General features: G+C 40.5%; 2 protein-coding genes across 3 annotated transcripts; one reads left to right on the forward strand and one right to left on the reverse strand.

The window, feature by feature from the left end:
* The first annotated feature begins 21,026 nt into the window (after positions 1–21,026).
* Positions 21,027–32,443, forward strand: LOC147603728 (DNA binding / DNA-directed RNA polymerase). Its single transcript, XM_086796047.1, has 4 exons — positions 21,027–21,544; positions 30,509–30,658; positions 30,754–31,110; positions 31,791–32,443. The coding sequence occupies exons 1-4, from the start codon at positions 21,140–21,142 to the stop codon at positions 32,316–32,318; spliced, it is 1,440 nt and encodes a 479-aa protein (XP_086652173.1). The 5' UTR covers positions 21,027–21,139; the 3' UTR covers positions 32,319–32,443.
* Positions 32,444–35,158: 2,715 nt separating this feature from the next.
* LOC147603729 (uncharacterized) lies at positions 35,159–39,447 on the reverse strand. 2 transcript variants are annotated; one of them, XM_086796246.1, is made up of 9 exons: positions 39,104–39,447; positions 38,846–38,971; positions 38,135–38,259; positions 37,696–37,783; positions 37,459–37,585; positions 37,294–37,334; positions 37,086–37,193; positions 36,752–36,841; positions 35,159–36,657 (listed from the first exon to the last, which is right to left on the reverse strand). In XM_086796246.1, the coding sequence occupies exons 1-9, from the start codon at positions 39,177–39,179 to the stop codon at positions 36,356–36,358; spliced, it is 1,083 nt and encodes a 360-aa protein (XP_086652372.1). In that variant the 5' UTR covers positions 39,180–39,447; the 3' UTR covers positions 35,159–36,355. The 2 variants fall into 2 exon arrangements, with proteins under 2 accessions (XP_086652372.1, XP_086652373.1); XM_086796247.1 differs by lacking the exon at positions 37,086–37,193.
* Positions 39,448–72,089: the final 32,642 nt, after the last annotated feature.

Here is a 72,089-nt window from a genome sequence, read left to right on the forward strand (position 1 = left end):
GATACACTCTGTAGCAAAATGGAGTTGCTGAGATTGCTGAGTTTACATGCAGATACACTTCGCTCAGCAAAATGGAGTTGCTGATGAGCGAAAAAACAGGCACATTGCTGAGATTACGTAAGCATTGATGGGAGAGAAGAATATGCCGCATAGCTCTTGGGCTGAGGCTGTTTCTACAGCAGTTTACATCATGAACAGGACTCCAACTGCAGCCATACATGATGTAACTCCAGAGGAGAGGTTTACTGGCAGAAAACCTGATTTGTCTCATCTGAAAGTCTTTGGATGCATTGCATATGTGCATGTGCCAGATGAGCTGAGAACTAAGCTGGATACAAAAGCTACAAAATGTGTGTTTATTGGGTATTCCCTTGAGCAAAAGGGATACAAGTGTTATAACCCTGCTACACGTGAGAGTTGAGGGGTAAGCAAGGATGTTGTTTTTGATGAGATGAGCAGCTGGTATGCTGCTGAAAAAAAAGCTGTTGGGGGGCTGATGTGAGTGAAAATGTGGTTGCACAGAATACAAGTCAACAATCACAATCTTTGAGTGGACCAGGAGAGTCCTCATCTAGTGGTTCAGTTGATAGACCATGGAGTGGCAGGCTGCGTCATAATACCAGTCCTACAAATGTGATTAGTAGTACATCACATAAAGGCAAAGAGAAAGTGGTTGAGCCCCTTAGTATGCCTGACATTTCTCATGTTGATGGAGAGTCTAGTGGCTCTCAGAGATGAGCCTTAATGAGGATCTTGGGATACCAGTTATGAGAACACCTGGTGTAAAGAAGGCTATGGAAGCCATGAATGTAAAGCTGCAAAGATCTGGGAGAGTGAAGAATCCTGTGCAGAGGTTTACCTATGATGGTTATGTGGCACATCACTATGCAAAAGTTGTGCAAAAGTTGTGCAGGTTGTAGAGCCCACATGCATTGATGAGGCTATTGGAAATGTGTGTTGGGAGAAAGCTATGGATGAGGAGATGGATGCACTATATGGAAATGAGACTTGGGATTTAGTGCAATTGCCTGAAGGCAAGAAAGCCATTGGATGCAAGTGGGTGTACAAAGTAAAACATAACAGTGATGGAAGCATAAGCAGGTACAAGGCTAGATTGTTAGCCAAAGGATATGCACAAACATATGGCATTGATTATGAGGAAACTTTCAGCCCAGTTGCCAAGATGGCAACAGTGAGAGTTGTGATAGCAGTGGCTGCGTCAAAGCAATGGTCTTTACATCAGATGGATGTAAAGAATGCATTCTTGCATGGGGATTTGCAGGAAGAGGTGTATATATTGCAGCCACCTGGTTATGAGGATGTGAGTCAGCTCGAGCATGTTCACAGGTTGAAGAAAGCCTTGTATGGCTTAAAACAAGCACCAAGAGCATGGTCTAACAAGATTTTTGAATATCTTGTCACTATTGGCTTTCATGTAGCTAATGTAGATTTCTCGCTGCATGTGAGACGACACAGTGATAGAGGGGTTGTGCTTGTTGTCATCTATGTAGATGACTTGATCATTACGGGGGACCATGATGCAGAGATCTTTGATGTAAAGATCTTGCTTAGACAAAAGTTTGAGATGAAGGATCTGGGGGAGCTCAGATATTTCTTGGGCATTGAGGTGATTAGGTCACCACATGGTATTGGATTACTGCAGAGACAGTATGGCTTGGACATGTTGTCCAAGTATGGTATGAGACAGGCTGTAAGCCTATCTCAGTGCCATTGGATCAGAATGGCAAGTTGAGTGCAGATTCAAGAGAGATTTTGGAGGATCCTACTATGTATAGGCGCATAGTAGAAAGCTTGATCTACATGATGATCACCATGCCAGATTTGAGCTATGCTGTTGGGTTGGTGGGTCAGTTTATGCAAGTTCCTCGGAAGCCGCATTTGGATGCATTGAGACGCATACTGAGGTATGTGAGGTCTACTTTGCATTGTGGACTATTTTATGAAACTGGAACAGAGATATGTGTACATGGGTACACAGATGCTGATTGAGCTGGTAGTATCTCAGATAGAAGATCTACTAGTGGCTTCATGTTTTCTATAGGGAGTGCTACTGTAACTTGGAGCAGCAAGAAGCAGCCTACGGTTTCTCTATCCAGTACTGCAGAGGCCGAGTACAGAGGTGCTGCTATGGCAGCATGTGAGGTAGCTTGGTTGAGAAAGCTACTTGCAGAGTTGGGTCTATCAGTGGGGATAGACAAGTTGTCATTTTCTGTGACAACATTAGCAGTATACAATTGGCTGCCAGGAACCCAGTTTTTCATGCTCGCACGAAGCATATAGAGGTCCACTACCATTTTGTCAGAGAGAAGGTTTTGGCAGGAGACGTTGACCTTGTTTATGTCAGCACACAGGATCAAGTCGTTGATAACTTCACCAAAGCATTGGGTACAGAGAAGCTCCGCAGATTCAGGGCTTCGCTTAATGTACATAAGATGGAGTTGAGCTCGAGGGGGAGTGTTGAGATATCAAGCTCATCTAGTGAGGCGGTGGACACTGATGACCCGCCTAGGGGATAGGCCCCACACTTACACCACTGGCATGGTTGGTGAGATCATGGGTGATATGCAGCTGGTGGGATGACAGGCTGTGTGACAGCCATTCTAGAGACTGGCATAGTTATAGCGCCAGCTCATTTAGTTGGGTTCACACTATAGAGAACCCTAGTATGTATTTGGTTGAGTACCTTTTCATATTGTGTGTACTCTTATCTTTGTATATGGTGTGTTGAGTGTTGTGTGAAGAAGAAGAAGATTTTCAGCCTCTCACCTTGTGTGTTCTCTTTTAGGGTTTTGTGAGTGTGTGTGTGCTTGCAAGAGCTCAAGCTCTCTTCTCCCCTGCGCATCTTTTCACATACGCTTCTCCAATCCTCCCCCACCACTACACTTTCTTTCTTACACCATGGCCATGCTTGGCCATGATGATGGCAATATCCTTCTTGAGCTCATGTGCCAGCCTTTCATGTTAGCATTATCCTTCTTGGGCATGGCCGATATGATGTCACCCTTCTCCTATGTAGATCTCTGTAGCCAAAAGATCACAAAAGATATTGGAGCAAAAATCTCTTCATGGCAATTCCACTCATGAGTGATGGCAACATATGAGCAGATGCTATGAGGCGAGTACCAAGCTGGTCTAGGGTTTCTACATGCTTGATTAACTCAAGGGAGTGGGCTTCTACTTCCATGGGAAGTTTCTCTTGCAACAATTGAGCTCAGAGAGAGAAGTATCAATGGAATCTTATCTTCTCATCTTATCACTCCAAGCACGAGGTGCTTGCTTCAACCCATATAATGCCTTTTTCAATCTGCATACATGAGTGGGATACTTTGGGTGTACATAACCTTCTGGCTGTGCCATATACACTTCCTCTTGTAGATCACCATTTAGAAATGCATTTTTGACATCCATTTGATGCATTTCCCAACCATTAGCTGTAGCCATAGCAATGACTGCTCTCACTGTTCCCATCTTTGCCACTGGACTGAATGTTTCATCATAGTCCAAACCTTGGGTTTGTGCATAACCCTTAGCTACCAATCTTGCTTTATGTCGTTCAATGGAACCATCAGACTTGCACTTCACTTTATAAACCCATTTACAACCAATGACATTTTTGTCCTTTGGTAATGCAACCAAATCCCATGTGTCATTATGAACCAATGCGTCCATCTCAACATCCATTGTTTTCTCCCATACATGCTTTCCAATAGCTTCTGTAAAGCATCACCTTGGGTTGAGGAGGAAATAGAATTATGAACAACATTTTCTCCAATTCTTCTTGAGTATTTTAAAGGCATTTTTTCCCTTCTCTCAATAATTTGATGATCTTCTTGGAACTTGAGTCCACTCTAGGTCAAAAGAATACCTACCTTTCCTTGGATCATGGGTGTTCTAGAACCCCTCGGCCCTTTGTGTTATATAAAAGCTTTACACTCTAACTAGTGTAGAGCAAGTAACCAAATGTAAGGCAACTCCTTTGCAACATTGCCTGTTTAGTGCATTTACTCAAACTAAGGTTTGAGATCAATTGGACTTTAGGCTTGATGTTATTTGAAGGGGTGGATTTTTGTTTTTCCATAGCAAAAACCACTTAGATTAAGGATCATTTAGTTACTTAGGCAACATAACAAGGCCTTTTTAAATGATACAACTAAGTCCACTAATGTGCATAAATTTAAAGAATAGCTTTAAAAATGCTAAGCTTGAAAAAGAACAAAAGAATGCACAGTTACAAAAACAAGTGAAGGTTTTGTCTTAGGTGCATGCTTGGAGCTCGATCTATTGGAATTATTAGAGTCCCAGTAATGTGAACGAGTCATTGAGTCTTTTGGTGTGAACGGTTTAGGTGTGCATCACCTCTTAGTAAGGGTCAGAAGAAAAGGCCTTAATGCCTATAAGTGAACGCTTTAGGTGTGCATCACCTCTTAGTAAGGGTCAGAAGAAAAGGCCTTAATGTGAACGCTTTAGGTGTGCATCACCTCTTAGTAAGGGTCAGAAGAAAAGGCCTTAATGCCTATATGTAATGTACATGATGTGAGTATTATCATTTATAATATGTTCATGTGCAATCTCTCTCTCACTTGAGTTCTATTGCATCTCTCTCTCTCTCTCTCTCTCTCTCTCTCTCTCTCTTCCATATCCATGTCTATTCTTCCACACACCATGGGTTGATCTCTCCACCTCTCCTTCCACTCTCACCCTCCTAGATCTGGCCATGTTTCTAACATGGTATCAGAGCTAGGCTCATTTCCATCACCATTCTTTACCTTCTCCCCTTTTTACATTTTTAGGGTTTGTATTATTTAGGGAATCTGTGTTTTTTGATCAGTTGTTTGTCTTCACGAACTGCATGCTTGTCACCTCACATATATGTTGCATTTTGCCCTATTAATAGCACCTACTAGCGTGGCAGCCCATGTAGGTGCCGAGTAGGTGCATTTTGCCCTATTAATAGCACCTACTAGCGTGGCAGCCCATGTAGGTGCCGAGTAGGTGCCTTCTCATATGCGTGAACTTGATGCATCCCCAATAATCGCCCTTATTATTGTGTTTCAAACTTGCTTATCAACTCATCATATGGTGCATTTTCATATGCTATGACCACTCCATAATTAGTATTTTATCTCATGAAGATTACCATGCAATAACAGCCCATACAGTCAACGTTTTTTAATTGTATGATGTAACCAGCATACATTCAAGTTTTCCTCTCCTATGCTCCACAAGATGACCTAAACATGCAGCTTTATCAGTCCATTCATCAAAGGCCTTCTACAAGAGTTTTGTAGCATGGAGGCATACCTCATCAACATCATCTACAATATGAGTGCGGCAACTTTTCAATGGTTCTCTAATAAGAAGTTTAATGTATCATAAGCTTTTTCAATGGTTTGATTCCTTCAAGGAGGAGGCACATGTAGCACAAATAGGTGCTTCAACTTATGATACCACCACAAGATCTATCTCCTATGCTTCTTTCATGAAGCCATGGGATCTTCTAGATTCTGCACTGATGCCTATCTCAAGGCATATGTGTTCGGCATCGACACACTTCTTCAACACATTTAACTCTAAGTCCTCTGCCCTGGCCCATGAGCCTAAAAGGATGACCCAAGCATCCATTTCTTGGAAACGTCGCCGAAAAAGGATCCTTCCCCAACTTTTAATCCATTTTCTATTTTATGAGTCAAGGGTTCCTTGCCTGCTAAAACCTGAAATTTTAGATATCTATTGAAGTTTTTTATAATGCCTTGATGTTATAAAAGGAAAAGATGTTTTTCTTATCCCAATTAGGAGTCAAGGGGTGACTAAGCAAAAATCTCAGCTTCAGTCACATAAGCTGATTGATTGAATAGCATGGCACGGGCTAGGTCACCTCTTTGCAGTGATGTGATGGAGTTGGTTGCTTCTTTTGCGTTCAGGTCTCACCACCTTTGCTCCGAGGGGGGTGTTGGAATTAGTGTGAAAAGTCTAGGTGTGAGCCACCTATTAGTACGAGGAGAGGAGAGGCCTCATCACCCCCATGTTTGCTAGATGATGCATAGTTGCCTTGCTGCAACTTCCCACTTTTAATGTCAATCTGCTTTTTGTAGCAGTCCTTTGCCATGTGTCCTAGTTTGCCACAGTAATAGCACTCTATGCTATTTGCATTCTTATTTCTTTGCCAACCACCTCAGCCTCTTTGGCTCCCCCTACCTCTAGACTAGCCTCTTCCTTGTCGGCCACCACCTTGGCCTAAACCACGACCTCTACCTCTGCCTCTACTTCAATTAGAGTATAAGGCTTGTTCCGATGTGTTCTTGCTTTGTGAAGAAGAATCCTCACCTAAAGCCTTTTCTTCTATGATCAGCATAGATATCAAGTCCCGAAAGTTGGGAATATTCTCCCTAACTGCAATGGAGGTCTTGAATGGCTTGTCCTCTTTGCCAAGCCCATTCAAACAGACACTCACCAAATCATCATTCTCCACTGATACATTGATAGACCCAAGGGATTCAACAATGCCCTTGATCTTTAAGGCATATTCATTGATGGACATGCTTTTCTTTTCCACAGTATGCAACTCTTGCTTTAACTACAACTTCCTTGCCTTTGTGTTAGTCTAGAACATCTGAACCACATTCTGCCCTATAACTGCTGGAGTGTTTGCATCCTGTATGTGTCCTATCATAGTGTATGTGACACTAATTAAAAGCCAGTACATGACTTTTCTTGTACCCTGATTCCAATCCTTAAATGCCTTTATATCTATAGGAGTGGCATTCTCCTCAGATAACTCTAGAGGCTCCTCATTGTCTCCTACATAATCCCAAAATCCTTTACCCATTAGGAAATTGGTCATTTTAAACTTCTAGGCATGGAAGTTATTATTATCCAGCTTCTCACTAACAATCTGATTACTTCTGTCAGACATGTTTTCTTGCAGCATTTTGTATGCAACGTGTAATATAGCAGTATCTCCTGTAATTGCTGTAGTGGTACTTCAACACAGCCTGTGTGTCACCAAATGTGACCAGAGTACATGTACATACACCCAGTATCAACAATATATGTACAAACCTTGTCTGCACTTCCAATATGCACTGCTACACTGTAATAACCAGATTTCGAGCAGAAACAGTTCTGTACCTAAACTTCCAGAAAACTATCGAAAATACCTTACAGTGACGAAACGGGGCCCGTAACGCGCTCGAAACGCAAATTTGGCTTTAAAAATTCACACCAATAAGACATGATATCTGCCCTATAGCTCCGCTCCTACGAAGACAGCTCCTCAATCAGAGATGTGGAGCTCCCAAATCTATTAAGGGGGTGTTGTACCTAAACCAAGAAGGGGGTAGAGATGATGGTGCCCTTACCCGTGTAGTACCACTTCCTTCCTTGCTTGTTCTTGCCTCTTGCTTGCCTCCTTAGCTCTCACATAAACCAGGCTATGATACCGTAAAGAGAATGTGGGGGAGAGGGAGAGCTTCAAACCCTAGCAGGCAAACACACACACATGAGAGAGAGCAAGACACAATAGAGAGATGGATAGTTGAATTTTCTTCTATCTGCTTCTTCTCCACTCAACCAACATAACATAAAGATAAGAGTACACACTATATGGGTTAGTACTCAACTACTACAACATACAAGGGTCGGTCCATAATGTGAACCGAACTAAATGAGCTAGCGCTATAACTATGCCAGTCTCTAGTAATCCAAAATGGCTATCACATAGCCTGTCATCCCACTGACGCATATCACCCATAATCTCACCAACCATTCCAGTGGTGTAGATACGGAAGCTATCACCCAGGTGGGTCATCAATGTCCGCCATAGCACTAGTTTTGCAAGAATGCATTTTTTACATCCATCTAATGTAAAAACCAACCTTTAGCTTTGCAGCCACCGCAATCACAACTCTCACAGTTGCCATCTTTACAACCGAGGTAAACGTCTCCTCATAATCAATCCCATGTGTCTACGCATATCCTTTGGCTTCCAATCTAGCCTTGTATCTTCTTATGCTACCATCACTGTTATATTCCACCTTATACACCCACTTACAGCTAATATCTTTCTTGCCTTCAGGCAATGGCACCAAATACCAAGTCTCATTTCCATACAATGCATCCATCTCCTCATCCATAGCTTTCTCCCAACACACATTTCCAATAACCTCATCAAAACATGTGGGCTCTACAACTTGCACAACTTTTGCCATATAAGCATAGTGATGTGCCACATAACCATTGTAATGTAAGTCGACCTCTGCACAAGGTTTTTGACTCTTCCTAATCTTCATCATAACTTTGCATTCATGGCTTCTTCCAAAGCCTTCTTTACACTAGGTGTCTTCATTGTTGGAATCCCAAGCTCCTCAAGGCTCTCTCCGAGCCACTAGACTCTCCATCAATAAGAGAATGCCTTGTAGAAATATCAGGCATACGAAGGGGCTCAACCACTTTCTCCTTGTCTTTATGTGATGTATCAACTACATTTCCAGGAGTGGTATTATGACGTAGCCTGCCACTCCATGGTCTATCAACAGAACCACTACATGAGGACTCTCCATGGTCTATCAACAGAACCACTACATGAGGACTCTCCTGGTCCACTCAATGACTGTGATTGCTAACTTGCATTCTGCGCAACCACCACATTTCCACTTACATCAGCCCCAACAACATCTCATCAAATATAACATCCCTGCTTACCCTCAATTCACGTGTAGCAGGATTATAACATCTATATCCCTTTTGCTCAAGGGAATACCCAATAAACACACATTTTTCTACCTTTGGATCTAGCTTAGTATGTAACTCATCTAGCACATGCACATATGCAATACATTCAAAAACTTTAAAGTGAGACAAATCAGGTTTCTTGCCAGTAAACTTCTCCTCTGGGCATTACATCATGTATGGCTGTAGTAGGAGTCTTGTTCATGATATAAGCTGCTGTACACAACCTCAGCCCAATAGTTATGCGGCATATTCTTCTTTGCCCATCAATGCTTGTGCTATCTCTGCAATGTCCCTATTTTTCTGCTTAGCAACTCCATTTTTCTCCGGAGTGTATCTATATGTGAACTGTTTCTAAATGCCATTCTTCCACAAAAGAAATTTGAGAACTCATTGGAGAAGTATTCTCCCCCTCCATCTGACCTTAGGCACTTCACATGTTTTCCTATCTGCTTTTTAGCCATCACTCTTAAATTCTAAAAATGAGTGAAAAATTCACTTCTCCTTCATGAAATACACTCACACTTTCCTTGTGTGGTCATCAATGAATGTTACATAGTACCTGCAGCCACCCATAGACATAGTCTTTGCAGGACCCTATACATCTGAATGCACAACGTCTAGTACATTCCTGCTCACATTTTTGTCGTGTAAATACATGCTTTGTTTTCTTTCCAAATTGACATGCTTCACATATTTTCTATATACCTTCAACCTTAAACTTAGGCAGCCCTGTCACAAAGCGCATGGCAGCATTCACTTTCTTGAGATCAACACACACTCTTAAGTTTTCCATTCTTCTTGGGCACAACCATAATGGGTGAGACCCATTCTGAGTGTTCAATCTCATAGATGAATCCACACTCAATGATTTTATCAATCTCTTTCTTAATAATGCTTCCATATTTGGGATTCACTGGATAGGGTCGTTGTTGAACTGTTGAACTGGTTTAACCATGGGGATGGTGTGTTGTACCACCTCTACAGGAACTCCCTTCATATCATGGTATGTCCATGCAAAGAAATCTCTATACTCTTTGAGGAGAGCTACAAGCTCAACCTCTTCGGCCTTATTTAAGTCCTTGGCTATATAGATAGGCTTAGGATCTTCTCTTGGTTCAGCCAAGTCTACTTCCTTGACATATGTAGGCCCATCATAGACTCCTCCACTCTCACTTGTGGGGTTATGTTTGGCATTATCAAACACTATCTTGCATTCCCTATGGTGTATGACTTGTAATGCTCAGGTGCTAGGCATAAATTAGACTCATTTTCCTTTCCTTCATTAATTGCTTTAGTTGCAACCTTGGCCTCGCGTTCCTTTTGTGTGAGTTCACGATTTTGTTTCATTCTAGCTGAGCGACTTGGTTTTGGTTCATCAGAGACTTCCACCTTAGCTATATCAATTAGGGGTGGTCTCTAATACTTAACCTTTTGTAACTCCTCTCCCCAATCCTCTATAAACTTTTGATGTAAGTCAACTGCACTCATGTACTGGAGCCATTGGGTGGTAGCCGTTCTTTCTTGCACCCTTTTAAGTCTCTAATACTTGACCTTTTGTAACTCCTCTCCCCAATTGTCTATAAAATTTCGATGTAAGTCAACTGTACTCATGTACTGGGCCATTAGGTTGGTGGTAGTGGTCCTTTCTTGTAGTCTTTTATGATTATTCACTACATAGTGTTTACGTCTCTGCCATCCTGAGATGCTCCGTGGTGTCTTGATGACCTTCATCCATTTCTTCATATTGAGAATTCGTATCAGATTCGGAGCTACTCCTTGTAGTTTTTTTTGGATGTTGTGGGCTTTGTTTTTCTTGTGGTAACTGCTGAGTTGGTGTCACTTTCAGTCTCTATTTCAAACCCCTCACTACTATTGGTGCATGAGCTTGAGTCATCCCATATGGACTCAAGTTCACTATGACTAATCCCCTCTGTATCAAAAAGTAGAGCACGAATCATTTGGAGAGCCATGACCTTAGGGAGCTCCTCACTATCAACAAGTGTAACCCATGTAGATCCTCTAGCTCCCTAGCTATCGATTGTAGCCCTCATATGTATCTAGTTTAGATCATCTTCAGGCTCAATAACTTGTTTTTTAGCATCTTTGTAGGGTGGGTCCTTCCCTACATTGGTCTCTTCTTTGCAAGTATAGTAGTATTGTAATGGGGATTAATAAGTGTTGGTGTCTGGATGGTTTTCAACCACTACCCATAGGGTGTACACAGCCAGTCACAAGATCAACCCTGATGATGGAATCATAAAATTGGAGGTAGGCATGGTTCTTAGACCAGTCATGGTACCATCTTTGTTTCTCTCATGAACGGGCATCCTAAGATCATTTCATATGATTCTCATTGTTTGGAAAAGTCCATAACAATGAAGGTATGTTTAACCCGATGTTTAAGAACCTTGATCTTTAAATCTCGTAGCATCCCAATAGGTTTGGCGATAGTCCCGTTAGCCATCTTGAGAATGATGGTTGAGACTTCTAGATGTGACTTGGTCATCTTCTCCCACCATTTCTTGGTGATTATATTGACTCCCGCACCACCATCAAGGACTCCCATTACCGTGATGCCCTTGGCCATGATTAGTAGTAGTGCATTAGACTCATCACCTTCAAAGTATTGTCCCAATTTGTTTAGTTGATTTTTAACCATAGATTTGGTATTTTCTTCTTCCACTAGGACTATTGATTTGGGTACAACTCGGGGTGTCTCGATTGTATATTGGGGACGTGCCTTATGCATGTCAGTAAATGGTGGTAATAGACTTTGAGTTCTCCATTAAGCAGAGCTCTCATCGCTTCAAAGAATTCAGGATCTCCACTTAACTGGGCAGTTATAGTTATACTAGTTTGTGAGGCCATAAAGTCTAACAATGTGGGGATATTTAGTGGTGCATTCATGACCTCCTTTCTATAAATAGGTGCTGGTGAGACAAGAAAATCCATTTCCAAGATGGGCTCAGGGTTTTTGTATGGTAGTTGTCCCTTGAACCAATCAAGGGTCAAACTATGAGAGGTGGAGGCCTCAGTCTCTTCCTCCATGATGACACTTGGCGTTTGCGAATCACAGTAGTAGGCATTAAGGTACTAGGGTGTACAGTATCTAAGACTCTCACTTGCTTTGGTCTTGGTTCAAGCTCCTCTTGTGTTTTCATAACTAAATCACTAATTTCTTGGAGTTGCTCAAACTCCTTTTGAGGGTCATGAATAAGAGCCAAGTTTTGTCATGTGTGATCTAGTTTCAGGAATCGTATATTCCCGGGGGGGTCTCCTTCCCCGTGCTCATGGTTTTGGAGGGTATTTCCCTACCTTGTTCAGAATGAGCTCTTGTGTCGAAGCAGTCTGAGTCCTCATTTAGGTCCCTAATGAAGACTGGCTCTTGCAGTGTTCCAAGATTTATCTTTTTGGTTTCTTTTATTTTCCCATTCTTAACTGACTTTTTTCTCCTATTTTTCTTCTTCTTTTTAAATTCCACTATCGAGGCCATAGATCGTTGCTAGAGAACATGTTGGTTTTTTCCCCTTGAGTGATAACATTCAATGGTGTGTGATCTATATTTATTAGGATCTGCCTTTGAGTTTGATTACTTACCCCAATCATGTTTAGGGGTGTGATGATGTGTCTTGTTTGTGGGCTTGTTGCCACAATCTTGTTGGGGCAGTCCTTAATCTAAAGATTTATACCATAGCGGTTACAAGTAGCTGATGACATGTTTGAGGGCACTGCTTGGTTGAGTTAAGGAAACTTTAGAGGGCATTAGGAAACTCGATGGGAACCTTGACAGTGGTAACATTGAAGAGGCATTCTTCTAGCTGTGGCGTTAATGGCTCGGCCCCTTCCCATCGTAGCAAGTTGGTAAACTAGCTTGACTCCCCTCTCCCATCCACTACATAATAGTCTAGATGAAGCTCTATGGAGTCCTTAGCGACATGTGAGGCATTGTCCAAGTCAACCTCGTAGTTTGGACACTCAAAAGGGTCCTCGTCGAAACCTATTTGATTTAATGGTGAGATCCTTAGGGGGTGGAGGTTGAGATCCCAAAACTGGACATTTTGTACATTATAAATCCCCCTTGCAAAAGGTTGTTGTGCTGTTTGATCAACATTGGGTTGAGATGTTACCGTAGGCATTATGGCTTGTGGCTGTGAGTGATAGGGCCGATAAAGCCAACTATTGAGGTTAGAAGCATTAGCAAGGGTTTGCAAATGCGTGCGGCACTGTGGTGAAGCCTCATGACCATAATGTCCACAAAACGTACAATTACCATTATAGCATTCCCTTAAGAGTGGACACTCACTGGTCAAATGTCCTTGTTGTTGGCAGATGGAGCACCATTGAAGCTCTCTCCTTAGGTACATATGTACATTTTCAGGGGCTCTATTGGCCTTCATTCCCTCTTGGAGTGCTTTCGTGAAATCTGTGAAATTCATCTCTGCTAAAGTGTTTCCTTTAGCAAGGGGTTTAAATGTAGAAGTGCTATGTCCAGTGCCTCTGGAAGCAATAGATTTAGAATCCAATGCTTTAGCTCCCTTGATCATGAGATTATTTTCTAGTTGTATGGCATTTGTTGTTGTGACTTTATCCTATGTAGTGATCCCTCTAATGACTAAGCCATTATAGATTGCTCCATTGTTAAGCCCATAGATGAATCTATCCAACAATTGATTATTCAAATAGCGTTCATGCAGAAGGTAATAGTTCAAATGCTTGAGATGGCTAATAAAATCTCTATCCGACTCCTCTTCTTCCCTCTTGTCTTTGTGTAGATGTGAAGCTACACACAATAAGCCTCCTTCATGCACAAATTGCTTCAAGAACAATCTCCTAAGAGTGATGAAGTTCAAGCATTCCTCGACCCTAAGAGTTCTGTACCAATCTCTAGCCTTACTGTCTAATGTTAGACTAAAGGCATTGGTCTTGGAAACCTCATTTCATTCTCCTAGGGCCTCACACACTTGATCAAACACTTCCAAATGTCTCCTAGGATCACCATCTCCAATGAATTCATGAGTTAGATTGGCTATATAGGCAGCCTTTCATGGCTTTATCGACCACCATCTCTCAAAATAGGTGCTATGCTTTCCGCTACCACTCTTCCCAAGGCATGTGTAAAAGCAACTAGGTCTATGGTGGTGGGTAGAGCTGGTGCTAGCGTAACAGGAGCAATGATAGGATTAAGGTGGAGGTGCAACACATGGCTCTGCATGCAGATGCATTAGTTTAAACCTTGGTGGGGGTGGATGTGTAAGATAAGGTATGTGTCCTAGTAGCACCCCAATAGGTGCTTTAGTCATGTGAGCATTAGGTGTAGCCGGTCTCACCAACAAGACTTGGTAGCACACATAGCGCCAGCTCATTTAGTCGGGTTCACATTATGGACCAACCCTTGTATATTGTAGTAGTTGAGTACTAACCCATATAGTGTGTACTCTCTCTTGTGTGTGCGTGTTTGCTTGCTATGGTTTGAAGCTCTCCCTCTCCCCCACCTTCTCTTTACCATAAAGCACAACACTTCCTATAAGAAGTTATTTGCCACCTTGAGAGATGCTCCGTGTCAGGTGGTGCAATTTTGTGTGCTAATAATGCATCCTATGCCATTAAAGGCATTGACAATGTGGAGTTAACATCATGTAGTGGGGACACATATACTCTTGCTGACAACTTGTATGTACCTAGCATCCACAAAGAATCTAATTTCTCTCTCAACACTTGCTAAAGCTGGCCTCAAAATCGAGTTTTTCTGATCATTGCTACTCCATTTATGACAAAACTGATTTCGATGTATGGTACATTGCATAAGGGTCTTTATAGACTTAACATATATAATAGGAATAGTGATTCTCATGCTACTGCTATGATTGCTTCCACATCACAAGTTATGTGTGATATTGAGCTATGCCATGCTCGTTTTGGTCACCTTAACTTCACTTCTCTTATGTGGTTTACAACATCAGTTTATGGCTCAGGAGTTTCCCCCTATGCAGCTCCCACACAAGCATGTATGCAAGGGATGTATATTAGGAAAAATGCAATGTCAATCCTTTCTGAAAGGTGGCACTATGAGGGTACCATCTTTTGGCAGACATTTGTACTTCATGACTTTCATTGACTACACTCATTTCTACTCGATGTATGGTTTGAAAGCCAAGTTGGATGCATTTTTCGCTTTCTGTCAGTTTGTCCCTTTGGTTGAAAATGCTTACTGCCATAAGCTCATGACATTGTGAATCAATCCACAGGGGGAATACTTGTCACATGTGGGATTGTCAATTGGTGTCATCTGATGCAGAAGAAGAGGCTAAATGAGATCATGATATTAATGTCTTAGTCACTTCATTTTCATTGCATGATGCTGATATGCCTATCATTGATCCTAGTGATGATCCGAAATTAAATGATTATGCTTTATAGCACTTACCACCTGAGTTGTCTTCATGACTATTACATTTGAGAGGGGACACACGTTGTGTATTGCTGATGGTGATGGTCACTTATGCAGCATTTGACCTCTCAGTTGTGCTATATCTTGGAGACATACCTGTATGCAGTGATGTTCACTTGCTGAGATGTATTTCTTTCTTTCCCAGCTCCTTGTTTAAGTGGCCTCACCTTTGCACATCATTTACTTGGATGTTAATGGAGTCAGACTGTTACATTGTCTTTAGCTTGGTTGCCTTGTCACTATGCATAATTCAGGTTATTGTCACGTCCTCTGGGGACTTCACACAAAGGCATTCCTCCAAAGCCTTGATCCCTCTCGGATTAGATGGGGATCATTCTAATGTACAAACTAATGAGGCGGGGTGAGTAGATCCCTCGATATTTTTTATAATAGCGGGATTGAGTAGTAGTAGGGGTTTTATATGATGTGAAACCCCTACTATTTTTTCACACCAAATGTGTGTGCTGATTATATGGAGGTTGCTTTTCTTTAAAGGGATCTACATGTGGATGTTATGCCCATCTCATTTCAACATAAACCAAAACGCATGCATCTCTCTTTTTGGCACATGTCCAATGCTGAAATTTTTAGCTTTCCAAAGCTCCATAGGAAGCTTATCTTTAAACTCTAGTTTCTAAATAAGGCCACCCCAAATGATTTTTTCTCATAAATGCATTTTAGATGAAGGCTAAGGTACCTTTAAGGTCTTCAATTTAGCAAATTTTGAAGTCCAAGGTAGGATTGTGAATTTCAGGCCTGCAAGGGTCTCAAGCACATGAGAGAGTTTGCTCTTTGGAAGGAGGAGAAGTGCTAGAAGACGTGCTCTCTCTCTCTCTCTCTCTCTCTCTCTCTCTCTCTCTCTCTCTCTCTCTCTCTTGGGTTTTGATAGCTCACTCTGTAGCTCCTATCTAGGCATAGTCTTGTAGCCCAACTTACTAGGCATGGGCTACCCTAAGCTCATGAACCCTTAAAACAATAGCTCGCCTCATAAATGGCTCATGATTGCGGCCTTTGGAGGATTTGAGCTGCTGCTGCTCATGCCCTTGTAAATCTTTGCCTTAGTAGTGGTGGGTGACTGGTCAGCTCATGAACCTTTATAGGTTTTGTCTCGACTCATGCAAATTTGCAACATCTATGGACTACCTGCATCAATTGCAGCGACATCCAAAGCCATGTTTCATTTATCCACTTGCTAAGTCACCATAGATTCATGGTAAGCAAAAAATAATAAACCGTACTTGTTTGGATTGTTCACAAGGGGCGGAAGCCACAATGAATCGAGGAAAGAAGCTATTGTTGATAACCGCTCTCTCTACACTAAGAAAATTCCCCATCACTCACCAAAATAGAAGATCCTCAAGTTGTAAACGAGAGAATCGGGAGCATAATGAATATTTAAGAGCACCCCCTTGACTGAAAAGATTAAGGGAGGAGAGAGAGAGGTTGAGCTCTTGCAAGCACACACACTCACACACAAACATGGAAGAATGAAATCTTCTTCTCCTTGTTGCTCTCAAAAGAGGTCTACAAAAGACAAGCGAAAGACAACATAAGTACTAGAGTACTAAGCAGTCCATAATGTGAACACGCTAAGTAGGTGAGCTGGAAAGACAAGAATGCCATAACTCGGTTGGTATAGTCCAGCTGTAGAATCATTGGGCAAAGATCCGTCTTGTCAGCAAACGCGCCAGTGGTGTAAAGGTGGGATGGTCACCCAAGCACGTCATGAGTGTTAGCTTGTCTTAAGCTTAACATCTCAACACTCCCCCTCAAGCTCAACTCCATCTCCAAGACTCCAAGCATAGTGCAAGCTTCTTTGCTCCCAAGGCCTTAATAGCTACCTACTCCTCTGTGCTGATATACACGAGATCAATATCTCATGCCAAGACCTTTTCTTTGATGAAGTGATAATAGACCTCTATGTGTTTGGTTCTCGCATGAAACATGGCTCCTACCCAAGTGTATGCTACTAAGGTTATCGCATGAAACATGGCTCCTACCCAAGTGTATGCTACTAAGGTTATCGCAAATAGATGACAACCTGCTTGTGCAAATGCAGCCCCAAATCTCCAAGTAGCTTACGTAACCAAGGTACCTCACATGCTGCCATCACAACACCCCTGTACTCTACCTCTATACTCAACAAGGCAATTATTTGTCGACTACTTCTTGTTGCTCCATGTAACAACACCACTCCTAAATCATAACATAAATCCGCTAGTAGATCTTCTATCCAAGATACTACAAGTCGAATCCACATCATTGTATCCATACATGTGCACCTGTATACTAGCCCCATAGAAGAGGCCATAATCCACCATGGACCCCACGTAGCGTAGTGTGCGCCTTACACTTTCCAAATGCGGCTTCCAAGGAACCTACATAAAGTGGCTCTCCAACCCGATTATTTAGTTCATGTTTGACTTGGTGATTGTCATGCAAATCAAGCTACCCACTACTACACAGTAGAATTCTCCAAAATGTCACATGCGTTTACAGTCAGCTTGCCATTCTGATCCAACGGTATAGAAATGGGCTTATAGCCAACCATACTGTATTTAGACAATATATTCAATGCATATTGTCTCTGTGAGACAGCCATATACTCTCAGACATCCTGATAACCTCAATACCAAGAAAGTATCTTAACTTACCTAAATCCTTCATGTCAAACTTCTTCTTGAGAAGACCCTTTGCATTCTCAACTTCCTCTTCATTGTCACCCCCAATAATCAAGTCATGTCATCCACATAGATGGTGATGACCACAATCCCCTTATCACTCTTTCGCACATAGAGTGAATGATCATCATTTGCTATATGAAAGCCAATGGTGATAAGATATTGTGCAATTTATCTTGCCATACAAGGCTTTACGTAGCCTACTTCAAGCTTTATGCTTCAAGCCATACAAGGCTTTATGCCATATAAGGCTTTATGTAACCTACACACATAATCTAGGTGACTCAAATCCTTATAACCAAGTGGGTATTCCAAATATAATACTTCTTGCAACTCACCATGCAAGAACACATTCTTTACATTCGTCTTATGTAAAACTTAGCCTTTTAACATAGCCAAGTGGGTATTCCAAATATAATACTTCTTGTAACTCACCATGCAAGAACACATTCTTTACATCCATCTGATGTAAAACTTAGCCTTTTAACATAGCCACCACTACAATAACAACTCTCATCGGTTGCCATCTTGGCAATGGGGTTGAATGTCTCTTCATAATTAATGCCATAGATCTAAGCATAACCTTTGGTAACCAAACTTGCCTTGTACATTATGCTAATGCTTCCATCTGAGTTGTGCTTCACCCACTTACATCTAATAGCCTTTTTACCCTCAGGCAAAGGCACCAATTTCCATGTCTTATTTGCATCCAATGCAACCATTTTGTCATCCATGGTTTTCTCCCAACGTTCATGCTGTGAATAGCATCCTCAAAACATGTAGGTTTAACCTATTGCACATCCTTTACCATGTATGCATAATGGTGAGCTACATAACCATCATACATCAATCTCTAAAAAGGGTTTTTGTTTCCTTGGGGTTGTCTTAGCTTGCCTTGCACTAGGTGTCTTGATTAGCTAGAATCCCAAACTTCTCATTAAGGCTATGCTCTGAGCCACTAGACTCTCCATCAACATATGAATGGTCTATTGAAATGTCAAGCATACCAAGAGACTCATCAACCTTCTCTTTACCTTTATGCGATACACTTTGCTGAACCTGTAGGACTGATTTTTTGACGCAGCTTGCCACTTCATGTTGTATCAATAGATCCACTACTAGAGGGCTCTCTTTGTCCACTCAATAACTATGATTTGCTGACCTGTATTTTGCATAACCACCTGCTACTGTGCATTAGCCCCAATTGAGTCTTTTACATTACCATACCAACTGCTCATCTCATCAAAGATAACTACTCATTTTATCAAAGACAACATCCCTATTCACCCTCATCTCACATGTGACACGGTTGTAATATCTGTACTCCTTTTGCTAAAGTGAGTAACCAATGAATACACATTTTCAGCCTTTGGATCCAACTTACTATGTAGCTCATCAAGAATGTGTACACATGCAATGCATCCAAACACTTTCAAGTGTGACAAATGTAGTTTTATACCAGTATACTTTTCCTTTGGAGTCATGCACTACCTGTTGTGAGGGTCCTGATCATAATGTAAACTACAATCACAATTGTTTCAACCCAATAATGGTGAGGCATACTCCTCAGCCACATCAATGCATGAACAACCTCTACGATGTGCCTATTCTTCCTCTCATCAACACAATTTTGCTGCAGAGTATACCTACATGCAAATTGCCTCTAAATTCCATGCTTTCTCAAGTACTCATCCACTGAACTCATTGAAGAAGTACTCTCCCCCTCCTTCTAACCTTAGATACTTAACTTCCAAACTTGTTTGCTTTTTAACTAACATTCTAAAATTCTAAAAAGTGAGTAAACACTTCACTTTTCTCTTTCATGTATCTTTCTTCGTGACGTCATCAATGAAAGATACATAGTAATGATGTCGCCTTTTTCGGCCCCCATATATATGAGTGCACCACATCAAATGCTCTCTTACTTACATTTTTCACATTCTTTGTTTGCTTTTTCAACTAACATGTTTCACATACTTTATGCATTCCATCCACCTTAAACTTTAGCAAACATATAACAATTTCTAAATTCTACATAGACTTTAATGCTGCTCATTCACATGACCAATACATTTGTGCCAGATATCTATATCGGCCACAACACTTGTACCTTGTGCAAACATAACAGCTTTTACCTCAAGTATGCTTACATCCAAAGTAAACATTATGCCCACTCTTTTGCCCTTTGCAAGCAAATGACATATGTTATTAAAGTCCTCAACATAGCATCCCTCAGGGTTAAAGCGTACCTGCAAACCTTGCTCAATCATCTGCCCAACAACAACTATGTTGCCTTGTGATTTTATTGTAGAAGGTGTCTTGAACTTCAGAAACATGATAAAGATGGGATGAGAAACAAAGCTCGACATAAACTGTTAAGAAAGTTTGCCAAATCATTGTGACTTTTGTGTGGTGGTAGGCTTGCAGGTTAAGAGTGCAAACGTTTACTAAAAAAGACAAGTGTATTTTAACATTAAAGTTGTTGCATGGCCAGTCCAATAAATTCACAATAGCATTTTTACAAAAACAAGAACTTTTGAGAATCATAAAAATAGATGCATGTGCCATCATTCAATACATGATAAAATATTGAATTAAAAGCCTTTAATATAAAACTAAAATAAGACACTCAATGATAAATATTGAAAATGATGAAACTAAAAAAATAAAAAATAAAAATTGGGCACCTAATTCCTAGGTTTATGAGAGGACTTTTGACTAAACCATGTTAAGGGTGTTTATAGACTACGGGCCTGCCCACGAAAAAGGTTGAGAGTTGTGGGCAGGCACCTTTTTGATAAACAAGTGCTGGGTGACAATATCCTTTATAGACCGCGGGCATGCCCACGGAAAAGGCATCCTACAACTGAGAGCTATAGGCAGGCTATTCCGCCCAAAACTGGAACGATGGTTGTTGGGCTCTAGTCATCAAACACATCAGAGCCGAGGGTGCATGGGCGTGGTCACAGTCTGTAAAGAAATGTCAGACGGGCGGGTGATAGGGGTGATATGATTGGTTGTTTTCGTGGGCTTCCACCCAAGTGTGTCAACACCCTAAATGCACCCTCAAACCAAAAAGGTCCTTATTACTTAACCTTAAGTTATTTAATGGGCATTAAATAATAATAGCCCGGAGCTGTTTTCACTTTTTTAACTTTAATCTTTTGGTTTGCGTAGGCACAGCCTCTTATTGCAGCCCTTCAAATGCCCATGCGCACACATACACCCTAACAGACCTCCATCTTCTGTAGTGTGATTAATGGAAGAGGCTAAACTTGTGTCTCACAGTCCCCACCATAGCCAAAGGAAGAAGAAAAGGAAGAAGGCAGAGGTAGTGGTGGATTTCGTTCCAGCGAGGGAAGGCCACTCATGCCCCTTTGTGGGCTATTTCCCGTCTGGCTTCGACCCAGAGCAGTACAAAGGGCAACAACATGATACTGCAGACCAACAGGAAGCCTGCTTGAAGGTGAGTGCTTACCAGAACACGGAAAAATACAAGATCCGGCAACACCAGCTCCTTGTTACCCCGCCTGATGGCAACGTGGACTTTGTTGGAACCAATTACCTCGGAGAAGGCGCCATGTGGCAGCCCGGCAACTATGCCCTTGGCGTCTTTAACAAGGACTCCCACACCCTGCAGCTCTTGCCCATCGCTGGAACCAAGGTATGCCACATCTAGGGTATTTTAGGGTTTATTAAAGAATCGAGATGTGATTAAGACCCATTTAAGATTTAAGGGATGTGATTAGGATGTGAAGTATTCCTAGATAAGCTTTGATTAGGGTTCTCATTTGTATTTACCCGGTGATTAGGGTTCCTGTATATGTATTGATGATAGGTTGATGAAACATAATTAGGAGAGATAAAATGTGATTAGCGCTTTTCTTCCATTATTTCAAAGCCAGCAGGTTTTTCTTTTAGTATAAAAGAAAAATGATATACCAGGCTCACAAGTGAGAGGGTAACTCTCGCTTATGTTTTCCCAAATCATTTAATGAACGAGTGCTCAGTTAACCAAACCTTATTATAGGGAAATCATTGCTCATAAATCTGGGATAGAGTGATAGGGCTATTATTATTAGCTTCAATTCACATACTTGGCACATGCAAAAGAGGATGTTTCAAGGAGGTTGGAAGTAGATCCTGAAGACATGCAACAGTGCCTAGATATTGACCACAAGGAGGGAGATTTTTTCCTTGCATTTGTTCATTGGACAGTTGTGTTTTTAGAAGTTGGAGTCACATGCTACGCTAGTTTTGTGACATCTGTTAGAAGTCATCTCCTGTCTATTTGTATACACCAGGGCCTCTGTTGTGGGTGTGCCCGCCCGTATATCATTTTTCCACACTCCCCGTATTTTTTCCCTATTTTTTCCCATTTTTCCTAGTGGTGGGAGGGCTGCCAGACGATGCCAGGAGCACCCCATTGCTGGCCGACTGGATCTTCATCAGTCGTGGGCTTCAGGGCTGCTGGCCGACTGGTTTTGATCAGTCGTGGGCATCAGAATGCTGGCCGACTGCATTTTTTCAGTCGTGGAATTATTTTCTCCAGTCGTGGGCACTCTTGCTGCTGGCTGACTGCCCTCTAGGAGATGTATATATAGCCCCTCAGCCCTCACCACTTTCTCATTCAGTTTTTCCGGGATCTTGTGTATATAGAAGAGTTTACACACCTATCTCTCTGTGTTTCTTGTGCTGTTTATTTTCTGTAGTCTACTTGCTCTTGTCTACCCAAGTTTGGTTATCATTTCCGCTGCATATTCTGACAACATCACACATTCTCAGTAAAGTACTGTTGGAAATCAGGGTTAAACATTAATCCACAAGCTTGATATTAATCACTTAGATTAAACATGATCTCCACAAAGTAATAGCTTGTTCTAGACTCTTGATTAAGTTAGCAAATAGAGAGTCCATAATATAACGATTAGCCACACCATTAGCAATAGGGCAAAGAGGAGAACACTTAATGAAAGAGATTAATCAATCACATAAGTGCTCTTAAGACCAAGATTACTCACTAAGAGTTGACACACAGCCTTTTAGAGCTTAAAAAAAGATCCCTACAAAAATGATAGTCCAAAGCATACACAAATGAGTGCTATGGCCTGCCTATAAGAACACCCATTAAGGAGGCGCCTAAAGATGCCTCGAGTCCCAAGTTTGATTCCATTGAATGGACCCCACACCCTCCTCCATGTGCTATCCCCATTTGGGATGACACCTAGATGGCTTCACATGTTTAACCCATGAAGTGGCAAGCCTCTATCACTCCGTCTATACTCACCATAGGTTAATTTCTCTCTCTTGGGTAATGTGCTCCCCACTAAGGAATAGATGCTCCTGCCTATAAGGTTGGTTGATCAATATACTTCTAATACCCCTCTTGGTCAAGCAACCTCCATGCAAGGCTTGCTTAGACTAAGGGACTCACACACAGTGCAAAACAAAAAATTGGCCACTGTCTTAGAAAATTTATACAAAAAATTTTAAGGATCACAAAGGTCCAAGTAAGCTCTAGAAGACATAGTCGGAGGTGAAGTCTGCCTCAATTACATCCCCCTCTTTCTCATGTTGCTTCGCTTCGAGCTTCTTTTCATCTTGTTTAAGCTTGTAACAGTCCTGGATCATGTGGTCCTTCTTCTTGCAATAATAGCAAGATTTGTGACTCTTCCTCCTCTTCTTCTTCCTCTTCTTCTTCTTCTTCTTCTTCTTCTTCTCCTCTACTGAATGAATTCATATCCTTGTTGACGCTCCTGTTGCCTGCATAATATTGGGGGCCTTGCTGTTCTCCAGCCTCGTTTCCTCCATTATAAGAGAGGAGGTGTGTAAGGTCTACATAGACCACGCTCGAGGATTATTTGACCTAGAATTGAAACCCTAACGAGGTTTCATAGATCCGACTCGTCGTACGAATCGCATGACCCCAATGGATTGTTGCTAGCAACTCACCATCCAAGCGCAGGTGCAATGCCTCGAACTACTCTTGAGCCCAAGGTCTAATTGCCGTGAGCTTGCTTGGCAGCAATGGCCCCAACCTAGCCCACTGTGTAGCTCCATGGCCATGAGATCTTGCACGCTTCCTTGCTAGCCCTAGGCCACCACGTGACTACTTGACTTCTTGTGTCTATAAGTGATTGGAATCACTTATATAGTAATAACGTGGCTATTATTGACCCTTGCTTTATTTATTTGGTTGTGGAGCTCTTTGGTGTGACAACGGAGTGGGGATCTAGAGGATGCATTAGCACACGCACAACCAAACAATATGCTCCAAATAATGGATCTTTGATAAGAAGAAATCACTCTTCTTTCCATTGATGAAAAAGCTTGTGTTTCCTCAACTCTTCAAAAACAATGGCGAGATGTTCCTTATGCTCAGCCTCACTCTTTGAAAAGATAATAATATCATAGAAAAAAGTTTCCGTGAACTTGCGGTGAGGTCTAAAGATTCTATCCATCATTCTATTAAAAGTGGCGGGAGCATTTGTAAGACCAAATGGCATCATTAAATATTCATAAAGCCCAAATGATGTCTTGAAAGCCGTTTTGTGTACATGTTGAGGTACCACTCTTATTTGATGGTAGCCACTGTTAAGATCAATGCGACTAAAACAAGTGGCTCTCTCAAGTTTGTCAAGAATATCATCGATTCTAGGAATCGGAAACCTGTTCTTGATGGTAATCTTGTTAAGGGTCCTGTAATCAGCACACATTCTGTATGACCTATCCTTTTTCTGCACAAGTAAAACTGGAGAACAATAAGGCGAAGAACTTGGCCTAATCAACCCCTTCTCAAGTAAATCATTCACTCGAGTCATGATTTCCTCCTGTTGGGCAGCACTCACCCTATAAGGAGGTCGGTTAGGAGGAGAGCTACCAGGGATTATGTCAATACAATGATCCTCTGCCCTCTCTGGGGGTAACTGTCCAGGTAAAACAATCAGTATAATCACTTAAGAAATCAATGTTATCTTGATCTACGGGATTTACCGCATCATGCTCAACATTATTGCGCACAAAGACCAAGTAAGAACAAACTGATTTCTTTATTGCCTTGGAAATAGAAATGTGGCTTACAACAGGTATGGTGCTCCCAATAGTACCCGCATCAATACAAACTTCCTACCCCTATGAGAAAACATTACTTTCTTCTCTTTGTGTAAAATCTTAGGATCCAAACGATAATGACATGGCTGTTAGAAGTCATCTCCTGTCTATATATATACACCAGGGCCTCTGTTGTGGGTGTGCCCGCCCTTTGTAGGTGTCTTATCATTTTTCCTCACTCCCCGTATTTTTCTCCCATTTTTTCCTATTTTTTCTTGGCATGGGTGGTTGCCCTGTGATGGCAGGAGGACCCAATTGTTGGCCGACTGCATCAGCATGTTTGTGTTCACATCATGGAGCTGGCCGACTGCATCAGCATGTTTGTGTTCACATCATGGAGCTGGCCGACTGGTCTGGACAGGTCGTGGACCTTTTATGCTGGCCGACTGCTGTTTGCAAGTCGTGGGCTCCTCTGGTGTCCTGTCGGCTGCCCTACAGCAAGCTGACTGCTGTTGGGGGGCCATATAAAATGGCCCCAGCCCCCTTGTCACATTTGTATCATTCCGGGATTCTTTTGTGTATATAGAGCAGAGCTACACACCTCTATCTCTCTCTCTCTCTCTCTCTCTCTTGTGCTGTTATTTTCTGCATTGCGTTTTACTCTTGTGTTCCCAGATCTGGTCATCATCTCCGCTGCGTATGCTGACATGGTATCAGAGCCTAGGCTCTAGATAGTTCTTGGGATTTGTGTGAGCAAGAGGGGGACTGTTGTGTTGCTGATTGGTGGACTGTTCGGGACTGTTGGGGAAGAGGAGAAGCAAGAAGATGGCGGGCTGATTTGCCGGACAGCCACTTGCAGGTGTTAGTTCTTCTTTGTTTCCACCCACCCAGTTCTTCTTTGTTCCCACCCACCCACCCTTTTCAGAGTACATCCCTGCAATGGGAGATCTGTTAGAGATGGCCGAGAGACATGTGAAGATCCCGACACTCCCCATGTTCCCAGTGGACCGTCAGTTGGACGGGAACAACTACGGCATATGGAAGGTTATGATGAATCTGTTCTGGAGTCTTACGACCTCGCTGATTTTGTCGTTGTTGGGGTTCCACGGTCGGAAGTAGAGGAAGGGGAGTTACTGTCGATCCGAAGGGACCGGGAGGCACAGGCAGAGGCACAGATGTGGGATCATGTCAACGCCAGGGTCCGTCGTTTATCTTTCTCAACTGCACACCGCAGGTAATCAATCATGTAAAACATGAGACGTTGGCCAGAGGTATATGGTAGCATTTGGCCTCTCTTTACAACAGGGTATCGCCCATGAAGAGGATTTCCTTGAAAGTACAGATGCGGGTTATGAGCCCTGCAAAGTCGTTGACGATGCGAGAGCATATTAACAAGTTGCAGGCTCTTCAGCAGGAAGTTCTTCAGGCTAGGAAGAAGATATCGTCAGAGGATATGGCCATAACGTTGCTGTCACACTTGCTCTCTCAGTACTCAGCATTTTACTCGTCTTTGATTACCAGTGGTAGGCTCAGCACCATCATGTGGGAGGAGCTTGTGCCCATGGTCTTGGACCAAGAGGAACGATTCATGAACCTTCCTCAGGGTGGAGGTTTGGAGGCCTTAACTGGCCAACGGTCGAAAGGCCGTAACACAGGCAAAGGGAAGACTTCATCGGAGAAGTCTTCTGAGAAGAAGTCCGTTACTGACCGCGAGAAACTAAAGGCAGAGAGGACCTGTAATGATTGTGGCGAGAAAGGCCACTATTGGAGGCAGTGTCCCAGTGAAGATTCCTCAGCAGCAATCATGAAAACTCTGGCTTTTGTGCACCTGGAGGTGATGGACACCGATGTTTCATTTTCTTCATGCAGGGAGGAGGTTGGAGGATTCTTCGCAGCGGATACTCGGGAGTGGATTCTAGACAGTGGTGCTTCCAGGCACATGACTCCTTCCCGTTCTGAGTTACAGGATCTCTGCAGGTATTCTGGTCACATTCTTACTGGGGATACATCCACTATCCCGATTCACAGGGACAGGATGGAGATAGTTCCCGATGGCAGAGAGGAGAAGCATTCCTCCCAGGTGTTGTATGTTCCGTCACTTGGTTTTCATCTGTTGTCACTGCATCAGGTTTGCAAGACTGGCGTACGGGTGGAGTTTGATGAGCATTTTGTTGCTCTCCGGGACAAAGCAACAGGCCAGGTGGTTTGGGAAGGCGGAGTGGAGAATGGAGTTTACAAGCTTTCAGCACTCTCTCCCCCAGGTCCTCAAGTTTGTGATGAGTGGCAGTTTGGTAATGGCCACTTAAGTGTGGATACGCTGCAGGTGCAGGCTTTTCGGGACCTAATGGTGGATAGCTTGCCAGTTGATGGCAGCAGTTGGTAGGAACTTTCCAGTACTGATGTTGGTGGTTCTTGTGTTCGTCAGTCAAAGGAAACTGAACAGGTAACTTATGCTCTGATGTCTCGTAGTATTCGGGACAAAGAAACTCGTGTATATGAGGATGTTCTTTCCACTGGGACCTTTCGGAAAGCCAGGCAGGTGGCAGTTGATGACTTGCAGAGGAGGTGCATTCTCCAGGTTTTGTGGTTCCGGATTCAGAGGGGGTGGTTTACAGGTTTCAGAAGGCCTTGCGTGGTCTGCAGCAGGTTTCCAGGACTAGGCTTTGTACCGTAACAGGTGTTGATCCTTGTGAGTAGTGTGATGCCTCTTTGACTCAGAAGCAGAATGGTTCATTGATCTGGTTGATGGACACTAGATTGGACGGGAGCTTCCTGATGAGGCAGTTGAGCTCATGGTTGCAGATGACTCTTTGGGAGGCATGATAGCGTATCCTGTGGTTTTTGCGACATGCGAAGGATCATGGACTCTTTTACACAGGAGGGGGATTGATTGATGGAGTCCGACTCCACGGTTGGAGTGACTCAGTTTAGGGAGGAGATCCAGACACGAGGAGATCTACTTCAGTTATATGGAGCAGTAAGAGGCAGTCATCTTTTGCCTTGTCGATGACAGAGGCAGACTTGTGATGCTTGTGAGGTGGTGAGGATGCAGAGGTTGCATTGCAGGATTGGGCTTCCACTGGAGGAACCCATGGTCATCTAGAGGCACTTTGTTCGTGAACAGATCGTTGCTGATGACATCTTCTTAGAGTTCTGTTCGATGGAGGACAGTACGGTGGACCTCTTCACGAAGTCGCTATCTCAGGATTTGCTCAGGCAGCACCCCAGCTCCCTGTGGTTGGTTTCACAGCCAGGAGCTGAGAGGGGGTGTTAGAAGTCATCTCCTGTCTATATATATACACCAAGGCCTCTGTTGTGGGTGTGCCCGCCCTTTGTAGGTGTCTTATAATTTTTATCACTCCCCGTATTTTTCCCCCATTTTTCCCTATTTTTTCTTGGCATGGGTGGCTGCCCTGTGATGGCAGGAGGACCCAGTTGCTGGCTGACTGCATCAGCATGTTTGTGTTCACATCATGGAGCTGGCCGACTGTTGTTTGCAAGTCGTTGGCTCCTCTGGTGTCCTGTCGGCTGCCCTACAGCAGGCCGACTGCTGTTGGGGGGCCATATAAAATGGCCCCCAGCCCCCTTGTCACATTTGTATCATTCCGGGATTCTTTTGTGTATATAGAGCAGAGTTACACGCCTCTATCTCTCTCTCTCTTGTGCTGTTATTTTTTGCATTGCGTTTTGCTCGTGTTCCCATATCTGGTCATCTCCGCTGCGTATTTTGACAATGGCATCCCAAGTATCACATCACATCTCGTAAGCGGTGCTACCAGGAAGTCTTCATGATCCAAATATCCTTGTATGCGAAGCTTCTCGATGATGGGAGTGACTTTGACTTTTCCTTGAAGCCAAAGGTTGGTGCTGCATGAAATTCCATGCCCAATTCCTCTGGCTATAGCCCAAGAGCAGTAGCCATCGGAATGGATATAAAGTTATCTGTAGAGGCATTATCACAAAGGAATAAGGTTGTTTGATCCTTTAACTTGCCCCAAGCCTTGCATAAAATTCTGCTCTTTGGCTCATGTGCAGTATTACCCTGTACATCGGGTATAACATTCACACGCGGTTTTGCATCCTGCACATTATTCCTTTTGACATTCCGGGAGCATTGAGATTTCATGTGATCCTTGCTCCCACATAAGAAGCACTTCCCCTCTTTCATGCAATAAAAAATGTGCTGTTTGGACAGCTTTGGATCATCCTTTTTGCCCCCGGCTTCTTTTCAGAGCCCCCTTTTGCATCCTTGGAATCATTGGACATAAACTTAGGTGGCTGTCCACTCTTTTTCTGCTCATTTCCAGCTCTGAATTTTCCCTTGTATGAGCTGAATTCTTGTCTTTTTGATGCTTCCTTGCCATGTAGTTCCTTAGAAATAGTAGCTGAATATATCAGCTCCTGTGAAGTATTGTGGGGATACACTACAAGGCTCTTCTGAATGATTCGTTGCAGCCGTGACTCAGACTTTCTTTTCTTCTCGTCCTCACTAATTGTCATGAAAGGTGTGACCTTGAGAAGAATCCGCCAAAACTTTGAGACATATGAAGAAATGGACTCGCCTTCATCTTGTGTCAGCCAATCCCATTCCTTTGGTACATCCTTTTTGAAGTGAGGAGGAAGGAACTGATCATAGAATTGCTCTTTGAAAGTACTCCATGTACAAGCAGCTATTCTATCCAAGTGCTTTGCCATCCACCAATCACTCGCAATCTCTTTAAGACGCATACCCACATGCTTGAGCATAGATTTCTCTGTGAAGTCCTCAATGCAAAAGGTTATTTCGAATTGCCTTATGAATGTGAGTGCCTTGGTGGTATCCAGCTTTCCATTATAGCTCTTGAATTTAATGTCCTTGTCCCTTGACTTGAACTCTTTGGCCTTCTTGTTGTGTCTAGCATCCCGTTGCTCTAGAACATCATCCTCTTTGTCATGTCTACAATGGCGGCGATGCCCAGGTCTAGGGCTGATTTCCCGTGCAACACCCTCCACTCGAGATGGAACTCTGGGAGTAGGAACATACCTAGAAGGTGGAGATATTACCCCGACAATGCATGAAGATCTTTTGCATCTCTCATATGGGCTAAAAACCCCTCATCATCTGAGCGAAGATCTTCTGGCAACTCAAAATTGCCCAGACCAAACACCCAAAGGATGGGTACCTTTTTAGATCAATATGAACACATTAAATGAAGATTTTTGGTCTTGCAAAAGGCTGGCTGATGAGAGCAGTTACATAGCAAGATTTGGGTCATTATTGAGTATTAAAGGTTGGATATGCAAGCCTCAGCCCTGGATCAACAATTTGCAGCCATAGCACATCAAGTTCCAGTCCTGTACAGCTTTAAACTAGGCCAATGGAACGATATGGTTAAGCTCTTCTCCATTCAGAGCCCCAATGCTTTTGAACAAGAATTAGGACAGGAGTAAGTGCTTGAAAATGGCTAGGGTTTCTTGTGTTCCATAAATTACAGTATATCAGTGTTTTTTATTCATAGATTGAATGCTAATAGGGTTTTTTTTTTTGACTAATTGTCCTCAGGGCTCTCTTTTATTGGGGTTTTTGGCTTAATCTTAGGTGCTGAGAATGGAGCCAAGAGTACGTGGGCTGGACTACGATGGGGACTCCATATCAGGAACAATGGATGTGGAGATATCAAAAGACTTGATGCTACAGAAAAGGAACTTGTTAACATCCACATTTGGTACTCATAAGAGCCGTATTTGGGTAAGCATCCATGTGTCATAATTCCAAGCTCACAGTGTTGGTGCCAAAGAGAGTTTGCATAAGTTTTTGATTCTTCATGATGTGTGCTGGTGCAGTTAAATCGGTATGAGAGAGGGCGGGTTAAGGAAGAAGCTTTGGGAGATAAGGAAGAGATTATGCGGCTTTTCGAGAAAGCAGGGGACAATGCGTCTGTCCTGACCAGTGAAGAAGCTTTGCAGCAAGCTAATGCTGCCATTAAGAGGAATATACCACCTTATGATTTGTCTGCCACAACACCTGATAAAGCTTACATTTTTAACAAAATTATCACTCCCGACGAACAGAGTAGCCTTAGTGATGTGGAGCTATTGAAGGCAGTGGCTGGGAAACCGGAAAAGATCCAGGAGCTGCACAAGGAGAAAGCATATCCTGAGTTTGTGCTAAAGCGTCTGGACAAATTAAAACATATCCAGGTTTGCTTAATGATGTCAGTGCAAATATTTTTGATAAATCTGTGATATGGTTGATGTATGCTTGGACATTTCTGTTCCTCTAGACAATGCATGAGGTTAAAGTATCATAGTGCGTAGGTGCCAAATTTTAGCATAAGCCACCCTCTTGCTTGCATGTGTATCTTGAACAAGCTGAAATAATGACTTCATCTTTCGTGTGTGCAACTTGGGCAAGCTGAAGTGATGACTTCTTGCTGGTAAAAATATGACTTTATATTTTTTTCATGGATTGGCCTTTGGCTTTTTTGAATATCCTCGGGGGGTCCGGGCTGCAGCCCTTCTCACATTGGAGGTCAAGAGCACTTCAATCCTAGCACATAAAGTTCTTGACGTAGGCTAGTTGTCGTGCTATCTTCTCTACCAATGAAGGTATTTATCGACAAGCTAGCTTCTCTGTCAAGGTAGGCATGTGCATATTTGCAGGTTATAAGAGGTTGGCTTGTATTATGCATTCTGGACAAACTGCTGGAAATACCAGAAACATGAAATGCCTCTAATTGGCTTGTAGATAAGATTAATTAAGTTTCTGTTTATAATCAATGCTTGACATTTGCTAAGTTTAAGATGATGTTTTTTCAATCCTTCAACATCTGTAATGTACCTAAAACACTTTTATCATGTTTTGTTTGGAATGGTTGCAGGACGACCCCAACAATAGAGGAGTTGTGATTCTGTCATACATTAGGCATCTTCTTGCTTTCTATAACCTTCCTAGGCATGTGATCAGGTCTATTGTGGACCCCGTGGGTTCTCATGGGGACCGCGAGAGTTCAAAAGCCATAGACTTGAGAAGTTACGCAAACATCCCAAATACAGTGGTGGCAAAAATCTTGAAGCTTTTTACCACCGTTAACCAGGGTGCAGCGTCAGAAAGCGAGGCACGGATCCAGACGGCTGAGAAGAGGAACCTACTCATCAGCTACATTCTGGTACTTGGGCTGATGATAGATAACTTCAGAGCTGACCCTTATGACCTTGCGGTGGAGTTAAAGATGTCCATTTCAGACTTGAAACCCCATTACATGGAGCTAGGGTGCAAGTTCAAGGCAGTAAAAGAAGCAGATAGAGGGGTTGTAGATTTGAAGAGCCCACAAAGGTTATATGAGGCGGTTTTACCCCTGCCACTGCGGTTTCCAACTTTGAAAAGCAAAATGAGAAGAAAAAAATAAACCTCCCATGGAATCCACTCAGCTGTCTTCTGGCTGTGTTTCGTATCTTCTCTCTGCTGAGTTTAGGGCTATTTTGCTGTAACAGTCTCTTGTACCTGAGTTTATGTGCCATTTTTTATGTTGAAGTATTGACCAGGCATCACCTTGAGAAGAAAAAAATAAACCTCCCATGGAATCCACTCAGCTGTCTTCTGGCTGTGTTTCGTATCTTCTCTCTGCTGAGTTTAGGGCTATTTTGCTGTAACAGTCTCTTGTACCTGAGTTTATGTGCCATTTTTTATGTTGAAGTATTGACCAGGCATCACCTTTTTCTTTTTGAAAAGGCCTTGTTGACTACTTACAGAACTCGGATAATTTTTAGAACTACTAGTGGTAGGCCCATGCTCTGCACAGTCTCTCTCTGTGTCTCTGTTTCTGTCTGTGTGTGTGTGTGTGGGCATGGGTTAAAGGCCCATTCCCTTTACTTGGGTGCAGTCGTATGGATCATATACGGTTGGCTACTCATCTCTCTCTCTCTCTCTCTCTCTCTCTCTCTCTCTCGCGCTACGTGACATTAGTGTGGCAGCCACTTACAGCAGACAGTTGTGCAAGGCTGGGAAATAGTGCCCCTGGTCAGATTATAATATAATAAGTGAGCGTGTGCAGTAAAAATGGAAATAGTTCAACTTGCCAAATGCGAATGGAAGTGTTTTTTCTTGCGGTTGTGAAATGTTATTTGATGTTATTGTTCGTGCAGACTATGGACCATAACATTTCATTTCATTTATTTTGCTGTTACAGCTATGGACCATAAAAAATTCTCACATCGCACACCATTCTACCTGTAGCCCCCTGTCTGACTCTACAACTGTTCATGCAACATCACAAATCAAGTACATTAGTTTACATTCTTTTAATGATTTGGGCAGGGTTTTGTTGTTGTATTTCTAGCCCATTCCATTCTCGTCACATGTTGATTATTGTGTGTGCTAGTGGATCATAACGAATGTAGTGAAAGAATATCATATGAATTCATTTTTCTTTTCACAACCCTGTAGATTGCCAGGTTATTTATGCATCATTAATTTATATATTGGGCATATAGCCTATGGATAGTGCATTTAAGTAGCTTTTGCAATAATCAGTTACCCCAAAAAATGCATTGGTGAACTCACAGGCACGAAAGAAATGTAGGCCCAACTTCAAACCACCGTCAACCATCATTTGTATGCACTTGAGAAGTGGAAAACCTTCTTGCATACCAGGCCACCTTGTCAACAAAAGGCACAACCATCGATGTATACGCCATACCATGTTTGTGCTTGCAAACGGGTTTGGTGGTCTTTAGTGTTTTATGAGGTAGACCCACTTTAGATTCTTACACCAATGGCTTATTGCCCAATTATGTGAAACTTATATAGGCCTTGAATCCATGTACTTTTAATTGAATTGACTTTTTCTTGTATCAATGGATCCTTGTAGTACTCCTTTTAACTGATAACTATTTTTTTCTTGTAATCAATGACTAATCTTGATCTTTTAATCAACCGATAACCACAACTGACCTTAGCCTACCCTTGAGCACCCAAGGAATCTATTTTAATGCCTCACAACAAAGCATAATCATAGTACAAAAATGAAAATCAGATGTTGAAAGTAATGGAGAGTTAATCTGATGTTCTGCACAGTCAAGCATACGAGGAAGTAGAGCATGATGAAATTAAATAATAAAAGATCTGTATTTAAATGTAGAGAAAATCAAGCGGGCAAAAGAGTTAATAAGAATTATCCCTAGAAGTACACTACAACCAATACCCCTCTAATATGAAGCATTAGCCTATACATTGCTAAGCTCACATTTTTCTCTATGCAAAACATTGATTTGCCTCTAAATTATACACATTTAAATACACAATGCTTGACTTCAGCACTTAATTTCATGCTGATCAGTCTCTTTATTGTGAAATACGAGACCTAAAGGCAAATAAAATATATCAAGTGATGTTGTAATTATCAGCCCACGTTAAAGCAAAAAGAAGACAACAGTATGTATATTCAAGGAGGTTGAGAAGAAATGAAGTGCTGGCCAGTAATCCAAGGTGAACAAGACAAACTCTAGGTAGATAAGTGTGATGAAGAGGATCAAAGAGGGGCGAATAAACCTTGTGTCTCAACGTGTTTGGCTCAAACTGCATAAATCCAAACTCCAGGTGACATTCATCACCTATGATTGAGCTTTCTATCACCTGAGATCTCTCCTAATGCTTCAGGATACAACTAGCATGCCTATATAGTGATCTATTTTACCCTCATTGGCTTTGCCAACGAACATGTGGGTTTCTTTTAAAAAGCAAATTAGATATTAGTAATTCCAACAAGCTTATGTACACTAGTATGTTTACTGGAATTAGACAGTGTGACTTAAGGTTTCAACTCATAACAGTAGTTATGCATTTTAAAGGCACAGATTGGAGAGCCTCTTAAATTCTAATGGGTGCCTCTTTAAGTACAAAATCCAGCTCGTAAAAATTATTGGAAACCAGAAATATTATGTAGAGGTCACCCACCTCCAACCCTCCCCCTCAAGCAACCATTTAAGCGACCTCCACATCCATTTCCATCATCCATATCCCTATCCCTCTTTTATCACTTCATAATTACCTGGACATGTGAGGACATCTACTGAGCAGATCCAGAAGGATGGTTACTTCAACATCAATCCTAAACATACATGCCTCAGAAAATCCGTCACTTGATTTCATTATGTCCCATCACTCAAGTTCAACATACCTGCTGCCCAACCAAAAGATTAACAGCCTTTAAACATGTATCCATCACTTGATTTCATTATGTCCCATCACTCAAGTTCAACGTACCTGCTCTCTATTGAACCAACCAAAAGATTAACAGCATTCCCATTACACCACAAAAGAAGGGGACCTCTGAGAACATGATACCTCAGAGAGAGTAGGCATCATAATGGGAAAGTGAGCATATAAGGCTTACAAGCCATATTCTAGGCTTTGGAACAGAATGTGTATGATACTGGATTACATTGAAATCAACACTCTTGCTTCTTTCTTTCCTCCAAAATAAGAGAGGACGACCAAAATCAACTAGGACAGTAATCCAATAATGTGGTAGCCTTGGCATTGAGGCGAAGAAACCATACAAAAGCCTAGACTCGTTTGTAAATGCTTCTCGCACTCATGAACAAGAGTTTAACTGATCATAGATCAGAGGAAAAAAGGGCTTCATCAAAATTGCACGTACCATCAAGGTCTCACTCCATTCTAGTGGAACTTCACCACTGTAATCGCCAAAAATATTTGAAGCATAGTTTTCCCATCTGCCTTACTATTAACAATCGAATTGCATGCCTTGGCACTTGACTGCAGTGCACAAGAGGTTATAGAACCCAGTTGCTAGGTGCAGCACACATACCTAATCAACCATGCTCCACTCAACAACAATTGCTGTAAAAAACCCACTATTATCACACTTTGCTGCTTGCACTTGAATATGGGATGGTATTAGCTGAACAAAGTTGCAGAGATGGGCTTTCCTTTAGAAACCAAAAGAGTGTGATCCTGCAGATTTGGGGCCAAAATCAGTTCTCAAGGTGATGATGGGTTAAGGAGGTTCAAGCTGAAAAAAAGGTGATGAGTTTTAGCAGATGATGGATATAAGAAGGTTTGAGCTAATGATTGGTTTGAGCTAATGATTTGACTCTGGGCTTGGCTTAAGCTGATCATGGGATAATGAAGGTTTTAAGGTAACCATAGATTCTTGGGCTAGACTATAGGATTAAGCTAATGATAAGTTTTTGGGCCTTTCCTTGAGATATAATGGGTCAGGCTAAGGATGGGTTTATGAAGGGTTTCTGGGCTTCAGCAGCTTGTGGGTTTAAGCCAATGACAGGTTTTTGACTTTGACTTGAACTGATCACTGGATTATAAGGAATTGAGCTGATGATGGGTTTTTGCACTTGGCTTCAGGGTTTATGAAGGTATAAGAGCTGTTTGCATGGACCATCACTCCAAAAAGATGCAGCAAACTTAGGTTCTTGTTCTCATTATGGTGATGGTGCCCTTCCCTTGTGTGTAAATTTTGGTAAGGGCAAACACAGATTTGCCTGAAAATGGAGAAGCCAAAGCATTCTTGAACTGCTTAGAACCAGTTTTCACCGTAGAGGGGGGCATGTTTATTCTTTGATTGATGTCTTGCAGTGTAATATCTCCTTGTATCGCACTGGGTTTCAACAATGCAAAAGGATAGGCTAACACCGGATTCAGGCACTCTTTCACATGCTGAGATTGGTCAAGCTTACCCAGTGCAGATCTCTTGATTTGCACCTTTCCTGTAACAATGGAAAAAGCAGAAAAAGCTTCTCAAGAAGTTTGTCAACACACATGTTTACCATATGTAATAGTGCCAGAAAGAGATGCACACACCGGGAGTGTGTATGCACTGCCTTGACTTCAAAGATTGTGGGGAGGGAGAAGGTGCCAACTTGGGTGTCTGCCTGCTCTTTGACACCACACCTATTCATTACAACATATCAAATCAGAACTCTAGGTCAGGCACATTCCATTTCCACACTTGCCTACATGTTAGAAATCATTTACTGGTAACCTCCTGGAACCTCACTTAAAATGTGTACAAATCTACAATAGTTCAAATGTTAGAAATCATTTACTGGTAACCTCCTGGAACCTCACTTCAAATGTGTACAAATCTACAATAGTTCTTGAGTAAACAAGCATAATTATGTCTGAGGGCTTTTACAGATAGCTCCCCTGCTTGGGCGGTGTTGGACAAGCGAGATGCCTGTTAGGGGCATCCAGCAGGTGAGATCTCCCCTTGTCAAGGGCAAGGAATCTGTCTGTAAAGACCCTGAAAAGCCCATGTGCATGTAATCACAGCCACTATCAATTAAGAAATCGTAAAGATTACTTGTGGACCCTATGTGGCCTGGCCTGATGCCCATCAATACCTGTTGCTCTTGCTAGCAAGGCTTTTGAAGCTGCTGCATTGCTGAAACATGGCCATTTAGTGGATTCCATCAGTTTGCGTCTATGCAAATGGCTTTGTAGCATACAATGGACCAGCAAAGCCCACACAAATTATTAAGAAATCTGCCATTATTACGTCAACTCACACAGAAGGGTTAACCCGATGGTAGGCCAGTTTTTGAACATCACTTGTATCACTGTCACTGATACATTCTATCATCCAGTTTTCCGCAGATTGTTCCACAGTGTCATCAACTGAGCTAAGCGACTCCTCTACAATCAAAACACCAATAACAGTCAAAGACATTAACTCTAGAGTCCATGTGTCGGAGAGACTTGTGACTGTGTACTATGTAGGCAAGCCCCATTGATTCCTAACTCACCATTAGGCATGTACCACATGGAGCTTGATGAAGAGAGACCATTGGCTTGCAAGTCCTCACACACTTTGGTGAAGGAATCACTATGATTCTGTTAAGCAGACCCATGCTTGTTAAATAATAAGAAAAAAACGATCTAAAAAAGTTGCGACATTTAGCATCTATATATACTCATATTTCTGATTTATTTGTCTACTGCCCAAATGACCCCCTTTATTTTTTAAAGAAAAAATCCATATTTCACATCTATGAAAACTGACAAAGCAACTCTCGCATGACCCAAAAAATTTGATAAAATGATGATAAAGCCATGGCCCATCTGAGTTGAATAGCCCAATGGATCATGGGATGAACACCACATTTCTGATCAGAAACATGTTTAAAAGTTATCCCTGATAACCCAGAAAATGCATACAAAAGCACTGAAGAAACTGAATGGTACCTCAAGCGGTTTTGACAAACATGGACTAATGTCTATCAAATCATCTCCATTGAAGTGCAGCATGCACCTCCTTTTGAGAGGAGGTGGGCTGCAATCCGGCATGATGTCCCAAGCATTAGGAGAGTCTACAGCAAACAAAATGATTAATCAAGCATTGAAAATCAAAGCGATTAAAGTGCATTAATCATATCATGATCAAGAAAAAGTATAACAGCTGATTGGGGTAATCAGCTAAGAATGCCTTAGGATCAAAACACATGATTATAAGATTATTATCACAGACATGATGGTAGGAACATAGTCCAGTGAGCAGATAGACATGGGGTTCAGAAATCTGAATGGATCATAATTATGATTGAGGATCAATAACTAATCACCTAATCATAATCTGGAGTATTTAACACAAACACATGGTTTTATCAAAAGACAAATTGCACAGTGGGCAGATAGCAATGGGGATTCACATGTCTGTGATTGGGTTCAACACAAAAAGAGATTGATTTACACATGATAGATAGCCATGGAATGGTTTGGTCTATTGTACATGATTTAGATTGAGTTTTACCGCATGACACAGAACTTAAATTAGCTTGTAAACATGAGTAACTGGATGCAAGAACATCCTATCAACTAGGGTTTATTAAGGCTTAAGCATGATCTGCTAAGATACATTAATAGCTGGGGAGGTTGACCAAGGTTTGCAAGCCTCGCCTGGCTTCCCAGTTGAGAAAGCAGGAGACACTGAGTCTTTGACATGAGATGCTGGAGTAGACGGAAACAAGCTTCTCACCACAGCTTCACTTTGGGCGAAATCATCCCATAAAGAGTGTGAGATGGCTGCAAGACAATGTAATACATGAGATTAAGATCATCTAATCATCACCTTAAACCCCCTAGTCATCATCTTAATCACCCCCACATCCTTTTAATTTCCAGCATCAACTCAAAGAAAAACTCTGCTTATGTTACCCAATGGGGATTCAGAATCAAGCCTGAAGTCTTCATCCAGCCATGCCCAGGCCTCCGTGAGGGTCTTGTCTTCCATCCGATCTTCAATCTGATATCTAAGCAGGCAACTGTTCTGTATATAATCTTGCAAGATTAATGTATGATCCTCAATCCCACAGCAAGATTAAGATTCTTGATAATTATGGTTAACCCAGCTGCAAGAAGGCACTAGTATGTTTAGGCTAACTTTACAAGATTCTTGAGAGCAAGCCCTGGGTTTATACCTGAAGTTACATTAATCAGAGGGATTAAGAAGGGTTTAGGGCAAAGGAGCCATGGAGAGGTGTGCAAACCCTAGAAAAGATGACAACAGAAAAATGCTGAGAGATATAGAGAGATGCGGGGGTATATGGGGTCATGAAAAAGCCTAAAAATAAAATAAAAAAAAATATTAATATAAAAAAGCAGCTGTTCTAGAATAATGTGGGTGGTGATTTTAAAAAAATTATTTTATCATTTTGTTCAGAATGCGTGATCATTTTTCCAAGGCTCTATTAAAAAAATTATTGCGAAAAAATATTTTCATAAATAACTTATTCAGAAAAGTTATGTACAGAAACTTCATTTAAAAAATTGGAGAGAACTGGATTAAATAAAAATTATTATGCCCTCCCCCCCCCCCTTTTTTTCCTGCCTTATATTTGGTTTATCAAATTGTTGGTAATTTTTAAATATATTTCAAGCTTTCTCCAACAAAAAAAAAATGCATTTGTTTTTAAAAGCCCAGAATATTTCTTTTTACCGATAGGATTCCTCACTAAATCTGGCAGCTCGGCAATTTAGGGGGTAGAGAATTTCGCTGCTGGTTTGGCCGCCAAATTTAGCCGCAAATTGATAAAAGCGGGCACCGGCTACAGCCGGTCGTCGCTCTAGTACTCCAAGACGGCACCGGCTGCGCAGCACCGGCGAAGGCACGTGCACACCCCGTACAGCTCGTCGCCGGGCTCTCGGGAGGCTGCTGGAGCATGATGCCCGTGGGGCCCGCCATTCGTCTTCCTCAGTAAAAAAGCCGGTTTAGTCACTTAATTGCAATTTCTCCAATTTTCATAATAATGTATCCGAAAATTAAGATTCAAAGAGGCCGTTCACACGGTCGCTGCTGGTGTCGTGTGGTAAAGGGCTATATTACACATTTGCCTTGTTGGACTCCATAATCATGCAAATCACCAATTTACCCTTCCAAGATATGAAACTAGAATGCCCTAATGCAACAAACGCTCGGAACTCTCCCCCCTCCCTTTCCCTCTCCCCCTCTGCACCCCCCCTACGCACTCTCTCCTGCATCTGTACTAGATCCGTCGACTTCTTGCAGTAGCAAGCCCGCCTCAAGTTGGCATACATAGGAAAGCCATGGAACCTACAATGCCCCTTGCCATTTGGGTGTGCTAGAGGAAGGAGATCACCTGGAACCCCCGATTGTAGCTGGACGCACGTTTGAGGCCCAGCTGCCCCCGTCATTTAGGACAGGGTTCTAGAAAAGATAGGTTCAGCTTAGCTTAGAACTTCTCAAAATGAGGGAGAGAGAAAAATACCTCCTCAACATTTTCCAAGTTTTAGTTATGATTAGACTTAAACATGAAGAAAAAGCTTGTTCAAAATTATAATTTCCTCTTCAATCCATGGTGAGAAGGGCTCAAACAAAAATAGTTTCCGAAACACTGGTGTGGGGGTGGTGCTAACTCGGTCACCAAGTGTGCAAAGGCCCACATTTAGGGCTATACGCCTGGCCGACAAGTCACCGACAGTAGCTGAAAATGTGTGCATTCGGCCCACGTGAAGAAAGGACCTCAAAGTATGCAAATTTTGATGGAGAAAAAACCTTCAAATTTTGAAGCTTTGTTCAATAATTTCTTTCATTTGAAATCAATGTTTTAAAACAATTTTAATTAGAAAAGCTTTTTTTTTGGCACACCATAATGAGATGTTGCTATCATTCATGCATACATGAATGAAACATGCATGATGAATGGCAATGCATTATCATCACACATGCCACATCATCATATGAATGGCAATGCATTATCATCACACATGCCACATCATCATTTTTTTGGGGTGTGTGTGTGGGTACACTTCAGTACTAAAAAAAAACCTATTAAATTCAAGGAAACATTTCTATATTTAATTTTGCACTATTATTTTGAAAACTTACAGATATTAAAGCTGAATTGTAACTGAAAAAAGCCTTAAAGTTAGGAAAAAAGCTAAAATATTTTTTACAGGTGGAAAAAGAAAACCTCTTACAGGTCCTGTTTTTACAATTTTCAATTCGTTACCAATATTAAAATTCAAAATTACGATTGAATTGAAGTAATATGTGTAATAAAACACATAATGATGTGATTTTTTATTATATGTCATAATAAATTATATAAATACAGGTTAACAAATAACTTTATATGCAAAGAGAGATGCCCTAAAAAATAATTGGATTGTACAAAAAGAAAGGTATATCATCAGATTCTCTTCATAGTACTGTTACATAGTGTACGGAAAAAACCAGGGTTTAGTGTATTTGCAAATTGCAAATGTGGGAAAAAAAAACAGGGGAAAAAAAACTTTTTTTGTGTGTGAAAAGACTAGAATTATATTATAGAAAAATCTTTTCGTATATCTCCTATTTCTATAATATATTTTCAAATTTCATAAAATTAGCGAGAGATTACTAAGAATTATCTCTGATTTTATTTTATTTTCCAGAGAAAGGGTTTTATATTATAGAAAAAGCTTTTTGTATGTCTCCTATTTCTGTAATATATTTTCAAATTTCATAAAATTAGCGACTAAGAATTATCTCTGATTTTATTTTATTTTCCAGAGAAAAGGTTTTTCCAAGCTGGCCACATCAGCGGTTGTGGTGACGATAAGCATGCCTGCGTGGCGGCCTCGAGCGTCACCCAGACACGTGTGGTGACACGAGCCCCATCACATCAGCTGGTTGCCACGTCAAAATGTAAAAAACAGGACCGTATGTAGACATGAATCTCCTCGCCCGCCCTTCCCTGCCATAATTACCTAATTAAACTTGACCTAAACCTCTTGCTTTCGACTAAACCTCTTGCTTTCGAACTAATCTATTACACCACTTGCTTCTAACTTTTATCCTAAGATACTTCATTAATCTTAGCAATAGGCAAATCATATTTTGCATACAAGGTGTGCTTAATGCATAAACACATATATATGGCAAAACAACATTTTGGTGCCCTATTGTGGCACCTATAATAAAAAATCCGCAAGAAGTAGCTTGTTTGTTGGGACTTGAAATTGTTTCATTTTAAAAAAGAGGGGTGGGATTTTAACGGAAAGATGTTCCAATGAGGCTGACTTTTATAGACCTAATCATCGTCATAGTGTTTCTTAAACCTTTGGGAGTTGTAACAAGCCAAGGAAAAGTTTCATTGAAAAGAGTTTCGTTTAGGTTATAATCACGATTACATATGTTTCTCAAAAGGTGTTAAATTTTATTGATAATTTGTTATTGTAGTGAGTCCTCCTCATATCCATGCATTGAAGGTGGCACATCTTTCAAAATGTGTATATGGGGTTGTTCCCATGTCATTGTTTGAAAGCAACAACCACGACCAGTAGCCTAGCCTCTAGGAGACTCTGGTGATAACTATCTTGCATGTTTGGATGCTAGATGATGGACCCAACCCGTTTTCCACATTTAAATGAAAACACGATTCACTCTTCAAAGATGACTTCCACGCCTAATCGACAACATGAACAATATTGTAAGTGTGAGGACCCCCACCCCCTATACACAATAAAATGCATCTTTCCAAAGTATGGTAATGATGTCTGTACATATCAGGTAGAGAGTCCCACCTGGGGGTGTCGTACACAATGGCCTAGTGTTCGGTTAGCAAACAACATGCGTCTTGCATTTGCTAGAAAATCCTTACACTAGGAAAAGTATTTGATTCCTCCTGGATATGTCCCTTCATGCTTCTCACAAGCAAGAGGCGATTTACAGTAGGAAAGGTTTATGATTCCTTCTACATTTGTCCCTTCATGCTCTCACAAGCAAGAGGCGATTGGTGGCTATGTGCATCACACACATCACACACCAACGTTTGACTCCTCGCTCATGAAGCAGATAGTCTCTACACCCTTGGACCGACTTCAGGACCGACTTCATCATTTCCTAGAATCTAATTTCCCGGTTCACCTAAGTTTTTCAAATAGATTTTTGGTTTCGTTTGGAAATCACCCCTCATGGCACTCGGTTTTGGGTCTTTTTAAACTTCCCATGGTTTATGCCAAGGATCCCTCAAGTGCCCTTGTCCCAACTTCTCCACCCTTTAAAATCATTTTGGAACATTCCCCTTGCTTGTTTAATATTTGATGCATCTGATAAGATGACAATGTACTTACATGACCACAATTGTTTTGAAATCACATTGGAATGTTCCCCTTGCTTGTTGTTGAATATTTGTTGCAGTCGATTAGATGATTCTCTCGGGTTTGAGTCACTAGTAGAGCTAATCATAGACATATGTGCGTTGTTCTAGGCTTGCCATGCTACAAGGACATGATTAATGATTTACTAGTGAGCTAGCACTTACAAAAAAAAAATGGCTGACACCTTAGGCTAGAGTTATGAGAAAATTCCATGCTAAAGGATAGGACCGCTACAAGGATAGAAGGATCATGTTGGAAACCTGGCCGAGTCTAGGAGGGAGTGAGTAAGAGTGGAAGGAGAGGTGGAGAGATCAAGTCATGGTGTGTGGAAGCATAAACATGGATATGGGAGAGAGAGAGAGAGAGAGAGAGAGAGAGAGAGAGAGAGAGAGAGAGAGAGATGCAATAGAACTCAAGTCAGAGAGAGATGCAATAGAACTCAAGTCAAAGAGAGGTTGTACATGAACACAATGATTATATTATGAATGATAATACTCACACCATGTACAATGTATTTATAGGCCCGAGAATGTTGTTCATAATTCTATTTCCTCCTCAACCCAAGGTGAAGAGGGCCCATGCAAAGTTCTATTAAAAAATAGTTCCCTATATAGAAAGGACTCTTATCTACAAACAAATAATAACAACAAAGAAGGGAATAACCCAACTTGATGGCTATGCATAAACATTTCTCTAACATAGTCATAGATTCCTATTCAAAAGTAGAACATGTGAATGCAATGTTAAGATATCGGCCAAGATGAAACCTCCACACTTATGCTACTGACATGGTTAGTGAGATTATGATTGATGTGTTGCCAGTTGTTTACAGGCTATACGATAGCCACTTTGGTTATTAAAGTTATGGCATAGCTATAGCACTAGCTCATATAGTCGGGTTCACACTATGAACCTTGTATGTTTTGATAGTAGAGTACTTTCCCTTACAGGTTGCCAGTGGTTTACATGCTATATGATAGCCACTTTAGTTATTAGAGGTATGGTATAACTATAGCACCTACTCATATAGTTGGGCTTACAATATAAAACTTGTATGTTTTAATAGTAGAGTACTTTACCTTATAGTATGTACTCTTATGATTATGTTATGGTTAATAGAGAAGTAAGAAGAAAGAAAAAAAGTAAGTAGAGTACTTTCCCTTATAATATGTACTCTTATGTTTATGTAATGCTTATAGAGAAGTAAAAAGAAAGAAGAAAATTCAATCATCAATCTCTCTCTTCTGTGTTTTAATAGTAGAGTACTTTCCTATATAGTATGTACTCTTATGTTTATGTTATAGAGAAGTAAGAAGAAAGAAGAAAATCTCTTGTATGCTTGTCTACTCTTATGTGTGTGTGAAAAAGGTTACTTGCAAGGAGCTCAAGCTCACCCGCTCCCCCGTATTCTTTTGATGGTATCAAAATGAGCTCTAGAGGTAAGAAAAGGAAGTGGTAAAGGTGACTCTATCTTTTTCCCTTGATTCAAAAGGAAATTTATGGAGATAGCAGCTAGTCAAGGATAACGACAATAGGCACAGCAAGAGAGGACACTCACATATCTTAGGGAGCCCTCTTCAATGAAGCAAAAGCATAATGTATATTATGTTTTAGGTTAAAAGTACCTAACTATCATTATTTTGGCCATCCAAAGTTATTTCGAACCCCGTTTTAACCCTACAAGGTCTTTTGTAGACACTGCAGAAGTGTTGATAGTGACAGTTTTAGTTGTGCAGTGTTTTTGTGCACATTTTGCATAGACTATTGTGCACAGTGGTTGATTTAAAGTGCATATAGAGATTTTGGGATCTCCACATGTGATTGGTTTACATAAACTGACCACATAAAGGTTTATAATACCCTTGATAATTGTGTATCTATCAGATATCTTATTAGAGATTATAGGATTGTTGCATACGTTACTGCAAGTTCTAGTTGGCTACAGAATACCATATTTGGTGCACGTGAAAGTTATTGCAGTTAATAATGTCTAATAGTTAATCCCAAATTGTGAGCAAGAAGCTAGACAAGAATAACTTCCAAGTAAATAGGTTTAGGATGATAAACTTCCTCTCATGGGAAAGAATATTGGGAGTATATTATAGGTAAAGAGATGAAGCCCAAGCTTCTAAAAGAAAATCCCACTCCACAACAAGTAAATATTGTTGAAATTTGAGCATAATGATGAGCTATGGTGGATCATACACTAGAATCAACATCATTAACAAAGTGATTAGTAAATGATTAAGACGTAATTAGTGAATAATTAGCAAATAGATTAATGTAGGCATGGATACTCAAAAACCAACCAATTCTCATTAGGGCTATGCCTCAATTTATAGAGTTTACATCAAGCATCAAATCCCATTGATTTCTCCATGATTCACTCCCAGAATATCTCCACCTTTTGCCTGATTCTCTCCACCTCTTCTCTTTTCCCTGATTATCTCCCAAAATATCTCCACACTCCTAAATTCCCTCATGCTACCCTTTATTCTCTCCTAGTAGATTCTTCTCACCTTTTTACAGGTTCTTTCACAATTACATCTCCTCTTTTACAGCCTCTATCCAAGAGCTTGTTCCCACACACACCCTATTCACTTGTATATTTCAACACCTCCCCTCAAGTGAATAATCCTAGTACACCTAGACCCTATACCAAGTTTGCCTCCCCTTACTTGGTAGTCCGCGACCAGTGTCTACTCCTCCCCTCAAGTTATCTCAGCACACCTGGACCCTGTATCAAGTTTCTTTCTTACTTGACAGTCCGCGACCAGTGCCTCAAGTCCCTAAACTCCATAGTCCTTGACACTCTCTCTCTCTATGTGTCCAAGGCTACTATAGCCCGCGACCTTGACTAAAGTGCTCACACATTCATCTACCACGTGGCCTACATCATCGGTGGCTTAGAGGTGGTTTTACTTTATTGGGGCAGGTTACATTGGGTTGTGGGGTCTCTCTCTCTCTCTCTCTCTCTCTCTCTCTCTCTCTCTCTCTCTCTCAGAGATTTTCACATGGCTCCTCACTCTTTGGAGCCTCACATCTTCTCTTGTCTTCAGTCTTCTTGTTGTGGCAGCATCTCTCCACGCATCCGTCTCTTCTTTCAGTCTTCTTGGGGCAGCTTCTCTTCTTGTGGCAGCTTCTCTTCTCGTGTCCATGTCTTCCTTCAGCTTTTCTTCTTGGTGTGGATCCTCTTCTTGGGAAGAGATATTCTTCTTCTTTCATGGCTGGGGCCATGAGCTCGTCCGTCAGGTCATTTTGCTCCATGTGAGCAACATGTTTCAATGTTTTGCTGACAGTTCCTTTGGGCTTTTTATGTTTATCTTGTATCATTATGCAATGCAAACCCAAATTTATGCGGGAGGTCTTACCTCTTGCCTTATTCTGGACAAGGGCAGTGTCTGTTCCCATTTTTACACTGATGCAATGTGCCCAATACATAATGCGTATAGCATTCATTCTCATGCACATTCCAAATGCAACTCTGGCTGTGAATAATCTTGAATTTGAGTGGGATTTACAAGCATTAACCAAAGGTTAAATGCAAAATGATGATTTTCACAATTTTATCAGCACAATTTTCCCAGAAATTACATTAAATCAAGGGTAACCAATTTGTATGGGATGGTTGGAGTTACCAACTCCGATTTGCAATATGAAGTTATAGGGATCTGTATCAGATACCTAATGGTTAATTTGAACCCTCAATTGCACCAAAATACAGCGATTAGCACTGATTAATCATTGATTAACAAATTAATGCTCTATTTTGTGTGCAGAAAATAGAGTATGCGGGGAGCCCAGATCTGGTGCCTTCCACTTCAAATGAGCTCAAATGCTTTCAAAGGCATCAATAGCAATGAGTCTAGTAGAGGATTAAGCCAAGAAACACAAGATTTGACCAAATAATGAAAGCTTAATCTCTATTTTACCAAAGTCACCTGCAGATTTGATGAAGAGCTTTGATCTCAATGTAGACTTGATGAAACTCAATTCTGTCTTCACCAGCTTGTAGAGCATGCTTGATTACCCCTTGGGCTAAGAGGAATTAGAAGGATTTGACCTGATGAAGTAGCAATGGCAAAAATTCCTCAGAAAAATGGCGCCCTTCATTCTACGAAAATCTGCAGTTCTGCGCTGAATTGGCCCACAAGATTCAAGGAGTATGTAGCCCTATGAGTCTACTATAAGTACCTAAAAGGGCTTAGCCTAATGTTATGTGTGCAAGGAGAATGGAGTCCTCCCACTGGCTAGGGGTGAAGGGGAGAAGTGAAAACTCACTAAAAATTTGATTTTTTACTAATTACCTACTAATCCTAATTAATTAACTAATGGGCTCATAAACCTAATTGATTCTAGGCATGGCTCTGATACCATGTTGAAATTTGAGCATAATGATGAGCTATGGTGGATCATACACTAGAATCAACATCATTAACAAAGTGATTAGTAAATGATTAAGACGTAATTAGTGAATAATTAGCAAATAGATTAATGTAGGCATGGATACTCAAAAACCAGCCAATTCTCATTAGGGCTATGCCTCAATTTATAGAGTTTACATCAAGCATCAAATCCCATTAATTTCTCCATGATTCACTCCCAGAATATCTCCACCTTTTGCCTGATTCTCTCCACCTCTTCTCTTTTCCCTGATTATCTCCCAGAATATCTCCACACTCCTAAATTCCCTCATGCTACCCTTTATTCTCTCCCAGTAGATTCTTCTCACCTTTTTACAGGTTCTTTCACAATTACATCTCCTCTTTTACAGCCTCTATCCAAGAGCTTGTTCCCACACACACCCTATTCACTTGTATATTTCAACAAATATCCTTAAGACATGGCATAAGAGGGCCATCAAGGTTATGTATTGGTTGTCTATTAGTGGTTTGATTCTATGATTAGCCATATACAGGATGCCGCGACACCTAAAGATGGGTGGGATACCTTGGTTAAGATGTATAGCACAAGTACCAAGGTTAGAAAGATGCAGTTAAAGCAAGATCTACATAATATGAAAAGGAATAAAATATGTATCAATTATTACTTATTAAATCTTAAAGGGCTTGTAGCACTAGTTAATGATGATGACTTGGCTATTAAAGGGCTTGTTGATATCCTCACCTCTATTGGAGCACCAGTTATTAATGATGATTGTTGGAGTGCAGGCAAAGGCAACAACACACACACAAGCACACAAGCACACAAACACACAAACACACACATAGATGTAGCAAGCAAGGAGAGATAGAGAGAAGCACAACATTCAATTAATGTCCTCGCCTCAATTAGAGCACCGGTTAATGATGATTGTTAGATTGGAGTCAAAGGTAGCAACACACACACATAGACGCAGCAAGCAAGGAGAGAGAGAAAGAAGCACAACATTCAAAATAGATCGATGGGTATAAGTGAAGTGACATGATAAGGTCACTTATACACACTCATAAGAGTGTGTACACACACTCGGGGAAAAAGTGCCCCACCCCATTACTACCATATAAAAGGCTACAAATCCCCCATGTAGTGATGATTTGAACATGTACGGGGATCATGTGGCTAATAAATCCCCAAGTGGAAATAAGTACAAAGCTTTGAGAAAAGTTTCGAACTTCTCTCATAAGAGAGTCTTTGTGAATATATCTGCGGCATTGTCATGCGTAGAGACATAAGTCAAGATAACAAGGAGTAAAAGGACTAGGTAAGCTAGTCATTTCTAGAAGCTTAGATGGCAAGGGAGTCACATAGTATGATACTAGCTAGTCATTTCTAGAAGCTTAGGTGGCAAGGGAGTCACATGATATGGTACTAGGTGTGGCACCCCCAATTGAGTGGAGTTAGGAGGTGGCCCTAGATGCTCTCTAGAGGCATTAGCATCATCAATGATGTCACTCATTTGGGCGCCCTCATTCAGCCCCTCTCTATATAATGGAAGGCCACAAATCCTCTTGTAAAAATCATCTTAGATGACTCTTGTATTAGCACTTAAATAAAAGCATAAAGGAAGGCCTATGTGCCTAGCCTTTTGTGGGCTACATCTTGTGCCTATCTTGGGTCATTAAGGTGCTTAATTCTCCATAATATAAGTTCATTTATGTTGCTAATCACATATGTAACTCATTCTCTTAAGGTAACTCATTAAACATTACACTTAGGTTAATCACCTATTTGCACTTATAAAAAAAAACCTCTAGGAATGCTGAGATACTAAAAGTTTGGGAAGCACTTGATATGAAGGCTTTACCCTTCCTAAAATTAAGGGGTTAGATTATTCACATATATCGTAGGTAGCAAGTGCCACCTTAGCTAATGAGGCCTAGACTAGGCTAAAGGGCATATTTGGTCAAACCAATGCTACTTTGAGACTTTGGTTAAGTAAGAGACACTATAGGCTAGATATGGGGGACAAAGACACAGTTGTAACACATTTAAGAAATATCATGAGTCTTATGAATCAACTTTAAGAAGCTAGGATAAATATTATAGAAGAAGAAGCTTTTTTTGTGTTACTTTCCTCAATGCACCCAAAGTTTGATAATGTGGTTGGAGTCATTGCCCAACCAACCCAATTTAACCCTTGCTAGTGCAGCATCACATTTAGGAATGGAGGAAGCTCGACTGGGAGTTTCATCAGATGGTAATGAATACTCAAGTGTGGAAGTACCTACTAGTAGAGAATCTACCATGCTATCCAAAGAAGAGAAGAAGAAGAAGGGGCCAAAACCTTGCTTCTACTACTATAAGAAGAAAGGCCATATGATAAAGGAGTGTTTCCAAAAGAAGGCTAATCAAGAGAAGCCGAAGGAATCAAGGACAAGGAATAGGCAAATATTGCCTCTACATGAATGAATAGTATTGACTCAGACTATGCATTCTAGCAAGGGGTTAACTTTGTAAATACCTTTTTAACCAGTGGGCATTCTTTTATTTTGGTTATTTTCAAGGACTTGAACTTGGTGAGAGATTACCCTGTGAGATGGAGCTAAACCAAGAGGGAGTGTTGAGAATATGGTTCAGCTTTGATATATCTTTAGCCTTTGTGGTGGGTGCTTTTTACAAGGAGTAAAAGGACTAGGTAAGCTAGTCATTTCTAGAAGCTTAGGTGGCAAGGGAGTCACATGGTACGATACTACTAGGTGGCACCCCCAATTGAGTGGAGTTAGGAGGTGGCTCTAGATGCTCTTTAGGGTCATTAGAATAATCAATTATGTCACTCATTTGGGTGCCCTCATTCATCCCCTCTCTATATAATGGAAGGGAACAAATCCTCTTGTAATCATCTTAGATGTCTCCTGTTTAGCACTTGATAAAAAGCATAAACGAAGGCCTATTTTCCTAGCCTTTTGTGGGCTACATCTTGTGTTTATCTTGGGTCATTAAGGTGTATCTCCACATTATAGGTTCATTTATGTTGCTAATCACATGTGTAACTCATTCTCTTAAGGTATCTCATTAAGCATTGCACTTAGGTTAATTGCCTATTTGCAATTGTTAAAGACCCTCTAGGGATGCTGAGGCACTAAAAGTTTGGGAAGCACTTGATATGAAGGCTTTAGCCTTCCTAGTTAAGGGGTTAGAAGATACACAGATACCATAGGTAGCACAAGTGCCACCTCAGCCAATGAAGCATGGACTAGGCTAAAGGGCATCTTTGGTCAAACCACTGTTGCTTTGAGACTTTGGTTAAGAAAGAGACTCTATAGACTAGATATGGGGAACAAAGACATAGTTACAACCCATTTAAGAAATATCAGGAGTCTCATAAATTAACTTTCAGGAGTTCGGGTAAATATTACAGAAGAAGAAGAAGCTATTTTGTGTTACTTTCTCGATGCACCCAAAGTTTGATAATGTGGTTGGAGTCATTGCCAACCAACCCAGTTTAACCCTTGTTAGTGTAGCATCACATCTAGTAATGGAGGAAGCTTGATTGGGAGTTTTATCAAATGGTAATAAATCCTCAAATGTGAAGTACCTACTATAGAATCTGCCATACTATCCAAAGAAGAGAAGAAGGGACCCAAACCTTGCTTTTGCTACTATAAGAAGAAAGGTCATATGATGAAGGAATGTTTATAAAATGAAAAGATAAAGGGACTCAATGACAAGGAAGAGGAAATACTGTTAGCCTAGAAGTCTCTGGTTTGAACAGCCCTACACAACACGGGCACTTTTTGCCTTGTGTTGGCAATGGTTTTTTCCCCGTGTGAACACACTCGTGTGTTAGCCACATTAGCCCTTGGGCTAGGGCTATCTGTACTCTTGTACTCTTGTACTCCATTCATTCCTTATAAAGGGACTCAATGACAAGGAAGAGGAAATACTGTTAGCCTAGAAGTCTCTGGTTTGAACAACCCTACACACGGGCACTTTTTGCCTTGTGTTGGCAATGGTTTTTTCCCCGTGTGAACACACTCTTGTGTGTTAGCCACATTAGCCCTTGGGCTAGGGCTATTTGTACTCTTGTACTCCATTCATTCCTTATCGTTTGTTATCGAGCACTTTCTAGCATCGAGCTTTGTCTCTCTCGCTCTCTGAGCTTCTCTGTCACACTATGTATGCGTGTATGTCTGTGTGAGTGTAAAGAGTATCTTCTCCCTCATCCAACATTGGTGTTAGAGCAGTGTTGTTTTGTCGTCGCTCCTGCTGATCTTTATCTCATCGGTGCCGCCGGTCATTTTGGGTAAGATCTTGCTCTGCGTACTTTCAACCAGATCTAGGGTTTTGCCTTTTGTTGTACATTAGCATTATTTTTGCGAATACTGTCGTACATTCAAGGCTCACTCCCGGCACTAGCTCTTCACTCAGCTTTAAGTAAAGGTTTTTAGCTGGGGCTACTCTTCCTACTACTGACATTTAGCTTTCTTTTGACATTGGACTTCTGCATTCGTTAGCTTTGAACCGTCAGCCTCTCAGCATTCATCTTGAACATTTGACTTTTGCATCAGTTAATTTTACTTGGTCAGCTCATTTAACTACGTCAGTTAATATTAGCTCAACCCTTCAATTTCTACATTCAGTGTCTGGCTTTCAATCTTCAGCATTTAGCATTTCACTCTCTGATTTTAGCATGTGGCTCTCGGCTTTTAGCATTCAGCACTTTGCTCTACATTCAGAAGTCTATTTTTTTATCTACGATTTCTTATCTTTCAGTAGTCAGAGCTTCACATTCTAAATTTAGCAATTGGTCAGGTTTACTTTCAAAAGAGTAAGATTTCACATCTTTGGAACTACCGACTCCACGTCAACATTCAAATCTACTGACTCCAAGTCAGCTTTGGATCTGCTGATGCCGGGTGTCAGCTTTGGAACTGCTGACTTCATGTTAGCATTAAATTTGCTTATGCCACATCAACTCTGCTGACTCCACATCAGCATCAGATATGATGACTCCAAGTCAGATTTGGATCTCCTAATGCTACGTCAGCTTTGGAACTGCTGACTTCATGTCACCTTTGGATCAGCTGACGCAACATCACCTTCGAACTCGCTGACTCCACGACGTCGACTTATTGTTGATTCTACATCAGCTTCTCTTTTGCTGATTCCTCGTTGGCTTCGAATCTATCTCTACATCAGCATCGGGCCTACTATCTCCACGTCAGCATTCAGCCAGCTTATTCCATGTCTACATCACCTTGTTGATTCCATGTCTACATCACCTTGTTGATTCCATGTTTGCTTCCATCTTGTTGATTCCATGTTTGCTTCCATCTTGTTGATTCCACGTCAGCTTCCGATCAGCTGATTCCAACTTGCTACTTCCTCATCCGATTCTGCACTTGTTGATTCCACAACCTGCTTGAGGTAAGTTTGCATATCCCTTTACATACATTTGAAGTACTTTGACTCCCTTGCAGGTCCTTCCTGTGTCAGTTACACTTCAGTCTGTACATTCCTTTGTTGTGCAACATGTTCGGAAACACCAATGAGTTGTTTGACATGCTGTCCCCGTTGAGGACAAGTTGGATGGAAACAACTATCCCATGTGGGCATACAAGATGAGGCATGTATTAGTGGCAAATAACTTGTGGGTGTATGTCTCAAGAGGAGCTGACTTACAGCTTGTTAGTTCTGCATTCGCTGCCAGCACGTCAAGAGTTTCCACTATCAGAACCAATGAATTTGATTCTAATAGAATTGTACCCCATGCACTCATTCCGTCCATAGCCGAACAGCTCAGATTGGATGCTAAAGATGTGTAGGCGCATGCTCTGATTGCTCTTTCCTACAAACATCAAGTCATTCCTCACATCCGTTCACGTACTTCTGTTAAGGGTGCATGGGGCATACTTGCCTCTTTGTATCAGATCTGCAATGAAGCTTAAGTTTCCTATCTCCAAAAAAAGCTTGACTTGAGCATCTGATTGAGGGTGAATATATGCATGCATTTTTAACCTCGTGTTAAGGTTATGAGAGAGCAATTGATTAATATTGATGAACTCATTCTTGACAATTCACTTGTCTCTATAGTTCTCAATGGCTTGCCTAAATCATATTAGGGATTTGCTACTACTCTCCACCTCCTTACAAAGAGAAATTTGGATTTGCTACTACTCTCCACCTCCTTACAAAGAGAAATTTGGATTTGTATACCTTTGATGAGTTGGTAGCTCTCCTATTTACAGGAAGAGTAGTGTCATTCTAATCGGAACAACATGCTTGGTTTCCTTCAGGCTTTTGCTGCCTCCCACTATGATAAAGGGAAATCTGAGGCTCCTTCTTGTGTTGAACCTAAGGGTAAGGCACCAGCTCATTCAAATTCTTTTGGTTTCGAAGGGGAGAAAATTGAGAAGAAGAGATGAAACTATTGTCGGAAACTTGGTCATGTCATTGAGGACTGCTAGTAGTAGCAGAAAAAGAGTGAGGAGAAAAAGAAGCAGCAAGATCTTGCTACTACCACAGTTGACAATGTAGAGGAAGCCAATTTCAGACATGATGGCTATGCTTTAACAGTCACATGAAACCTCCTTTGCCCTTATCAAATGTTGATTTGAAGTCTAAATCAAGATTGACAGCTAGTGCTATACCTGACATTGACCTTGATGATGATCAATCCTTAGGTGACTAGGCTTTATAACAAGTGCATTTGAGGGGGACACACACAGGGTATTGCTGATAGTGATGTATGTGGTCACTTATGCACTTGAGCTCTTAGTTGTGCTCCGTCTTGGAGACATACATGTATGCAGTGATGTTTTACTTGCTGGATGTATTACTTATGCTGAACCACCTCCTTGTTTGAGTCACCTCACCTTTGTAGCTCATTGACATGGATGCTATTGGAGTCAGACTGTTATACATTATTTAGCTTGGTTGCCTTATCACTATGCATAAAGCGGGGTTCCTCTACCTCAATCTTTGTGGGATTACACATCTTCTTTATTTTACCATATTGAGAGGTTGCCTTATACTCTTATTGTCTGGCTGGATGTATGCCTTGCTGCCCCCAATTGATAGATTGTTATATTAGCATTTTTGGTCGGGTTTACTAAATCAACCCACTTCCATTGTGATTTCACCTTGTCGGCTTGTCCATTGACACATGTTATTTTTCAAATATATTGGCATTCAATGGATCTTGACAGTTTATCTATTATTGTTGCTCATAGTGCTCACATTCTCTATTTATTTGCTGACTCAGTTGAGCCTATTCTGGCTTTGAAGTAGTCCTCTGCTACTTCACATTTAGTCAGATTTAGTAGGCCTCAATTTCCCATATTGCTCTACTACCATGGGTTATGCATTACTTAAAGAGCATGCATCTATTGTGATTTCTACCTGATAGCAGTTGAACACGCGCTACCTTTGGACATGCATCTCGTTTGGCTGCTACAACCCTTGTTGCTTTCACATTACCTCAGGAGTCATTTTCTCCTTTTGTTGCTTTGGGGGCTGATAATCGGGTTCCAACCATGCATTCAATTTTCAGTTTGCTGCCTATCAGCACATTCAACAGAGTTAATTTGCTTGTGACATCATAGCATGCATTTGATGTTTCAGACATTGGACTTTTGCACTGTTTGGGTATCCAGTTCATACCGATTTAGGGAGGCCTACTATTGTAATATCAAATTTTGATGCTTCCCCTTATCAGCGCACTGCCATATGCCTTTTCCTCTATGAAATACTCATCTTTTGTTCAGCATGTAGTGTCAGTTGAACAGATTTCAGCAGTACCCTAGTACTTAGCATTGGTAAGAAGTGACGCACTCAGTCTTCTTTATGCTTGTTTGCCTCATAGTCACTGGGCATGATGATCTGACACTTAGGTGTCACATAGTCACTGGGCATGATGATCTGACACTTAGGTGTCACATAGTGGTAATTGTTTTCGATAGCAGCCACTTCAAGTTGTGATTATGAGTACATTAAAATCATAACTATTCAGGCATGTGTTGGCTCTGCCATCTATTGGTAGCTCTTGGTATTAGACAAATTACTACCATTTTGATATTGCCTTGATTTCTCTGACTACACAAGACAATGTGGAAGATGGGTTTACCCAATTTTTGCTACACTCTATACAAATTTACACCATTCACTTCAGGGGGGTTTGTTAGCCGAGAAGTCTCTGGTTATTCACACTCTGTACATGTTCACACCATTCACTTGAGGGTTTGTTAGCCTAGAAGTCTTTGGTGTGACTAACCCTACCTATGGGCACTTTTTACCTTATGTTAGCAGAGGTTTTTTCCCCGTGTGTGAACACACTCGTATGTTAGCCACACCAGCCCTAGGCTAGGGCTATTTGTACTCTTGTACTCCATTCATTCCTTATCATTGTTATCGAGTACTTTCCAGCATCATCGAGCTTCGTCTCTCTTGCTCTCTAAGCTTCTCTGTAATTGTGTGCATGTGTCTGTGTGAGTGTGCGAGCATCTTCTCCCTCATCTAACAAATATTGCCTCTACATCAATGAAGCCTAGGTGGCAAGGGAGTTACGTTGTATTTTTAGAAGCTTAGGTGGCAAGGGAGTCACATTGTATGGTACTATCATTCAGCCCCTCTCTATATAATGGAAGGCCACAAGTCCTCTTGTCATCATCTTAGATGACTCTTACACATTAGCACTCGAATAAAAGCATAAAGGAAGGCCTATGTGCCTACCCTTTTGTGGGTTACATCTTGTGTTTATCTTGGGTCATTAAGGTGCTTAATATCTCCACAATATAGGTTCATTTATGTTTCTAATCACATATGTAACTCATTCTCTTAAGGTATCTCATTAAGCATTGCACTTAAGTTAATCACCTATTTGCACTTGTCCATTAAGCTAGCACTTCACTTAAGTGGTGTAGGCTTGTGCATCCACTTAGTGAGCCTTGATTCTTGTTTATTCTCCAACAATTTTCCCCCATGGTAGATAAAATTTAAGGAAAAATTGAAGAAAAATGATTTTTTTAAAAGTAGAAAGAGAAATAAAGCAAAAAAGTGGCTAGTCTTTCACTCAAATGATGGAGAAAGAATTTACATCCTTCTTTCTTTGGGATTATCTATCTTTGAGCTCCTTCATCCACTCCCTCTCAGTAGCTATTTGATTTGTGGATTTTCCCCCATGGTAGATAAAATTTAAGGAAAAGTAGAAGACAAAAGGTTTTTTTTTTTTTAAGTAGAAAGAGAAGTAAAGCAAAAAAGCAGCTTATCTTTCACTTGAAAAATGGAAAAAATAATTATCGTCTCGCCTTGGGTTGATTTGCTTGCAAAAAGTCAACTTTTACTCTTTATTTTGTAAGATAAGATGGGTGTCAACAACTCTAAGTAATATGATCGGAGTGGTAGAAACGCTGGAAAATTTTTCAAGGCACTTGCAACAATGTAAGAAATTGGCCTTCAAACCACAATCTTCAAACCACAATTGGAAGAAGCCGATATAATTTGATAGCTTTTCGAAGATGTTTTCCCTAATTTGTAGGTAGCACTAAAATTATGCAAAAATTGTGTGCAGGAAAAGTCAAGTTTCGCTATTCATTTGTAAGGTAAGATAGCTGTCAAATCCAAGTGGTAGAAACACTAGAACACTTTTGAAAGCACTTGTAATGTAAGAAATCGGCCTACCAAGAAAATTTGGTAGCTTTTTGGAGGCAGCACTAAGACTATGCAAAAATTATGTGCTGGACTAACCCCTTGTAGTTGCCCATAATTATGAAAGGACACACATGTTGGATACCAAAACAATGTAAAAAGGTTATCTTTTAAGTCATACAAGTACAAGGACTAATGAACAAGCTTAATCTTGAGTTTTGCATTAAGTATAAGTTGCCTAGGAGAAGCTCACAAAAATAGCACTTTTGGGCTATGGACTTGATGCTTGATCACTGCACATAAGTTGCATAGGAGAAGCTCACGAAAATAGCACATGTGGGTTAGGGGCTTGATGCTTGATCATTGCACAAGGTGGTTATGTTTTTGCATATATGGGAGCTTCAAAACAAATCTTGAAGAGATGGCCTCTAGAAAATTTCGTTGTGTAGAATGATAGGCATCATTTTGTGAGACAAGGTTCTCCATTTGCTTGAAGCCTTTCAACTACATAGCCTTTGTATTAAGGTTCCAAGGACCTAATTTGCCCAAAGGTCCTTGCCTTTGATTCCTTCTTTGTCGAATGGTCCTCCATAAGCTTTCCTTTGAACTAAACTTTTGAATTTTCTCCATGAATAATACCTTAGCTCTAATACCGTTGACAAGATCTTGGTACAAGGAGAAATCTCTCACCACTTGCTTACCTTTCAAACTAGAATTGAGCGACCATGTGCAAATAAATCACACCGTGGCAAAGCACATGAAAGCTCATTAAAGCATGAAGAAAAATAACACGATACAAGCATTAGTAGATGCAATTACTTCTGTCAATGTGGGTGGCACCACTTCCCACACACATATATTTTTGATATTTCTTCCAAAAAAGCCCAAGGAGCTACAATTAGCATGAAGAAAAATAACGCGAGACAAGCATTAGATGCAATTCTTCCTCTCAACATATTTTTGATATTTCTTCCAAAATAGCCCAAGGAGCTATAATAAGCTTTCTTTTACAAAAGTGGGCTCCACTTCCCAACTCCATGTATTTTTTATATTTCTTCCAAAATAGCCCAAGGAGCTGTAATTAGTTTTCCTTACAAAAGTGGGCCTGTCTTTTATAAGAATAATCATAAGTCTTGCAACTAAGGTTGTAACCATAAATAATTGCACTTAAAAGTTCACAAAATATAGCACATCCTAACTATACAAAATGGGCAATAGGTATAATAACAAAATGTTGGCATGTGGCCAAATAAATGAAGTAACTTTGCATGATATTGTAAAAACGATAAATATGTGCTATACATAACCCTACACCCAAACGACATCCTAGTTGGCTCAGTCATAGTGCTCAATACCTATTACTCACCAACAATGCTAACCATGTTCGTTATATACAATTAATTGAACTCCTCACAATCAATCCCAACGTGACATCATATGATAAGTGCAACTATAAACACTAATAACACTAGCTCAGTGTATAACATGAAATCACCACACTACCAGTAACACTAGTATGGCCCTAAATGTGTATACATTAATATTACTAGCTTGTTAGTATTTAATATAGAGTTGCTGTTAACCACTCTAAAGGTTAATATGGTTTCACTGGCCCGACCTAAGGCGCTTTGCCATCTTATCCACCCGAACGGGTACTTATCTTTTATAAGAGGCATTGGAACATATAAAGTAGCCTTACCATGAGCTTAATGTCAAATAAGAAAAGTATATGGAATTATTTTACATACTTGCTTAAGACTAGTAATAGAGGCTGTACCATTTTTTAGTTTGGTCGGCCTAGTGTAAAAACTAGGCCGAACTATTTTTAAGTTTGGTTGGCCTAGTGTAAAAACTAGTCACTTGTATATAAGTCATTTTTATAATAAGCAATATACATACTTATTCCCTTACAATAGTTTTTTTTTAAGCTCTCCTCCTTCCCTCTTCTTGATTTGCATGCTACTGTGTTCTTGCTTGCTTGATGGATGCTTATTTGGATAGGTGTGATTATAAGTTTCCCTCTTGCGTTAGCTTCTCCTTTTCTTGCCTTTTATGAGAGAGAACCATCACGAAGGACCATCTCTTCTTGGCTCCATTTAGGTATTAAGAGCTCTCTTTATTGGAATAAGATTTGTTATTCATGGTGGTGACGTGAAAATAATAATCCCCTATGCAATATTAAGGGTGGAAATGTAAGGGTATATAAGGATTAAGGTTGTAGAAGAGGTATTAATCCCGCCAAATTTTTATGAGGTCACATGGGATGAGAGGTTGGCTTGTTTCTATTTGCCTCGTGACCTTGCGTATACCCTGTCCTCCTTATTCTCTCACTTCGTCACTTCCAATATGGTATCAGAGCCGGATTGATGTGCTGCTTATCATGTTGATGAGTATCGTTGTTGTGAACCCTCGTAAAAAGGTGTCGTTGCTACTGTTTGTGTATCACCCCACCAATGGTAAGCTGGACATATGGCTAGTGTGCCGGGCATAAACGCTGGTTTGGGTAGGCTAGTTAGCTAGAATGCTAAGCATCATTGCTAGGTTGGCCAGGTCACCTCTGAGTCACATTTGGGTGAGCGCTGCAGCATTTCACCGAGAGGGGGTGTTGGAATAAGATTCATCATTCATTATGACATGTGGAAATAATAATCCCATATGAAATACGAGAGGTGGGGGAGCCTCAGGCCTTATGTTGGCCCGCTTTTGTTTGCCTCGTGACCTTGTGCACACCTTGTCCTTGTGCTCTTGCTTTGTCACTTCTAGTAATCCCTTCACCCCTTTGGCAAAGAAGCATTTTCGTGTGAACAGAGTGAAGACATGACAACAAACGAGCTATTGTATCCACACATGTGAAGTTACAGATTATGGCTTTAAGGTAAGACCCAATGACACATGCTTCAAGGCTAAGGTAAGCTTTAAAACCCAATGATGCATGCTTTGGCAAGGCTAAGGTAAGCTCTTGAATTTAAAATATTTAGCATTGCTATTGGGGGACTAACCTAGGACTTAGCTCCATTTTTTTGTCCATTCTAAGCTAGTGGGATCACTTAATGTTGTCCAATATTGATTAGGAGGTCACACTCTAAAAAACATACAGTTTTGGATTCTTGAATATTTTTATTTTTAGATTTTGATTTCCATTTGAAGTTTATTTTGTATTAGGGCAATCATGTTCATTTATTGGTAGGGCAAAACCTTTAATTTTTGGTAATTTACATGAAATTGGAGTCAAGAAGCTTAGATTTTATTGCTTTGATCCAAGAATTAGCTTAGTAATTATGATTGAGAGTGGAATCCATTCTAAAAACATGAGCTTCATTAAGTTGAATTAAAGTGAAGAAGTCAATTTTAGTTCATGTATTTCATAATTTATTCATGCATTGTGAAATTGGTAACGTAAAAGCATGTTGAATCATGCATTAAGAAATTGGTAGAGTAAAAGCCTTAAATCATCTCAAACCAATTAAAAAACACTTAATTAGTTGCATCACAATATTTAATTAGGATTAAAAATACTAAGCACACTCCATCAAGTCCAAAAAATCACAAAACCATTAAAAACGAGGCCAAACCATCTCAATCGGGGACGTGAGCCCACCATCCTGCATAAAAAGATGTAAATCTGGACATGTGAGCATATAGACGTAAGCCTAGACATGTGAACCATGAGTCTAGACATGTAAGCCTATAGACATAAGCCTAAACACGCGAGCCCTAAGTCTAGACATGTGTGAGTCGTGAGCTTGGACATGTGAACTTATAGATATGAGCTTGGAGGTAGGTATTCCTAATATAGATTGAACCAATAATTACAGCCACCATAAAGACTCGTATGGATACAACTACCCATGTCCTTGGAATATTTTCTTGTCATAAAATCTATACCAGCTATAATTTTCAAGAAAATTCTTGTCCTTCCTAATTATCAGGGAATTAAGTACATTTATTACCTAATAAGTGTGGGCTTCCCCCTCTCCATATTGAAACGCTCAAGTACCTTGCCAATGTACTCCTTCTGAGACAGATAAAGAACTTTCTTGCTTCTGTCCCGCACAATTCTCATGCCAAGAATATGACTTGCATCTCCCAAATCCTTCATGTCGAAGGTTTCTTGCAACCTTTTCTTCAACACATCCACATCCAAGGTAGACTTCCTAGCAATAAGCATATCATCCACATAAAGAATCAAGATTAGAAGACTCCCATCCCTGATGCCTTTTTTGTGTAGAGGCAATGATCTGTTTCACTCCGTGTATACCCTTGGGATCGTATAAATGCATCAAACTTATGATACCACTCTCGTGGAGCCTGATTCAGTCCATAAAGACTCTTTTGAAGCTTACATACCATCCGTTCCTTGCCCTGTACAACAAACCCCTCTGGTTGTTGCATATACATGTCCTCATGTAGATCCCTATGCAAAAAATTTGTCTCGACATCCATCTGGACAAGCTCCATGTCCTCTTTGGCAACTTAATCCAAGCATTGTACGAAGAGTAGTCATTTTCTACTGGTGAAAAGATCTCATTAAAATCAATCCCCTTCTCCTGCTCTTGAAACCCTTGGCTACCAGTCTCGCCTTATACTTAGGCAATGCATTTGTTGGAGACATCTTTAGTTTATACACCCACTTGCATGGTAATGCATGCTTGCCTTTGGGCAATGGAACCAACTCCTAAGTTGCATTTTTCATCAAAGAATCCATCTCTGACTTCATACCCTTCTCCCACTTATGCCGGTCATCTCTAAACATAGCATCCTCATAACACGAAGGCTCACCATAATCTGTCAACATGACATGATCAAGAGACGGTGTATACCTCTGAGGAGGGTGTGAGACTCTCATAGAATGTCTCAATACTTGCTCAACCTGAGCATTTTGTTGTCCCAATTGTCTATCCTGCCGAATGTGATGCTGGACACCTAGCTGTGGCTTGGTCTACCTCAACATTTCCTGGTTGCCCTAGCCCTGCATCATGTGGGACAGGTCGTGCATGTGCGGCTCGTATGGTGGTTGTTTGTCCTCTTGAAACACCACCCTGCGTACCTCAATGGTCTTCACGGGTCGCTTATGCATCTTCTCTTCATTAAAGATCACATCATGGCTGCGTACCACCTTCCTGGCCTCTGGATCATCCCATAAGCGGTATCCCATCTCTCATGAGTCTCCATACCCAAGAAAAATGCACTTCTGTGACTTAGGATCAAGCTTGCTCCTTTTGTCCTTGGAAATGTGCACATACGCCTCACAGCCAAACACACGTCATTAGGAGAAATATGGACTCAATTTTGGGCCGTGTAAGAAGTGCCAACTCAGCTTAGAGAGAGAAAATAAAAAAGGTTTAAAACATATCCAAATTTGCAATTCGGCTCATTTTTTACTATTATAATAGTAGGTTTAAATATATTAAAATATACATATTCTTTCAATGAGGTTTCATCATGAGGCGGCATTCTTTGTTGGATGCACATAAAACTTGTCAGAACCAAGATTTCACAGATTTGAGGTAGTTATGCATTTAATAGATTCGAGGAAAGCTTTAATCATCATCTTGACCATGGGGGTTTTCCTGCTGAAACTTTTAAAAAACGTCCTTACTACTTGAGTAAATTCTTGTTTCAATTCTTTAATATGTTTTATGATGACAGAAAATACTAGCTTTGTAAATGAGAACATTAATCCAATTTTTGGGATTCCAATTAATCTACCTTCAACAACACATGGAGACACTCAAATTCTCAGTAACAGTAGTAGAAATGGTGCATGTAAAAGAACATATGATCCTTACCATCTTCATGTGGACATACAATCTGAGTACCAGCCTTTGAAGAAACAAAATAAGAGAATTTTTTAATGTTATGAGCAAAAAGAGCAAAGGAGGAATAATGGAGAGTGTCATTTGGACTTGTGGATGGATGGGTCAATGTATCCCAAGGATCCATTTACAAATGTATCCCAAGGATCCATTTACAAATGCACCACCTCCATTTCATAGCATTACAAACCTACTACATTTCACGGGTGATGGTAGACAATGTTTACTAGGTTATGCCCAACACTTAGAAACAAAAGCAATGGTTGCAGAACAACAGAGGGATTTTCTACAGATAGAGAACACTGAAATAAAAAACTAAATGGGTTGTATGTAGAGAAGCTTATGGCAAACAAATTAACAATTCAAGACTTGGAGAAAAAGATTGATGCTTTAAGTAGAAAGGACACAACACTAGGGCCATGTAAAAGAAGAAGGCAACTTTACAACATAGAGAAAATGAAAGTTGGAAGTGGAGGGATGAAGAAGCGAGTATAGGCTATAAGGTAATGTTACCTCTTGTTTCATATATATTTCTCTTTTTAGATTAGGTTCTTTGTTTGAAACTAGACATAAGTAATTAGATTTGATGTTATTCTATTTTTAGATCTTTACTTCATCCAGAGTCCAAGGTACATTCCGAAGCTAGAGTGCATTACAGTTATTTGGTACCAAAAGGAATAGTGGAAGAGATGCTGTATCAAAAGAAGTTTCAAAAAATCAATGATGAGAAGCATGTGTCTTCTTTTATGAACAAGAACCAGCTCGATGCAACTCACGTGCAAGCAATGCTAGATGAGACTAGCATCTCTCAGAAAGCATATAGTATACTGTTTAAGGCACTAGCAGAGAAATGTCAAAGTAAGAAGCATAAAGGTTTGTTACTTCCAAAACCAATGCAAGTAAATTCTGCACGCTAACATGTGAACTCAGAGGTGTTTGAGAAGCTTGGTTCACCAGTACATATATTAAAGCAACATTCGTTGTTGCTAAAGATAAAGAGGTACGCTTTAACCAGCACAACAATATTTTCTTTGATCTTGAAGCTTTGCAAAGGTACGGAGTTCAGGTCTTTGAGATTAGTCAAGAAGAATGTGAAGGAGTTCTAAAATTTGTTTTGAAACTGGATGAGTGTGAGATTTTAAAAAAACAAAAAAATGGAGAGGGTTACTATCACTCTAATGAATAGGGCCTTAGACACATCAATTACAAAAGATGATGCAAGATATTTCAGGTTCAATCAGAGAATAACATATTGTCGATTGGATCTTTTGAGGTATCTTCTTTATCATTGAATATGACTGTGTATTACGTTGAAATAATTTAAACACGAAACTTGTATTAAACATGAGCTTCTTCCTAATGACACACGTGGATAGAGAAGACTTTGAAATTTTGCATTGAGTGTTTTATCAAACTACAATTCCATCATCACTGAGCAAAGAAATGGAAGGGCCTTTCATGTAGTTGGGTTCGGTGACTATAAAGTGGAATGGCACATGGCAGGTGATTTTGAGACTCTAAAATGCATGTATAACATAAGCAAAGGTGCAAATGCAAAGAGTCCATGTCTATATTGCATGTCAAGTGCCAAGACTTTAGATCGTGTACTATGGAACAAAGCTCCTGATAGGCTTTTAAAAGATAAAGATTTCAAAGCAGTGCTCGATATTCCTCTATCCAGAGTGCACATATGCACATTGCATGCACTATATAGAATTGTAAAGAAGCTGGTGTATTTGTACATATGCTTTGCATGGACGTTAAAGCCTAAAAAAGAATCTTTAAAAGAAATCAAAGCAATAGAAAAAGTGCTATCAGACATTGGCTTGCATGGGGGGCATTTGAGATGAGAAACTGGATTGTTTGACAGAGGATAAGCTATATAGCTTGGTAGCTAGCTCATTGCGTAACATTAATATTAATTTTGGTAAGAGTCCTGACATTGTTTTGTAAGAAAAAAATCTTTCATATATTAAATTGCTTTTAGAGTTACAATGTTTTGATTGTCATCATTCAACGACTAATGAAGTGAATAGTATGAGAGAAATTCTTGGCAGAAAGTCATTTTATCTTTTCACCTTGGCACCTGTAAAAAAAAGGGTTTTGTTAGTGGTATCTTACATATAATGTTCTGCACAGCATACTAAATGGTGAATGTAAATATAAATGGTTTACCTTTTTAGTATCCATTCTAAATGTATAATCTTTTGGCAATTGTTCAATCTCATCATATGTAAGGTCTTCTCTAATTTGAGAAAGAGATGTTTTAGATAGTGTTTTCAACATTGTAAGCAATTGCCCTTCCAAATATATCTCCATTACTAGAGGCGTATTCTCGGGATTTGACTCCAAATCTTGATCTAATGGAACAAGGTTGCCATTAACATAATGATATCTGGTGTAGTGAAAAGTTACAATGAAGTTTTGAGATCCAATAATGTACTTGCAAACTATTGACTTCTTCTCTAAAACAGAAATGATGTCTTCTGTCTTTCTCTTGTCCTAACCATTGTCCAAAAAGTCTAGTGCCTTACTTGACTTGCAAATAAACATTGTTGAAGTATTTCTTATTTCTTCATCAAATAAAAAGTCAACAAACACTTCAATAGGCATAAAAATAGTAAGCTTGATGACTCTATGCTTGATGACTCTATGCAGAGAACTCTTCTTCTCTCTTCTTCCACTCCCAAACAGGCTATGCTTCCTATTTAGGCTCTCTTCCTTGTGGATAAAGTTTCGTTCGCCCGCTATGCAAGCTCCTCTTGCCTCAAGCTTGCTCCTCGATCTCCGATAGCGGATACTCCTCCTCCATGTGGCAATGGCAGCTCACCTATTGGTGAAAATGTCCCGTACGCCTCAAGCAATGCCTCGATCCAAAGCTCTTCTCAAGTGAGCACCCCACAGGCTCGAGCCGTGGGGCTCTGATACCAGTTGGCATAGAGGATGCATGAGCTAGAGTGAGAGAGAGCGAACGCACGATGTTTTGTGGGTGCTTCATACACCCTTATTTTCTTTATCCTCTATTTTATTCAAAAAAGAATCCCATTTATTTTCTTTTTTTAAATTAAAAAATCCCCCCTTTTTTTCTTTTCCCCTATTTCCATTTCTCTCTTTTTCCTTTTTTTGTTTGTATTTTATTTTAATTTTTACTAATTTTCTAAAAAAAGACAAAAATTTACTACCTCTTTTGTCTATTTTTTTCTTATTTCTTGAAATTTTTCTTATTTTCTTTTATTTTTAAAGTTTATTAAAAATATCCTTAAGTTTTATTTTTCCTCTCTTTATATATATATATATATATATATATATATATATATATATATAGCAAATCCCTACCCTCCCCTTGTGCCCTGCACCCTTGACCCCCCATTGGCATTAATTAAACAAAACCATAATATAATAATACCTAGCTTTCACCCAGCTCCTCTTCTCAACTTAATGATTAATGCATCCACAAAAAGAGGGGATGCCTAGGCTTAGCATTACCCTAGTCTCACTAGTTAATTCTTTAAGTTTTGGGTGCCCAAGTGTGAATAATGCCAGATGTATATAAGACATTTTCTCATAATGTAAAGACACAATCCCCTTTTGTGTTAATTAAGCTCTTGTCGTCTCCTTCTTGTGTTTGTGTGTATGAGAGAGAAAGAGAAAGAGAGTGAGAGGAGCTACTTGATTGCTCTTAGACATGTGCCCCTTTAGACTTTGTGTGAGAGAGTGTTGAGAGTGGGGAGTTGTGTCCTTGCAAGGAGGTGTAGCAAACATCTTAACATCTTATTGACTACAAGAGGGATGCTTGGAAGATTGAAGCTAGCTACCACCATTGGTGAAGCTTGGAGGTCATGGAAAGGTAAGTATCCCCATGAGATGGTTGTTTCCAATTTCCATTTTAGATTAAATGAGAGTTCATGTGGGGGTAGAAACATGCTATAAAAGAAGGCTTGGGATGTGTTGTGCTTTATCATGCATGTAACGAGGCACATGTGGCCTACTTGTGCAAGAAGTTAGAGTCCAAGCATATGAATGAGGGAGACTTAATGGACGAGTTTCTCACAAGGATTAAAGATCTTGGAGAGCAGCTTACATATATTGAGATGGGACCTCTATCCAAATAACTCATTGGTGTCTTCTGTTCTCATAACTTTTTTTTACCACATTCATGCTAGGTTTTTACATCCATACTTTAGCTTATAATGAAGGGTAACACCAATACCCTTACGTTTGATGAGTTGGTTACAGTGCTCTTACAAGAAGAGCGATCTTGGCAAAAATAAACTAGGATATGTATGAGTGGTGGAGATCAGTCATTCGCTATCATTCACAAAGGTAAAGAAAAACCTTCTCTAAGGGTGACTTCTACAAGCTAAAAGTAGAATTAGCCCTAATCTTCTAGCAAGGATGTTGCCTAAGAAGGAAGGAAAATGCAACTATTGTTGCAAGCCAAGCCATTATATCAATGAATGTAGAAAAAGGCTAGAGAAGGAAAGAAGAAAGAGTTTGACATAGTTGTGGTGGCTAATGCATCAGCACCCAGTGTTGATGAAGAGAAGGAGTCAGTGAACTATGTATAGGATGATCATTCATTTTGCACTACAACTATGAGCCTTTTTTCCATTATGTATGCATGATATCAACAACAGATCAACATGCCTGCTAGTATTTTGGTAGTGGTATGCTAGCAAGCACAACACTAAGAAGTAATGTGCTATAGCAAGAACATTACTTCTTAGTGTGGGTTGTTTTTCTCCCTTGAGTCTACTCCTCAAGGAGACACAGGCATATGTGCAAACATCTCCTCATATCTCTAGTGAAAGGAGTTGGTAAGGTTGTGCTCATTGGTGCACTTGGTGGGATAATCACTCTCTTATAAGTCTTTTTTATGCTATGCACTCAATGTCAATATTTTCCATTACTATGGTAGGCCTAATGGTTATATTTATTGAAACAAGTTTACAATTCATGACTAGAGACATCATTATGATATTTGGTACTCTAAGCCATGGCCATGCTTTACAGGTTAGATAGTTATGGGAGATTCACACATAACACTTGTCTAGTTAACTGCCACACATGCTATACAAGAAGTGACATGGAGCTATGGCATGCCCGCTTTGGTCACTTGAATTTTAGCAATTTGTTGTGCCTTGAAAAATGCTAGACGTGGTGTTAGAGTTGCCACACTTGCTATACCAATGATATGGAACTATGGCATGCCCACTTTGGTCACTTGAATTTTAGCAGTTTGTTGCACCTTAAAAAGGCAAGAGATGGTGTTAGAGTTGCCAAATCTTGAGGCCCCTATCAAGCATGTATTTGAGGGTGCATTTTGGGCAAGTTACAATGGGCAAGTTACAATGGGCATCACTCTCGAGAGTCATTCTCAAAAGATTGATCAATAAGGGCTATCCAAAAATTATAGCTTATAAATAGGGATGTATGTGGTCCTATGAGGACACCATTGATCTAGGGATATCTTTACTTTCTAATTTTTATTAATGACTACTCTGAGTATGCCTGGGTGTAGTCTCCGTTAAAGTTGATGTTAGAGGATTTTACATGCCTTTTATGACTCTTCAACTTCTCACAATTTACTCCATTTAATAAGAAGAATATAATTAAAACTTAAACATTTAAATTAATTTATGTAATAAAAAACACTTTAAAATTTAATCTCACTCCACATTTGTCAAAAATTTATCACGCATTGAAAGCTCATGCCCATTTAATACATGTCATGGCTTGGTGCATGCCCTTTAGGAACTGTTTCCTTTGAGGTACTAAGGATAAATAACATTCTTGGGTAACAATATCCATCATCCAAATAACTTAGGAATTACTCAACTGAGAGAATGCCCAAGATTAATACATCTAAGGTCATCATTTTTTTAGAATTACACATCCGGTGTATCATCTTTCAAGGGTGCTTAGGATTCACACATCTAAGGCTGTCACTTTTTTGGGAATTACAAATCTAGCATTTTTTGGATACTAGTAGGATTAACACATCTGAAGGCATCATTTTTTTGGGAATTACACATCCAACATCATCATTCAAAGGCTCTCAGGATAACCTTTTATGAGGCCATCACTTTTCATGAATTACACATCCAATATTTACGGGATACCAACAGGATTAACACATTTGAAGGTATTGTCCTCTCCTCGAAATTACACATCCATGTTTATTCTCCCTTAATATTACACTTCCAAGGTACATCTCCTATGAATTACATATTTATGTTTAGACCCACATTCATCCATGATAAGGTCACAGTCCTAGATGCTCTAATGTGAAGTATCCGATGGATGGCTTCCAACACATCAATCTTTCAACCATGTGTTGATACTACCCACACAGGTGTTAGTATCCACTTAGTGCATGTCTCTCAGCATGTATCTCACTTCGACATTTGGTGCTCATTTGTAAAGGCCCCCACCATTATGTAAGGAGAAACCATTGGTGCACATGTCTTTGGTGGGAACCCCAGCTTAGATGTTGATGGGGTTGTTATTGACCATTGATGGTTAGGAGATGGTCAAGGGTTCAAGTGTTAGCTAGGGCATAGCCCCACCACTAGGGGGTTGCAAGGCCCCCTAGTGGGGTTCATGCCCCCACTAGGGCAGTGTGATCATGTCTATGCTGCATAACTGCCCATATTATATATGCACCTACCACACCACTTGCAATACTATATATGGACATAATTATCACAAGCTAAGTCATCCAATGCTTATGAGTATCCACACCCTCTACACTTAGTACATCCTTCATCCAGATCTTATGTCTAGATCGCCATCCAAGATCTACTCGAGAGTGTAAGGGTGGACAACACCATCAAATTGTACCTATTTTAGAATTTCAAAAGGAGTTACTTAACAATGTCGAGACTAAACTTGAACTTCGGGTCACCATTAAAGAGGTATGCTCATCGGCTCAGGCTCTGATTGTTGATAATTCATAGATTTTGGATAGTAGAACATTTTGATACATGACCAATAAAAAGGGCTAGTATAGTTTTTTGAAAGCCTCTATAGGAACCCATCAGTACTGTTGTTTGGGAATAATGCTAAATGTCCAACCAAAAGGGTCTGGAACCATCTCTTTTGTGGTAGTAGGAGAAGAGAAGAAGCTATTAATAGATGTGCTCTATGTGCTTGAAATCAAGAGGAACCTTCTATTAGTTGCTTTGCAACAATGACAGATCATGGGCTTGAAGTATACTTTAAGAAAACTGAAGTAGAAATTCTAGAAGTTGTTGGCAAGCTAGTTGTTATTGGCAAGTTAGTCTTAACCAAAGAGTAAGGTGCAATAATATGTACAAGCTAAGTGCCCTTGCAAATGAGACTAGAGATACAAGCACGAGCAAGCTTTAGCGCATGAGCGATTTAGTCACATTGGATTTACTAAAGGAGATGTAGAAAAAGGGAATGATATAACTAATTTCCTAATTTTCTTACATTTTCAAAATTGTAAGAACCATGTGAGGCTTGTATGCAATAACATAAGGCATTTCCACATGAGAGTAGTAATAGGGCAAAGACTCCTCTAGAGCTAGTACATGCTGATTCACTACTACATTGGGGGGATCTTATTACTTTATGCTATTAGTTACGTGAAGACGATTATAGTAGGAAGATGTGGGTTTATTTCCTCCAAGATAAGGCTAAAGCTTTTGGCAAGTTTAATAGTGGAATAAGAATGAGATAGGAAAGAAGGTGAAAAAGTTTCATACAGATCAAGGAAGGATAATTCCTTTCAATGATAGCTACTATAAAGGAGAATGGCATCAAGTGCCAACTCACCACTCCTCACACACCTACACAAAACAATGTTATATAATGTTGTAATTAGGCTGTCGAAGATGGCTCAATGCATGCTAAAAGGAAAAGGGTTATGCATGCTAAAAGGAAAAGGGTTATCAGACACTTTCTAGGTAGAAGCAGTGAGCATAGCAACTCACATCCCCAATTGGAGCTACACAAAGATTCTTAGTGGTATCACACCACAAGAGGCCTACACTGGTAAGAAACCTTTAGTGTCTCATTTCAAAACATTTTGCTATGAATGTTATGTGCATATACAAGATGCAGATAATCACCAGACCGAGATGTGGTGTTTGTGGAGCAGCCACACTCAGTGGAGGAGACAAGTCCATCCACTCTATCACCAACTGGAGAAATAACCCACCATGAGCCCAACCCACCAGCCAAATTTCCTCTTAAGGAGAAGGAGTTTTTAGAGGACAAAGATTCTCACACACTACATCAGCCCACTACACCACATGGAAAGCCACTTTCAAAGTGGACATAGTAGCTCTTTGAGTGCAACTTAGTACTACCTGAGATGCCAAAATCTTTAGTGAATGGACCACGCACATCACAGAGAATAGAGGAGCAAAGAAGATTATATGATCTCATTGTCAACATGGCCTTGATGGGGCTGAGGTAATGGAAATAGTGAAGGAGGCAGTCACCTTAGATGAATCCTTAGCACATCCAAAGTGGAAAGCCGTAATGACAGCATCATAAAAAACAACACCTAGGAGCTAGTTAAAAACAAAAAGATAATTAGTACCAAATGAGTTTGGAAAGCTAAGTATAAGGTTGATGGCTCATTAAAAAATACAAAGCTAGGTTAGTTGTATAGGTATTTTTATAAATGGAGGGTTTTAACTTTGGTGAAACCTTTGCTCCCGTAG

This window comes from Cibotium barometz, chromosome 63 (assembly GCF_041138505.1).
Source record: "Cibotium barometz isolate CiBa-2024 chromosome 63, ASM4113850v1, whole genome shotgun sequence".
NCBI lineage: Eukaryota > Viridiplantae > Streptophyta > Polypodiopsida > Cyatheales > Cibotiaceae > Cibotium > Cibotium barometz.

What these genes read in the sequence shown, in the direction of transcription:
- LOC147603728 (XM_086796047.1), top strand. Translation starts at nt 21,140, where the DNA reads ATGGAAGAGGCTAAACTTGTGTCTCACAGTCCCCACCATAGCCAAAGG. An exon ending in CTCATAAGAGCCGTATTTGG is followed by an intron (nt 30,659 to 30,753) that starts GTAAGCATCCAT and finishes GTGCTGGTGCAG; the next exon opens with TTAAATCGGTATGAGAGAGG. An exon ending in ACAAATTAAAACATATCCAG is followed by an intron (nt 31,111 to 31,790) that starts GTTTGCTTAATG and finishes GAATGGTTGCAG; the next exon opens with GACGACCCCAACAATAGAGG.
- LOC147603729 (XM_086796246.1), bottom strand. Translation starts at nt 39,179, where the DNA reads ATGGAAGACAAGACCCTCACGGAGGCCTGGGCATGGCTGGATGAAGAC. An exon ending in TGATTCTGAATCCCCATTGG is followed by an intron (nt 38,972 to 39,103) that starts GTAACATAAGCA and finishes ATTGTCTTGCAG; the next exon opens with CCATCTCACACTCTTTATGG. An exon ending in CCCAAGCAGGGGAGCTATCT is followed by an intron (nt 36,842 to 37,085) that starts GTAAAAGCCCTC and finishes TGTAATGAATAG; the next exon opens with GTGTGGTGTCAAAGAGCAGG.